The sequence below is a fragment of the Panicum virgatum genome, chromosome 4K, assembly GCF_016808335.1.
Source record: "Panicum virgatum strain AP13 chromosome 4K, P.virgatum_v5, whole genome shotgun sequence".
NCBI classification, from domain to species: Eukaryota; Viridiplantae; Streptophyta; class Magnoliopsida; order Poales; family Poaceae; genus Panicum; species Panicum virgatum.
Genome location: NC_053139.1, coordinates 19536606 through 19607129, shown reverse-complemented (window position 1 = coordinate 19607129; position 70524 = coordinate 19536606). Strand labels below are relative to the sequence as shown.

General features: G+C 47.5%; 5 protein-coding genes across 6 annotated transcripts; 4 read left to right on the top strand and 1 right to left on the bottom strand.

Annotated features, from left to right (window-relative positions):
• The first annotated feature begins 14887 nt into the window (after positions 1 to 14887).
• On the top strand, positions 14888 to 16392 carry LOC120705119 (protein trichome birefringence-like 19). Its single transcript, XM_039989634.1, has one exon. The coding sequence runs from the start codon at positions 14978 to 14980 to the stop codon at positions 16274 to 16276; it is 1299 nt and encodes a 432-aa protein (XP_039845568.1). The 5' UTR covers positions 14888 to 14977; the 3' UTR covers positions 16277 to 16392.
• Positions 16393 to 28489: 12097 nt separating this feature from the next.
• Positions 28490 to 31358, top strand: LOC120703413. Of its 2 annotated transcripts, none has more exons than XR_005686948.1 (4): positions 28490 to 28582; positions 28659 to 29046; positions 29328 to 30492; positions 30557 to 31358. XR_005686948.1 is itself a non-coding variant. In XM_039987495.1 (4 exons), the coding sequence occupies exons 3-4, from the start codon at positions 30441 to 30443 to the stop codon at positions 31159 to 31161; spliced, it is 657 nt and encodes a 218-aa protein (XP_039843429.1). In that variant the 5' UTR covers positions 28631 to 29046; positions 29328 to 29493; positions 30276 to 30440; the 3' UTR covers positions 31162 to 31358. The 2 variants fall into 2 exon arrangements, 1 of the variants encoding a protein (XP_039843429.1); XM_039987495.1 differs by lacking the exon at positions 28490 to 28582 and having other exon boundaries at positions 28631 to 29046; positions 29328 to 29493; positions 30276 to 30492.
• Positions 31359 to 31447: 89 nt separating this feature from the next.
• Positions 31448 to 34245, bottom strand: LOC120703411. The gene is made up of 7 exons (XM_039987494.1): positions 33916 to 34245; positions 33156 to 33208; positions 32657 to 32901; positions 32476 to 32571; positions 32318 to 32389; positions 32154 to 32223; positions 31448 to 32054 (listed from the first exon to the last, which is right to left on the bottom strand). Exons 1-6 carry the CDS (start codon positions 34228 to 34230, stop codon positions 32180 to 32182), a joined length of 825 nt encoding a protein of 274 aa, XP_039843428.1. The 5' UTR covers positions 34231 to 34245; the 3' UTR covers positions 31448 to 32054; positions 32154 to 32179.
• Positions 34246 to 34575: 330 nt separating this feature from the next.
• On the top strand, positions 34576 to 37809 carry LOC120702001 (aspartic proteinase nepenthesin-2-like). The gene is made up of 3 exons (XM_039985783.1): positions 34576 to 34685; positions 36482 to 36675; positions 36714 to 37809. The coding sequence occupies exons 1-3, from the start codon at positions 34576 to 34578 to the stop codon at positions 37691 to 37693; spliced, it is 1284 nt and encodes a 427-aa protein (XP_039841717.1). The 3' UTR covers positions 37694 to 37809.
• Positions 37810 to 50914: 13105 nt separating this feature from the next.
• LOC120702000 (tetraspanin-8-like) lies at positions 50915 to 51853 on the top strand. The gene is made up of 3 exons (XM_039985782.1): positions 50915 to 51077; positions 51156 to 51433; positions 51524 to 51853. Exons 1-3 carry the CDS (start codon positions 50915 to 50917, stop codon positions 51851 to 51853), a joined length of 771 nt encoding a protein of 256 aa, XP_039841716.1.
• The last annotated feature ends 18671 nt before the right edge of the window (positions 51854 to 70524 follow it).

Below are 70524 nucleotides of genomic sequence, written 5' to 3'. Positions count from 1 at the left end.
GCCACAGCGATATGCCCGGTAGCTAAAGCTCGAATATACTCGGTAAAACAAAAACTCACTAGCAAACCAAGTCGCTCGAATGTGAGGCGTCCTTGATCAACTTGAAAGAACTCATCGAAAAGAAAAGAAAACTGGCGAAGTCGCCAAAAAATAAAGTGCAAGGAATTTGTAAAGAATTGTTGTATTGGATGCGTATCAACTTTTTTCGGTCTCATACAACTGATATTTATAGTCTTGACTAACAAGTCCTAGCCGATTACGGCAAACATTACTTGACTAAAATACAAAAGACTTTCTAAAAACTATACTAAAATATTACAACCGAATCATCAGAATCCTTGTAGAGTTTGGACTTCCCTTTTCTCTTCCCGATTCATCGGTAACTCCTCATCGGTCGATCATCAACCTGCGCGGATTAGCATCTTCATGGAATATTCTTCTGGCCCATCGGCCGCGACTCCATCGGCAGGCCCTGACCCTGTGCATCTTTTAGTTTTCTCCAAATCGGCCACCTTTCTTTCAAAAAAAATCACCTTCCTTGACTCATGTCAAAAAACGGAGTCCCCAGTTTCGGAGTAATTTATTTGTTGCTCCAAAATTAATTCCAATCATGATTGCCAGTGCTCGAAGAAATCTCTGTTCTCCAAATAGATAATGTATCATATTCCCATTATGCCCTTCGAGCCAAGGTTATAAATATCTCCGCCTTCCTCTCCGTCGGCACTTTTCCTGTAGCACCTCTCTGCCTCCTCTTTCGTTCAAGAACACACCGGCTCCGCCGTCACCTGCGCAACCAAAGCACTCTTCTAGGGTTTGAAGATTTAAGCTCAAGGATCACCCACTTCAGCAATGGCATCCATCTCCTAGATCCCAGAGGTACATTCCCTCCCTTTATCTGTGCTCTTACTTTTCATCCCTCATCCGATTTCTTGTTTGCATCTCTTATTTTTGCCTTTCTTTTTCCAAAATCTTAGGAGTAATGTAGTCATTCCCTTGGAAAGTCAATCCAGCATGGTCTGCTTAGGTCCTATGGGCAACCCAGATCCTACTAGCATAATCAATCTAGAGACCAGCAGAATCCTTTTCAAATCCTCCAACATGAATCTGAATTGGTCTCAGGCCTTCAGATCTTGGCCGAGCGTCACTCCTGGATGGAGGAACTGGTTCCGTAGAGTAGCCAATGTTCAGAGAACCAACTGGGAACAATATGACATTAGCTAATGTCTGAATTTGTCTCTATCTGAAATGATCAGAAACGAGCCTATGCTCATATCACCTTCTTTCTTCTGGTCTGATGCCATCAATGCATTCATGTTTGGCCATGGACCAATGACACCCACCCTGCTAGATGTCATGATGCTCACTAGTTTAAATATCCATGCCCCCGATAGGCTCTTCCATCTTCTAGAAAAAGCTTTCTTCAAAATTGAAACAAAGAACATCGGTGGATGGAAAGGATATATCGGCAAAAACATGAATACCGAACCAGTATCTGCCAAAGAACACACTGCCTTTCTGAATTTGTGGCCTCGAAAAGTTCATCTTCTGTGGCAAAACTGTCAGCCCAACAAACAATAATCTCAAGCTAGTGGAAGCCTTGGCCGATGGAAATTTAGTTCCTCTTGGTAAACACCTTCTGGGAGTAGTTTACCATTTGCTTCACCAAGTATCGGCTCGACTCAGAAAGGATCAATCAATCAGCAATCATGGAGGTCCCTGGTGGTTCATTCAGCTATGGTTACATATGTATATGCACAAGACCATGGTAGTTGACCTGCCAGAAATAAAATTCCCTTCGGAAGAATTTTCTGAAGAAGAGGATACAATCACTCGCCGATGCACATCTTTCGGCGAAGCTGCTATAATGATTGCCAATGATCCCAAGATCCTTGGCATTACTAATTTCTTCAAATGTTTTCTACCATGGGTTTGCTGAAAATTCCACCATCTGGTTCGCATATTACGATAATGATAACAACTTCGAGAACCCTTTCAAGTTTCAACTTGATTCTTGGAAAGATGATGAATATGCCTCAAAGAGCATGAAGGAGATAAATCTCCCCAAGAATATTGGCCGCCAATTTCACATTCGGCAAGGATGCTCCCACCTTTGATATCTATAACCCATCAGTAGCGGCCAGGCAATTGGGATTTGGCCAAGTGCCACCCCTCTCTTTCTTTGCAGGCAAAGTCCAATTCAGGGGAGCCATCAGCAACGCCCTTTCCTATGATTGGTTGAAGGACTTGGAACCTGATGTTGATGTAATACTGCTGGCCGATTGGTAAATCACACCTTTTGCCACCACTCCTTTCACTCAATGGTGGTCCGAATGGCAAGAGCACCTTTTCTGCAGAGCTGCTGACCTCTACTGCATTGCCTTGAACGAGAATTATCAGGCAGCCAACAATGAGGTACGAATCAAACCTATTTTTTATACTAAATCATGACATCCTTTATCTACATTTTCTGACAATCACCTTAACAGGACGACGGCACCAATCCTCCAACCATCAGTAGAAGCGGTCAGCCAATCAGTTATGCTTTGCCGGCCGATAAACCTAACATCGGCCACGGTGCTCCATCTCTCACCGATGTTGCTATTGGGAGAAAGCGCAAGTTGTCCATTACCAAGGTGACAACTCGCAAGAAGAAGAAGTCTCCTGGTCAATCTTCATCAGCAGCACCAACATCTCAGACAGATATCCTGGCAAATCCCCCTTCTCCTCATTCAGAAGGTAACATTATGAATTTCCCTGTAATTTTATCCCATCTGGATACTGAACATATTCTCAATTTGCTGTTAAGATGCTCCTAAAGATCAATCTGGAGGAGAAGAAGAAGACTCCCAGAGTACACCTCCTCACCCATAATCAATCGTTCAGGTATTGATTCATTCAGCAAGTGTCCAAATCCTTTTATGGCCATAAGTCTAACAATCTTCCTTCTTTGATTCTGTCAGGTGCAACATTCACCTTCAGCCCCCAAGAAATCCAGGGCAGACTCCCCATTGATCCAGGTATAACTCCAGTACTTATTCATAAATACATTTTGTAAATTTCTGACAATCACTTTTCAGCTGGCCGACCAAGCACTAACTGAACCATCTGATCAGCCGAATACTATGATCCCGGCTTCTTCATCATTGTCGCTTGTCCCTGCTGGTTCTAACTTCAATGAAATAAATCTAAAACATGTAAGCATATCCCTTCTTAGCCGATTTTACAACATCTATTGCTCTTATCGGCCATTCTGATTTATTGTTTTCCCTTTCAGGCACAGGAATCCCCCGACAACAACATGTTCTCTTTCCAGATTGGGGCTACTCCTCAAGAAGAAGAAGAAGAAGAAGAAGAAGAAGAAGAAGAAGAAGAAGAAGAAGAAGAAGAACAGACATCGGCTGAGTTAACTGTACTATCTGACAATGTCAAGGCCAAGCTTCAGGAAATGCTTCAATTTCTGCACCAAGACATCGGCCAATTACTCAAAGATGCTAAGCTGATTTGTGCTATCTTAGAAGATTTGGAAGGCAAACTTCCAAAATCAATTGAAGAAGCGTTGACTCCGGCGGCCTTCATCGAGAGCCATCGCGTGCAAGTTATCAGGGCTTAAAAGAAACTTGCCAATCGCCTCCAACAAGAAGAGATAGCCAATCAAAGGGACAAATCAAAAGCCCTTGTGGAGTCAGCCTATGACGAAATCAAATCTCTGAATGATACTCAGGCTGCCATCCGAAGAAACAAGGCTGAATTGGAAGCCAAGCGCGATCGTCTTCTGCAGGAACTCAGCAAAGTAAACCAGGCCATAGACCCTGCGGATCATGACCTCTCATAGATCCCATCAGCCATCGCCAGACTTCAAGGAGAAAGACAACAACATGCTCGCCAAGCATACCAACTTCACAAGAGTCTGCGGCTGATCCCTGGTTCATCGGAGAGTGACAACCAAGTGATTCAAGAAGATGACCAAATTCGCCGTGCGCGATAAAAGTAATCCAAGAGGCTCTAGGATTACTGTAAAAACTTCTTCTAACACTTTGTGCTGTAATCTTCAGAAGTTCCAAACAGTCTGACCAAATCTCAAAGACATATTTTCTTTATATTTTATTGCTCTAAGGGCGACTCATATTATGTCGGCCATGTTACAACCGATGTATACAACTCACAATCGGCTTTACATATTTTTTGCACTAAAGGCAATACTCCTTAGTATTGGCTATAACTAAAAAATCCGGCCGATGTCATAATCGGCCATGTCTCTCACCGATCAAGACTAGTTTGAAGAATCTCCAACTTTTATTGATGCGATTTCATAATCAGCCATCCAAAAGGAATCTTTTTCCCACGCTTGACCAGAAAGGCAATTCATGCGATCATAACTCACTATATGAGCTTCAGCCGATGCCACACTAAACGACGAATCGGCAGATACTATTTCAACAGCATCATCAACCCATTGAATCAAACATTGATGCATAATATATGAAATGCAACAATTGGCATGAATCCAGTCTCGACCCAGCAACAAACTATAGGAACCCTTGCCATTAATAACGAAGAAAGTGGTAGGAAGAGTCTTACTGCTAATGGTTAGATCAACATATAATGCTCCCAAAGCAGGAGATACGACCCCTTCGAAATCTTTAAGCATCATATCAGTTTTTGTCAAATCATCCTGACTCTTCCCCAACTTGCGGAGCATCACGTAGGGCATTATATTCACAGCTGCACCTCCATCAACAAGCACCTTTGTGACTGGTTTGCCATCAACAAACCCTTTCAAAAACAATGCTTTAAGATGTTGCCTTTTATCATCTTCTGGTTTTTCAAATGTTGCTGGTAATGGCTCCAAATTCAACTGTGCCATAGCTTCTTCCAACTCTGGCTCTTGATCCTCATCATCTGGTGCCATGAATTCTTTTGGTATTATGAAAACCATATCAATCGGCGCAACTGATGATCCAGAATCTTGATCATCATCGGCTTTCGGCTTAGTACGCCAAACTTGCGACCTGACCCCTTTCTTACTCAGGGTCTGTTCTTGTTCTTCCTCTATGATTTTCAGTTGGCATAGCCTCTGAGCACGCCTCTTTTGAGATCTGCTCAAACCTCTTGGACACCATTGAGGTTGATCCATGCGATCTGAATGCAGCTCACGCTCTGGATCTCTACGCATCGGCTGATCATCTTGCACCCTGTCATCGGCCATCTGTTCTAGCCGATCATGTGCGGGCACTCTTCTTCCAGCAGGATCACGTAACATAGTCCTGCCCCCCAGTCGATCATGCACCAATACCTTTTTTCCTAGCCGATCATGCACAGGAGTACGCTCACATCGATAAGATTCATCAACATGATGTGGCCTTTTATATGATCGGCTGCCTTGACCATTGCACTCGGGACAATCATATGCCGATGGCAATGTCAACCCTTCTTCCAAGCAGTAAACAAAGAAAGGACACCTCCAATGCTCCTTCTCACGACGTGCCTCCTCCTCTTTGCGCTGCTGCCTCTCACGGTCACGCTGGAATTTGTTCAGCAGCATCTGAGACGTGACACGCCTGCATGGCGCCAAAGAACGTTCGGATTCTTCTTGTGGACCCTTCCCTTTAACCTCATTGGCCGTTATTTGCGCTCTGTAATCAATAGTTCCAGACTTTCTGGCCGATGATGACGTCAAGATCTTGGTTTGAGGAAGACTCTTGTCTTTAGCCACGTCCACCATGTTAGTAGCAAATGGACGCTAGTCGATTTTCATCGTCCTCTTAGGCGTTTCAAATTTCAGCTATCCTTGCTCGAAGGCCAACTGAATTTGCTGTCGGAAGACTTTGCATTCATTTGTATCATGCGACATGGTGTTGTGCCACTTGCAGTACTTCATGTTTTTGAGTTCTTCAATTTGATCAACCCTTCCAACAATAACAAGTCAAAAATCTTGTCGGCTTTGGTGATGTCAAACCCATACGATTCGGGTTCCTCCTTCCCAAACGGACACGTCACCGGCTTCTTGTTGTTTTGAATCCACTCAGCCGATGCGACCGTCTCTTGCTCTTCATCAGAATCATGATCCGCAGAATATTCTACATAATTTATTTTCTTCTGAAAAGGCTTCTTGGATTCATAAGACCGAGTCTCTCCCGTCATCCAACTCGCGATCTGACTAATGCTCTCAAACTCTTGCAATGCATACTTGTCTTTGATGTGCGGCAAGAGTCCATTAAAAGCTGCATCGGCTAACTGCTGATTAGATAGTACCGAACTGTAGCATCGGTTCTTGACATCTCTGAACCTTTGAATAAAAGCATCGACCGATTCATCGTTCCTTTGCTTAAGCCAGTCAAATCGGTCAACTTTAATTCAGTAACTCCAGAGAAGAAAAACTGATGGAATTGCCTCTCCAGATCGGCCCAATATAAGATAGAGTTTGCTGGCAAAGTAGTGAACCATGCAAAGGCCGATCCAGATAAAGATAAGGAGAACAACCGAACTCTAAGTGCATCTTGGTTGACTGCCTCTCCCAACTGCAGAAGAAATCTGTTAACATGCTCCATTGTAGAAACTTCTCCCTGTCCTGAAAACCTGGTGAAATCAAGTATCTTGTACTTGTGTGGGAGAGGAATCTGATTATAAGCCGAAGGATAGGGAGTCTTGTACATAATAGACTGCTGCTTTGGCCTTAAGCCAAACTGCTGACTCATTACTTTAGCTATTTTAGATGTCCAGTCAACTTGTTGATCAACCTCTGGCATCTGCTAAGGAGAAACCATGTTTGTTGGATTTGTTGCCATCGCAGGTTGTGGTGACATGGGGGTCATCGGCTGTCCAGCCGATGGCATATGATGCGCTTGCTGAGCCACCCGGTTTGGTGACTGCTGAGTCATTGCCAGCGCGGAGGTATTCACCGGCTATGGAGCCGATGGACTAGCTGACTGCTGAATAGTAGAATCCATGTACGACATGTTGACATATCATAATACTCCAGTTGCCTGATCATGGAAAATCCAATTAACTCCACCCACATGAGGAGACTTTGAAACCAAAATCTCTGAAGGAGATTTGGGCTGGAGCAGAAGTGCAAGATGCTGCTGTGGGGTCAGCGGCGGTGGCGCCAATGCATTGAACGATGCAGCCATTTGCGGACTCCATGTATTGTGTGTAGTCAGCGGTGCTGCTGATGCATCTTGCTGGGAACCCATCGGCTAAGTAGCCGATGGATCAGGCTGAGAAGTCGTCGGCTGAGAAACCGATGCATTAAACTGTGTCTTGGGTGGTGGGGGTAAAGAAATCTGGAGGCATACCATACCTAGTAGCTGTATTCCATCCTTTTGGGAATCCAGATGCAGATCCACCTTGCACTGCTGTAGGAATAGGCGGAGTAGTCGAATAGACAGGAGCCGTTGGAGCTGTGGATGTTGCAGCAGTCTCTTGCTTTGATGCTTGACTATTACTTGCTTCTGCCTGGCTGTTTTGAGCCGACAAAGCTGCTGCCATAGACACCTCCAAAGGAACATATTGCATCTGATCTGGCTGTATGTAACAAGGACCAACACAGCCTGGAAACATGCCTTCTGCAAAAGTTTGACCACCGCATTGTGCACCGTGTTACCCATGACGGTTGCACTCTTGATGAATGCTTGAGCCACAGCTTGGGATATGGTGTCTACCATCTTGTTTTCACGCTGCACTTCCATCAATGGCTAGAAGGATGGGAGATCAAACTTCTTGATTATGTCACCAGATCTGGTGATGCTGTACAATTTGAGGCATTCATGTTTGAATCTCTCCATGAGCTCAAGGTACTCCTTCTGTTGATCCTCTCTGAGCTTGCTTTCATCAGCAGGGATGTAGTTATCTCCGCTGACTTCAGATTTATCACCAATCTCCACCATGTTGAAGCTTTTGGTCCCACCAAGCATGCCAAAAGATATGTTGACGCAAAAATCAACACACTGGAATCCCAGGGCAAGTGTTCGCCAAGCTCCGGAAAGGCAACCAAGCGTGCCAGTCAATTTGACCTGTAATTGACAAGGGATAAACAAAAGTCAAATTCGAGAGCGTATCGGCTGGGATTCCGAATATCTCTCACGCAGGCGTATCGGGAGACTCTGTCGATAGATGAAACATCAAAAAGATATTAAATGCAGGTGCGTAGTAAAGGAGCGCATCGGCTAATTTAGCCGATGCGGAAAACGACAAAATCAGCTTAAAACAGCCAATTGCGCTTGTATAACAAGATCTAAGCTACGAATGTGTAACCCAGATAATGTGACTAGAAACAGATCTAAACTGGCCTTTGTGATAACAGTATGTTGCTGCAAATTCTATAGCCGATCTAATATGCTTCTAGGAGGATAGATGTGATAATGGCCAAAAATATAGGAAAAATCTACAAATCTAGCCGATATCGATAAATTGTGAATAAATCTGGACGACAAAACATCGATGTGCCCGATATCAAAGCCTAGATAAACTCGATAACTTTTGAATAGATTTGAACGAAGCCACAGCGATACGCCCGGTAGCTAAAACTCAAATATACTCGGTAAAATGAAAACTTACCAGCAAACCAAGTCGCTCAAATGTGAGACGTTCTTGATCAACTTGAAAAAACTCGTCGAAAAGAAAAGAAAAGTGGTGAAGTCGCCGAAAAATAAAGTGCAAGGAATTTGTAAAGAATTGTTGTATTGGATGTGTATCAACTTTTTTTTGGTCCCGTACAACTTTTATTTATAGTCCAGACTAACAAGTTCTAGCCGATTATGTCAAACATTACTTGACTAAAATGCAAAAGACTTTCTAAAATCTGTACTAAAATATTACAACCGAATCATCAGAATCCTTGTAGAGTTTGGACTTCTCTTTTCTCTTCGCGATTCATCGGTAACTCCTCATCGGCCGATCAACAACCCGCGCAGATCAGCATCTTCATGGAATATTCTTCTGGCCCATCGGCCGGTCCTGACCATGTGCATCTTTTGGTTTCCTCCGAATCGGCCATCTTTGTTTCACAAAAATCACCTTCCTTGACTCATATCAAAAAAAAAAATGTCAGCACTAGCACTCACCCTTCTCTCCTAGCATTAGCACCTCTTATCTACGATACTCATGGATGGATGCCATGGCAAGGGAGGGGGTCTCTATTTACAGGCCAAGGGGAGACATGGACAAGTGTCCCCTTCTAGAGAATTCCAAAACATTCTAACATATTCTAAATTTATTTATTACTAATTCTAGATGTGTTCATAGAAAATATCACATTCTAGAATTGTGAAGAACACTCTAGAAATTTGCCTTGCACTCTTTTCAACAGTTATGCCTAGAGCACCGCTACACAATCAGGAAACAATAGCTGTCACTAGTTTGCAGGATCAGTTTATCATATATTTTTTTCATGCTCTTTGAAGTGCAAGAAGGCTACTGTTTTATTGACTAGAAGCTCTGAAACTAGTTCATTTAGCAACTACATTATTGACTAGGAGCTCTGAAACAGTAATGATTTGATCAGTCGAATCATCGAATGCCTGAGCTCCTACATGGATGGCATCATAGGGTGCCAGATCTGGCCAACCTTCCCTGCCATCTGCATCATTTATAAACAACCAACAATTCTGAATGCACGTGAAGCCAACAATGCTGAATGCACATGAAGCCAGAGTGCCAGACTCAGGAATACTACAGCTGCTGCACTTTTCTTGATATTTTCAATAGCATCATATATTTTTTCCTGCTCTTTGAAGTGCAAGAAGGCTACTGTTTTATTTAGCACTATAGTATTGACTAGAAGCTCTGAAAGTTTCTAGTAATTTCAGTAATTTTGTTAGCATTCAGACACATTCCATTAAGAAAAGCATGTGAGATATACAATGAGTTTCATAAAAACTTCTCACTCCATCTTGTATATGGAATAGTGTGGGGAACAATTTGATCCATGTCTCATCTCCCAGCATCACTAATTTAAGCACTAGCTTCAGTGGTAGTTGCAGAGGGCACATCCATAGGCGTGTGCTCAGAGTATGATGAAAAAGATTTTGAAGTGGACAATTGATTACTGCAAGACATCTCTCAGGAGTTAGGACTGATACAACATCTTTAGTTTTATTGTTGCTCTTACTTGTAGCAACTTGAAGATAATTATTGGTGTGGTTACTATTAAGTAATTTCTGGGTATTGTGCACTTAAACTAGACTCGTGCGTGTTTACTATATATTTTTGTCGTCTGGATGCACTGGCTTGTATATGATTGAGTTGGCTTGTATATGCTTGATTTGGGAGCTGCTACCTGCTGTTACAATGAAGCAATGTAATGCATATAAAATTGTCAAATATCTTGTGAAACTTGGCTTGTATCTTGTGTATGCTTGTATGCTTCGGTCAGTTCATGAAACTTGGCGACGAGCTGCAGGCGGCCGAACAGACGGCCACAGCGGCGGGCATCTAGGGTGTGCGCAGCGCATGCATTGCCTGCACCGCTGGTGCCTCAGGCCAGTCTCAATGGGGTTATCAATTTTGCTGATATGACAAAGAGAAAAATGGATGGAGTTTTATGAGATGTGAGGAGAGTTTTATCACCATAAAACTTATCTTACACAGTTACGTAGTTCACAGTTTAGTAACTATATCCATAAACTCACTGAGACTTGCCAAATATCCGATGGTCGTCTGCGCTCCCGATTACTGTCGTGGTGGCCTCGGACGGGGAGGCACGGACGGGAGGTGGCCCACGCATCCAGCGTTTTGAATATTACGGAGAGGTTGTTTTTGGAGAGGCTGTTAGTTAATTAAGCCTACCATTTAGGAAGCTTTGTATTTTTTACATGCCTTTTAATCTCTAATATAGCTAGGATTATACCTAAACTTTTGGAGATTGTAACACCCGGTTTATAAAAGGACATAAACCGAGCAATCATATACGTGCCAGAGGATCAAGTCACACGTATATACAACAGAATGAATAGTATATCATAGCACATATCACGTAAAAAGATATAATAAAGCGAATACGAATGTTATTTATTACATTAATGACATAAATGTCTGATACAGAGTATGCGGAAGCGTAAAACATATACGAGAAACTCTCGGAAGCAGGGCGCCACAGGGACGTCGACTGGGAGACGAACGCCTAGAAGTCCTCGTAGTCCTGGTAGCTCCGGGTGAACTCCCTCGCGTCGGCAGGAATTGAGCAGCGGTAGAGTATCCCAAGAGGAAAAAGTATAGAAGAGGCAAGAGTGAGTACACAACCGTACTCAACAAGTATAACACAAACTATGAGGCTCTAAGGTTGGCTGACTCAACTGCATTAGCTTTTAAGTCTTGGCAACATTTTATTAAAGCTATTTACTACGAGTTGATGAATTACCATTAACCCAGTTATATAGTAATTAATCAGAATTAATCATGTTACTACTGAGAACCAAACCGAAACCACCAAGGTAACCCCGAGAGGCACCCCCTCGTCGGAAGGAGCTAACCCCACTAATCAAAAGGAGGATCTGGGCCGCGCATGACCGTGAGCACGGCTAGTATACCAGTTTTACACTCTGCAGAGGTTGCACATCTTTACCCACAAGTCGTGAGCTACGCTAGTTGTTCATCACACTTCCTTAGGTGAGATGACTAGCAAACTCACTACGAGGCCTTTACAAAGATTCTCGTTGGTAAGGAGTAACCGCGAGGGTTGGATCGGCGACTATGGAGCAGGTCTAGTGGGCGTCATCGACGAGGCCACTCAGTACGAGGGACATAGAAGCTTACCACCCTTGCCCCGTCGGTAAGTTACTCCAAACCAAAAAGACCTAATTATTACGCCAAGACCGTCCCATTCTAGTCTTGTGGTAGCGCTGTTGTCCCAGGTTGTTGCTCTATGAACCGGTCCTTATGGAGAGTGGCCAACCAGGCAGTAAGCACCGTGCTGGCCCCCTAAACCATGTTTCTAACAAAACTAATTTTAAATGAGAAGTGAGCCACTCAAGCCACACAGAGGGTCACTCTCAGAATTAAGTTGCATATACCATTAATAAAATTAATAAAAAAAGGACCATTATGTGTTATAGCGCGGCACCTAGCACAACTAACCAAAATGCAACCCAAGGGATATATATAAAGGGAATAAAGTGGCTAGAAAATCCTTATAGGCATATAGTATTAAAATGTAGTATGAAAATATATTTAAAGTGATAGGTGATGTTCATGTTATACTTGCCTTCCTCGTACTGCTCCTGCTACTGCTCAAACTGGTCGAAAGACGGCTGCTCCGGGTACTGGTACTGGGGCTCCTCAGATGGATCAACGTCTACTCACGAACACATGGCCAAAACAATGCACAATAATAAGCATACAAGCAAACACTAACAAAAGCTAAGAAACAGTACATCAATACATAAAAACAACACACTAAACTAGTCTAAAACTATTCTATGCGTTACAATGATCGCGTGGACATAAAGAACGCCTAAAACGGAGCTAAAACGCATATTCTAGGCTAAAAACAAGGTTCAGGGACTAAACTGCAAGAAAACTAAGGTCCCAGGGGGTTTTCTGCAAAAACCGAGGACTAAAACGTAATTAATCGTTAAATCTAAGGGCTAACAAGCAAAACCGAAGTCTCTGGACTGCGGGCGCTAAAACCAGGAAGGTCAGGGGGGTTTTGGTAAAAACCGGGGCCTAACTGTAATTATTTTTGACTAAGGCTGGACCGCGGGTTGATAACAGGAAAGAACAGGGGCTCTTATGCAAAATGTGCAGGGCGAAGGGGTATCTTCAGATCTGATCCGTTGGATTCAGATCTGGCGGCTCAGATCTAAACGGGGAACGATCTAATCGCGGCCATCGCTTTCGGATCCAATGGCTGAGGACAGTTGGGGGCGCGGGCGGCGGCGGAGCTCGCTGGCGGCGCGTTCCCGCGGCGGCGCACGACCGGAGAAAGTGTTCTGGGGGCTGCAGGGCTCCGCTGGGGCTAGGGTTTCGCCGCGGAGGATGATCGTGGCACGTGTAGTCCACCTGTGGTGCTGGTTGGGTTTGGGGAGGCCCGGAGCACGGAGTTCGGCGGCCATGGCGGCTCTGGACGGCGAGGCCGCGCCGGAGCAGGCGGTCCAGTGACTGCAGGGGGCTACGGCTACCAAAACGAGCTCAAAGGTATGGGAGAAAGGTACTGAAGCTCACCGGGGCTCGGGTTCGAGCAGGGAGGCCGTGAAGGGCGTCGGTGTTGCGGACCGGCGGCGAGTCACGGGCGGCGCTCGGGGGGGGGGGGGGGGGGGGCGGTCGTTGCAGTGGAGCTCCGGGCGTCAGGACCCCGCGGCTCGACTCGTGGTACTCCTGCGAAGAAGTTACGGGGCTCAGGGCGGCCGGAGCACCAGTGGCGGTGAGGAAAAGAGACGGCGGCACAGAGACTCACCGGAGTTGAAGTCCAGATCAATTCGACGATTGTGTGGTCCGGGGTCAGGGAAAAACGCTCGGAGGGGTTCCGGGTGCTCAGGCGAAACTCCCGCGGGGGTTATTGGGGGCCGTGGCGAGGTGGGACGTTCAGCACTCGGCGGCGCAGGGGATTTAGCGCGGCGGAGCGGGTGGTGGCGGCGTGCTAGGGTTAGGGATGGCGGCGCGTGGGTGGATGGGGTGCAGGGGGGCCGCGGGATGGTTTAAAAGGAGGAGCGCCGGACATCTCGGCGAGGGAGCAGGGATGGAAGGCCACAGGGATCACGGCGGACTCTGCGGCTTGGCCGTTCCGCGGGCGCGTCGCGGAGGGGAAGAAACTGACCGGTAGGGTCAGGCTGCCAGTGTCGGGGCGGGGCGCGGGCTGAGCGGCAACGCGAGCGGGTGAGCGGGCCGCGACGCGCTGGGCCGTGCGCTTGTGCGGGGTGGAGCGGGGGTTTGCGCGGGCCGCGCTGGCGAGCGGACTAAGCGGGCGAGAGGTGGGCCAGTGTGGTGGGAAAGAAAGGAAACGGGTTGGGCCCGGAGTGAGGGAGTGGGCCGAGGCTGGGCTACGCGCGAGGGATGGGCTGCTGAGCCGGGCCAGCGTGGGGAAAGAAAGGAAGAGGTTTGGGCCCGGGGTGAGGAAAAGGGTTTGTGTTCTTTTCTAATTTCAAACCAATACAAACTTAGATGAATTCAAATTCAAATTTGAATTCACAACTAGCACTCAAACAACAAAAGCAATGCGCCAGCATGTATGCAACAACACAATTAAACCTAAGGAAAATTTTAATTACTTATGCAACAAAATTAGATTAAATGCATTACTAGCACAATAAACCTTAGAAATTTGAATAAAACCAATTAAATTTATTATTAAATACTGAAATTTGAATTAGGGTGTTACAGAGATGCTCAGCGTTTAGGAGGGAGATGCTTAATCTAGTGTCATATAATTTGTTTCAAAGTCAGCGTTGTTTTTTGCAGCAACAAATACACTAGGCATAGTTCACATACATTTTTGTCTTTATATACTCCCTCCCTCCGTGCTGCAAAGGAAGTCATTTAGAACATTAATACGGTCTCCAAAAATAGTTTGATCACTAATTTTTACTATAAAAAATTTATAAAATATAGTTAACATATACTTTACGAAATTACATTTCAAAATAAATCTACTTATATTGCTTTGATATTTTCAAACTTAACCCAAAAAAATTATTTATAGTGAAAATTTAAAATATTTGATTTAAGACAATCTCAAAATAACTTTTAGCAGCTCACATACATTGCACTGACCAAGAACAATAGTGCACAACATTTGCGAAGCACATCTCGCTGAGTTGACTTTTTGTGTCAGTGGGACCCGCCCACTACTTCTGCACTACTACTAGCAGCACAAAAAATTACTACAAAACAAACATTGTATATACTGCGTAGACTGATCACCTCAAATTATAATCACGGATCACACATTCTGCCTCCAGATTAGCAACGCACCTGCACTCCCGCGCAGTGCGTACAGATCCACAGCCACGGGCCACGGCGTCGCTGTCTGCCGGCTGCCCACCCCATGAAGACACTCCCGGTGATCCCTTCCCTCCGCGGCCTCCTCGCCGGAGTTCGCCGCACCCGCCCTGACGCTCCCAAGATCGTGTCCGTTCCCGCCCTCGTCGCGTTCCTCATCTTGGCAGCCGTCACGTTCTCGGTCGTTTTCCTCGGCCCCTTCCAGTGGTCACCCACCACCACCACCTCCTCCTCCTCCTCCCTGATCTCCTCCAGCGCCGGCGCCGAATGCGACATGACGCGTGGCCAGTGGGTGCGCGACCCCGCCGCGCTGCCGTACTACACCAACGCGACGTGCGCCTTCATCGAGGGCTACCAGAACTGCATGAAGCACGGCAAGCCGAGCCTGGAGTTCCTGCGGTGGCGCTGGCGGCCGGACGGCTGCGGCGACGAGCTGGGCCGCCGCCGCTTCGACGCCGCGCGGTTCTTTCGGCTCGTCCGGGGCAAGTCGATCCTCTTCGTCGGGGACTCGATGGCCAGCAGCCACGTCCGGTCGCTCGTGTGCACCTTGGCGCAGGTGGAGGCCCCGGAGAGGTCGCGCTCGCCGGGGGGATTCGAGCACTGGCGGTTCCCGGCGCACCGGTTCACGGTGACCTTCTTCTGGACGCCGTTCCAGGTGCGGTGGCGCCTGAGTCGGGGCCCGCCGGAGGCCGTCGGGCCGGAGAGGCAGGGCGAGGTGTTCGCCGGCCCCACCGATCTCCACCTCGACGAGCCCGACCAGCGGTGGGCGCCGGCCGCCAAGGGCCACGACTACGTGGTCGTGTCCGCGTCGCACTGGTTCGCGCGCCCCGCCGTGTACTACCGCGGCGGTCGTGTCGCTGGGTGCCACGCCTGCGGCCTGGCGAACGTCACCGCGCTCCGGCCGGAGCACGCGCAGCGGGCCGCGTTCCGCACCGTGCTACGGGCGCTCGCCGGGATGAAGGGGTTCAAGGGGACCGCGATCCTGCGGACGGTGGCGCCGACGCACTACGAGAACGGCGGGTGGTTCGACGGTGGGGAGTGCACGGCCACGGAGCCGGCCGACCCCGAGGATCCTGAGGAGATGGCAGAGCCGGATGGCGAGTTCTACAGGGCGCAGGTGGAGGAGTTCGCGGCGGCAGCGGAGGCCGCGAGGAGGAACGGCGTGAGGTTGAGGCTGATGGACGTGACCAAGATGATGCTTCGCCGGCCGGACGGGCACCCCGACCGGTACGGTCACGGCCCCGGCGAGCACGAGGGCTTCGACATTGACTGCCTGCATTGGTGTCTCCCGGGACCGATCGATGTGTGGAACGACCTGTTGCTTCAGATCCTTGCCGGCCGTTAGACGTGTTCCGTTGCCGTTGTCTTGGGATCGGATCAGCGAGTGAGCAAGACGAAAATTTTCCTTTGGTTTTGATGATGTTCTATCGAATTTTGTTTGGCCATCTATTGATATCTGAAAAAGGCGTTTCAATCGTGGTTCTTTGTTGAGTCAATTAGGTACAAGCTATTATAAAAATTCAAATTGCTTAAATGCCACTAGAAAACTTCCTCCTTATGAGCTACTGGCTCAACTTTTTGTTACCCTCCAAGCCACTTCCGTCTATTTAAGGTCAAACGTGGCTAACAGAGAGATGAAATGTCTATTCTTCCCTTCATGTCCGTAGTGGGATATGTGACTGATAAGTAGGGTCCTGTTGGTGAATATTTTTGTAAGATAGGTGCCATATAGGGACTAAAGTGTAAAATATCAAGGACAAATAGATATAGGAAGAGAAGGATTGAGCGAGTCAGACCAATCCATTCAGTTTTCCCCAATGTTACTATTTGCATTCTTCTCCTCCCCACTCTAGATCCAAATTCCTCTTAAATTCAAGGATTAATCTTCAATATGGTATTGAGTGCGGGTTGGTCTTGTGGTTTCCTATCTATTTTTGTTGATTGGAGGTTCAGCGAGGCTCGTGCTGTTGTCGCAGATTCGGTTTCTCCATGCGAAAGAAGAGGTCGTCCCCCTCTTGTTGTTCTCTCAGATCTAGGGAGTTCTCTGCTGTGAGAACCGCCCAATTTGATATTATTTTAAACGAACCGCCGGTCATTATCACCCAGATGAGAGTTAACACGTGCTTGCCGTAGAGAGTGCCACGTGTTATCCCACATCTAGAGACACGAATAACCGACACGTCATTCATTCAAAATAATACCAAATCCGGTAGTCCCGGTATGTGCTCCAACATACGCCCAGGATCAGCATATGCACATACCGTATACAATCGAATACATAGCCAACAATCCACAAAGAGCAGTTATATAAAACCAGAGTTCGAGACTTAATATTACAAGTTCAATATAGGTGGGTTTCAAGCTTCACTTTACAAGCCTTGGGCTCACGCGAGTCATATTAAACAGAGATTTAGAGCTTATTGAAAATACATGCTCTCCCGAAGCTCAGCTACGATAGAACTTACTTAAGATGATGATGCCTTGCTCAAGGACATCACCACAGCAGCAACAGCCTACTCTTCCCCCGCATTAGGATCAGCGGGGTAGAAATGGCCGAACACCACTTCCGGCTCACCTGCAACTAGGTTTAGAAAGCACCCTGAGTACAAAAGGTACTCCGCAAGACTTACGCGATTAAATAAACAAGGATCATGCAAGGCTCAAGTAAAAGCTTTAAGGTTAAGTAATTATTGCATAAGCATTAGCTCTCTACACTATCACCTAGCAGAATTAATTAATCTTGCCCAAACCCAAACAATTTTAATTGATTAAGAGAGTAATACAACTATAACTGTTCATAGCTGTAACACGAACCATTCTCAGCATAAACGATAATCTATGAGGAGTTCATGGGTTAAAGAGCGTGCTCATAACCGAGAGCGCGGCAATTCGAATTGGTTATAACCTTGCAAGGGTGTACTACTTTACCCACACGACGCAAGGACCATGCGACTCACCCAACCCGCTAAAGTTGGATAAGAGGGTACTCGCGTCAACCGTTCCCAACATGGCTCGACCGTTGAGGGTACGCCCAGCTTGCGCGTGGAGACTTAGTTCCACCGAGGACATCTCTAAATTTTCCTACACATAGTTCCACTCGGGGACCTGCTAAGCCTCCCTGCATAGCCCGTTGGCCACGCATCTGGGACCGGGCCCCAAAGACCAAGTCAAAGAAGGTATTTGGCTTATCCGTTCCATTATATTGGATATGTGGTAGCACGGAAAGGTGCTCAAAACCGACGTCGTCCACTCGGTCCTTAATCGATCCAAGCGGACTATGCCCATGTGACTTCATTCTCTAGGCCCTAACATTCCGCTCGAATCTCGATACTACCAACTTATACTAGCCCCGGCTCAAGTGCAATCAAGGATAAACAGGTAAGTGTGATACTCCAATCCATTCCTTTCTAGCAAGCACGATAAGTATTCTAAGCAGGACTAAGCATCTAATCAAATTAAGTAGTTCATTGACTAACAAGTGACAACGGTATGGATAACAATTCAAGGAATGGTAATGCAGGAAATCAGGTACAAGAATGCAATACAGTTATAACATATCACCCAACATTACCCGGTGAGATAGCTAAACTAAATCAGATTAAATAGGTGCAAGGAATATGCTTAGCTGCTTGCCTGGGTTAACTTCAGACTCGACCCCGAACGGGACTCCGGGTTCGGGCTCCACGGACTCGGCGGGTTCCACGGGTTCGTTCTCCGACGGCCCGGTCACTAAAATGCATGAATGCGATGCAAGAATTAATAAATGATCTTAACAACATGCATAAATCATGAAACAATTTGAGCATGCAGAGAACAAAGCAAAGAACGCATGAAAATTGGTTTTGCAGCAAAAACATTTTCCTAGAATTAACCATAAATAAAACCGTTTTCAGCTACTCTAAGAAAGATAAATCGGGAAAGGCATACAAACTGAACTAAACAAATCCAAGAAAATTATCATAGAAACTAGGCATGAAAACAAAGCTAACAAAACTGATTTCGCCATTTTATCACTTTCCTGCAAAAAGTTCCATATTAAACCACATTTTGGACAGCAAGCATGAAATCGAAATAAAACCCTAACCAACAGCAAGGAATCACATGAGTAAGATGCACCACTGAAAACTAACCCTCACAAGGAGTCTAACAAAATTTGGTTTGACATTTTTCAAGCAGTATACAAATAACTAAACAATAAACTCACTTTTGCAAGATAAAACTATAGATCAATATACAGCAAAGTAACATGCAAAACAATATTTTTCCTAAGTAGATCTCAGCTAGAGGAATCCAACAAAACAAGTTTCATAATTTTTGGAGCTATACATGAATTTCTATGAATTTTGGAAGTTTGCAGCACAATTAAACCTAAAGATACCCTAGCAACAATTGCTAGGTCTACCCGGGGCAGCCACACCCGCCAGGCCAGAGGCCGACAGGTGGGTCCAGGGGGCCGAGCGGCACCACCAGGCCGGGTCAAGGCCAAGGGCTGCCTTGACCCCGCGCCTGGGCGCGCCCACGCGCGCGCGCGCACACGCAGCGGCGCCGGCGGACGGCGGCGCGGCGGAGCGAGGCCGGAGCGGGCCAGGGGCGGCGCGCACGGGGATAAGGAGGAGGCGGCAAGCCTCACCGGCGGTGGCGCAGGCGAGGAGCGGCGGCGAGGGGGCAGTGCGACGGGCAGGGGCGGCGGCGGGCGGAGAAGAGCGGCGGCGGCCCTGCAGGGAGGCGGATGGGGCAGGGTTAGGGGTGGAATCGAGCGAGAAGAGGTAGAAGAAGCTCCCACCCCGAGGAATTGAGCCACGGCTCACCGGAGGCGACGAATCACGGTGGCCGGCGGAGCTCGGGCGGGCGGCGTCAAAGGGGATTCGGGCTAGGGTTTGGGTTGGAAGGGAACGGGGGTCGACCGGGCGCGGATAAGGGCGTGGGGGAGGACGACCGTGGCACGGGACGCGAAGATGGCCGGCACGTGGCGCGTCTCGCGAGGATGAACGGCGGCGGCGACGTGTGCGGCGCGGCGCCGAGCGGAAAACAGAGAGGAGAGAGGGAAGGGGCTGACAGGTGGGCCCGGCGGGGAATTTTCATTTTCATTTTCTTTTTTTTTTTTTTTTTTTCAGGGCTGTGACAACTCTCCCCCCTTAAGAAAATCTCGTCCCGAGATTTAGGTAGACAAGAGGGGAAGGATAAAACTCGGACTAGGTTGAGGCCATATTCACCTAGACAAGATAAACATCTAAGAGATAATGCACAAAGGCAGGGATGATGTGGTGTGAGACATTCCTAGGGTCTTCTTGATGGTGATTGTGTCCACATATAACAGTATCTAGGAAACTAAACTTCATCAAGAAAGTGGGGGTGATTGAGAGAAAACTTACTCATCGGAAAAGAATTCCGGATATTCTTGACGTAACCGATCCTCACGCTCCCACGTGGCTTCATCTTCGGAATGATTGCTCCATTGGACCTTTATAAACTTCACCATGTTACGCTTCACCTTTCTTTCATCTCGATCAAGAATGGCAATTGGGTGTTCCTCGTAGGTAAGGCCCGGTTGAAGATCAAGTGACTCAATGTCGACAGCGTCAGCTGGAACACGATGGCACTGCTTCAATTGAGAGATATGAAAGACATTGTGCACTGCGGAGAGTGATTGAGGAAGTTCCAACTGATAGGCCACTGCTCCAACTTTCTTGATAATCCGAAAAGGTCCAACATAGCGTGGCGCTAACTTTCCTCTGACTTGAAAACGGCGAGTGCCCTTAAATGGAGAAACCTTAAGATAGACATAATCACCGATTTTGAGATGGAGTTCTCGGCGACGACGATCAGCATAAGTCTTTTGACGAGATTGAGCAATGCGAAGATTCTCACGAATAATCCTGACCTGATCCTCGGCATCTTTCACCAAGTCTGGACCATAGAAAGGCCTTTCTCCCGATTCGGACCAGTTGATCGGAGTTCTGCACCGTCTTCCATAAAGGGCTTCAAAAGGAGACATCTTGATACTTGCTTGATAACTATTGTTGTAAGAAAACTCTGCAAATGGCAAGCAAGTAACCCATTTCTTCTCATATACAAGAGCACAAGCTCGTAACATATCTTCTAAGACTTGATTGACTCTCTCAGCTTGACCGTCGGTTTGAGGATGATAAGCAGTACTATAGGTGAGTTCAGTTCCCATGGCTTCATGTAGACTTCTCCAAAAGTGAGCAATGAATTGAGGACCACGATCAGAGACAATTTTCTTGGGAACACCATGAAGAGAAACGATGCGGGTAAGGTACAACTCCGCATATTGCTTGACAAGATAAGTAGTCTTTACTGGAAGAAAATGAGCCGACTTCGTCAGTCGATCCACGATTACCCATATAGAATCATACCCTTGAGAAGACCTGGGTAACCCGGTGATAAAATCCATTCCAATTTCTTCCCACTTCCATGATGGGATAGGCAAGGGCTGAAGGGTACCAGCCGGTTTGAGATGCTCAGCTTTAACCCTTTGGCAAACATCACACTCAGAGACATACCGAGCAATTTCTCGCTTCATACGAGTCCACCAAAATCTTTGCTTTAGATCTTGATACATTTTGGTACTGCCCGGATGAATGGAGAATTGAGAACTATGGGCTTCATCAAGGATAATTCGCCTGAGGTTGTGATCCTTTGGCACCACGATTCGCTTCCCAAAGAATAGAACTCCTTCATTATCCGTAGAGAAGCATCGAGCTTTACCCTCATTCATTAACTCCCGAATTCGAGCCATACCCTTATTCTTCTTTTGGACTTTCTTAATTTGGTCATAAAGATCAGATCTGACTGTGAGAGTAGCAAGATAGCCTTCTTTGACCATAGAAATTCGAAGTTTCCGAAGATCATCACAGAGAGTATGCACAGGAGGAGCTATGGTCAAGCAGTTGCATTGAGCCTTTCGGCTTAGTGCATCGGCGACGACATTCGCCTTACCGGGATGATAGTGCACTTCAATGTCATAATCCTTGATTAACTCAAGCCATCGACGTTGCCTCATATTGAGATCAGATTGAGTAAAAATATACTTGAGACTTTTGTGATCAGTATAGATGTTGCAGTGATTACCAAGCAGATAATGATGCCATATCTTTAGAGCATGGACAACAGCCGCAAGCTCTAAATCATGGGTAGGATAATTTTCTTCATGTCGCTTGAGTTGACGAGAAGCATAGGCCACCACTCGGCCTTCTTGCATAAGAACACAGCCAAGACCAATGCGAGAAGCATCGCAATAGACATCAAAGCTCTTGGAAATATCCGGCTGAGCAAGAACTGGAGCAGTAGTGAGACGATCCTTAAAGGTTTGAAAGGCTTCTTCATAGGCTGGGGACCACTCAAACTTGACCCCATTCTTCAGTAACTCGGTCATAGGCTTTGCAATTTTAGAGAAATTCTCTATGAACCGGCGGTAATATCCCGCAAGTCCCAGAAAACTCCGAACCTCATGGACATTCTGTGGTTGCTTCCAATCCAGAACATCTTGCACCTTACTAGGATCTACAGCAATACCATCCTTGGAGAGGACATGACCAAGAAAAGATACTTCTTCAAGCCAAAACTCACATTTGCTAAGTTTGGCATAAAGACGATGCTCCCTAAGCTTTTGGAGGACAATATGAAGATGACGAGCATGATCTTCTTTGGTCTTGGAATAAATGAGGATATCATCAATGAAGATGATCACAAAGACATCAAGTTCCTCCATGAAGATGCTATTCATCAGATACATGAAATAGGCCGGTGCATTGGTGAGGCCGAAAGACATGACGGTGAATTCATAAAGACCATATCTAGTAGAGAAAGCCGTTTTCGGAATGTCTTCAGTTCGAATCTTGATTTGATGATAACCCAACCTTAAATCAATCTTAGAGAAATAACGAGCTCCAAAGAGTTGATCAAACAAGATATCAATCCGTGGAAGAGGATATTTGTTCTTGACAGTGACTTCGTTTAACGGACGGTAATCAACACACAACCGTAAACTATCATCTTTCTTCTTCACAAAAAGAGCCGGGCATCCCCAAGGAGAGGAGCTCGGACGAATGAAACCCTTGTCCAATAAAGTCTTGAGTTGTTTCTTTAATTCTTTCAACTCATTGGGAGGCATTCGGTAAGGCTGTCTAGAGATGGGAGCTGTTCCGGGCTTGAGCTCTATGACGAACTCCACCTCACGATCAGGAGGCATACCCGGTAATTCTTCTGGAAAGACATCCGGATACTCACAAACCACGGGAATATTTTCTAACGCCGTGGCTATGGTACTCGCCAAGGCATATAAACAAGATTCCATCTTGGCAAGAGACAGTAAAACTCTACTCCCAGAAGGGTGCAAAAGATCAATGGTGCGGGGCCCACATTTGATAACTCCGTCATGCTTACCCAACCAATTCATCCCAAGAATCACATCTAATCCCATCTGATCTAGGACAAGAAGATTAGCTTGGAAAATAGCTCCCTCGATGAGAATTGGAACCCTATCCACAAAGTTTCTAGAAATGATCTCTCCACCCGGTGATTCTATCTGGTATGGCACTGGTAGATTTTGCATTTCAAGCTTACTATGCAGTATAAACTTCTTACTGATGAATGAAAAAGTTGCCCCAGAATCAAAAAGAACCATAGCAGGGTGAGATTTGATTAGGAGCGTACCCATGAGTACTTCAGCATTCTCCGGAATTTCTTCAGCGGTGGTGTAGTTAAGACGGCCACGTTTAGGAGCTTGTTGTGGCTTAGCTTCTTGACGCTGTGCTTGAGGCAGAGGAGTATTGGGCCTAGGTGCATTGAAGGCACCACCACGCCTCGGAGAGGGGCAGTCCCTAGAGATGTGGCCTAAGCCACCACAATTGAAGCACGGACCCTTTGCGGTCACACCTGGGTTGTTCCAATAGGCACTGACCGGCCTAGGAGCTTGTCCTTGAGGAGGTTGAGGGTGACGCACAATCCACATAGGACGTGGAGCTTGAGCACCCGGCGCCCGAGGTGGAAAAGGAGAAGGCCCCAGACGTGGACGTGAGGAGCTACCGCCTGCTGAGGTAGGAGCGGGGCGCTTGTTCTTTGCTTCCAGATTCTTCATCTTGTGCTCGGCTCTAATGGCAATATTCACCAAGTCATTGAAGTCTTCAAACTTGGTAGTAGAGAGCTTGTCTTGCAACTCTGCAGAGAGCCCATCGTACAGGCGTTCTTGCTTCTTGGCATTGGTGGCCACTTCTTCAGGTGCATACTGGGAAAGGGTATTGAAGATATTCACATATGCCATCACATCACGACTTCCTTGAGTAAGATTCAGAAATTCCTTTTTCTTGATGTCCATGATACCCTTGGGAATATGGAAGGAGCGAAAAGCTGTGCGGAACTCCTCCCATGTGAAGCGGTAGTTGGCAGGGTGAGATGCCTTGAAGTTCCGCCACCAAGCCCCAGGGGCATCATGCAGTTGATGAGCAGCAAAAAGAACCTTCTCATGGGGCTCACACTCAATAAGACCCAGCTTCTCTTCAATGACATTGAGCCAGAAATCCGCATCCAGAGGATCCTTGGAACCACGGAAGATGGGCGGGTTGGTACGGAAGAAATCCCCAAACCTGTTCACTTGAGGCTCAGCTCTTGGGCCATTGTTGCCGGCATTGCCCAACTGATGGACTAGGTGTGCCATGAGTTCAGTTTGTCGGGCCAGGACATCCGCGAGATTTGGGTGAACTGGAGGATTAGGAAGGGGATCCTCGTTGTTGCGGTGGTTATTGCCACCCGAACCACTGGCACCATCCCTTTCATTTCCCGAACGCAACACCATCCTGCTAATGAACAAAACGGTTAGCGGTCAGGAACGAAAGATAGAGGATGATACACAAAGGCAGGGTGGAAAGACAATGTGTAGATAAAAATCTAACACATGATCAACACCGGAAAAGCAACTCTAAGAGATAGAGCAGATTTGGTCCACTAAGATTAGCAAGAACGAGATCAGCGAAAACTAGACCACGACACACTAGATTAGTTAGATGCAGGTTTGAAAACCACAAGAAAATATGCATGCATGCGAGGTATGAATGCAACATGACGTCTCCTCACAGCGTGAGCACGCCTTAACGTTCTAACACTCACTTACGATCCGCAACAACCGCATTGTCCAACAGCGCTACAACCCACCTACTAGTGCTCAGGACAATGGGTGATTCCCACCTTCTCAACTCCGGTAAAAAGGCTCAAAAGGTTTCCAGCAGGTGAAAGGGTTTTCCTACGCTACCGCTACTCATGTAGACAAGAGAGGTTAAACATATCTTAATTAAACAAGTGAAGCAGTAAGGAAGAAGTAGCTCTAAGACGAAGGAAGAAAGGTAGCATTTTACCTTGAGTTCAAAGTTTTAACAAAAGTAAATCTTAGTGCAAGTGATCAAATTTTATTTGACTCTCAACCCACTAAGCAAATTTTAGGTTCACTTCATGGAAACTCAGCTCTGATACCCGTTGTGAGAACCGCCCAATTTGATATTATTTTAAACGAACCGCCGGTCATTATCACCCAGATGAGAGTTAACACGTGCTTGCCGTAGAGAGTGCCACGTGTTATCCCACATCTAGAGACACGAATAACCGACACGTCATTCATTCAAAATAATACCAAATCCGGTAGTCCCGGTATGTGCTCCAACATACGCCCAGGATCAGCATATGCACATACCGTATACAATCGAATACATAGCCAACAATCCACAAAGAGCAGTTATATAAAACCAGAGTTCGAGACTTAATATTACAAGTTCAATATAGGTGGGTTTCAAGCTTCACTTTACAAGCCTTGGGCTCACGCGAGTCATATTAAACAGAGATTTAGAGCTTATTGAAAATACATGCTCTCCCGAAGCTCAGCTACGATAGAACTTACTTAAGATGATGATGCCTTGCTCAAGGACATCACCACAGCAGCAACAGCCTACTCTTCCCCCGCATTAGGATCAGCGGGGTAGAAATGGCCGAACACCACTTCCGGCTCACCTGCAACTAGGTTTAGAAAGCACCCTGAGTACAAAAGGTACTCCGCAAGACTTACGCGATTAAATAAACAAGGATCATGCAAGGCTCAAGTAAAAGCTTTAAGGTTAAGTAATTATTGCATAAGCATTAGCTCTCTACACTATCACCTAGCAGAATTAATTAATCTTGCCCAAACCCAAACAATTTTAATTGATTAAGAGAGTAATACAACTATAACTGTTCATAGCTGTAACACGAACCATTCTCAGCATAAACGATAATCTATGAGGAGTTCATGGGTTAAAGAGCGTGCTCATAACCGAGAGCGCGGCAATTCGAATTGGTTATAACCTTGCAAGGGTGTACTACTTTACCCACACGACGCAAGGACCATGCGACTCACCCAACCCGCTAAAGTTGGATAAGAGGGTACTCGCGTCAACCGTTCCCAACATGGCTCGACCGTTGAGGGTACGCCCAGCTTGCGCGTGGAGACTTAGTTCCACCGAGGACATCTCTAAATTTTCCTACACATAGTTCCACTCGGGGACCTGCTAAGCCTCCCTGCATAGCCCGTTGGCCACGCATCTGGGACCGGGCCCCAAAGACCAAGTCAAAGAAGGTATTTGGCTTATCCGTTCCATTATATTGGATATGTGGTAGCACGGAAAGGTGCTCAAAACCGACGTCGTCCACTCGGTCCTTAATCGATCCAAGCGGACTATGCCCATGTGACTTCATTCTCTAGGCCCTAACATTCCGCTCGAATCTCGATACTACCAACTTATACTAGCCCCGGCTCAAGTGCAATCAAGGATAAACAGGTAAGTGTGATACTCCAATCCATTCCTTTCTAGCAAGCACGATAAGTATTCTAAGCAGGACTAAGCATCTAATCAAATTAAGTAGTTCATTGACTAACAAGTGACAACGGTATGGATAACAATTCAAGGAATGGTAATGCAGGAAATCAGGTACAAGAATGCAATACAGTTATAACATATCACCCAACATTACCCGGTGAGATAGCTAAACTAAATCAGATTAAATAGGTGCAAGGAATATGCTTAGCTGCTTGCCTGGGTTAACTTCAGACTCGACCCCGAACGGGACTCCGGGTTCGGGCTCCACGGACTCGGCGGGTTCCACGGGTTCGTTCTCCGACGGCCCGGTCACTAAAATGCATGAATGCGATGCAAGAATTAAGAAATGATCTTAACAACATGCATAAATCATGAAACAATTTGAGCATGCAGAGAACAAAGCAAAGAACGCATGAAAATTGGTTTTGCAGCAAAAACATTTTCCTAGAATTAACCATAAATAAAACCGTTTTCAGCTACTCTAAGCAAGATAAATCGGGAAAGGCATACAAACTGAACTAAACAAATCCAAGAAAATTATCATAGAAACTAGGCATGAAAACAAAGCTAACAAAACTGATTTTGCCATTTTATCACTTTCCTGCAAAAAGTTCCATATTAAACCACATTTTGGACAGCAAGCATGAAATCGAAATAAAACCCTAACCAACAGCAAGGAATCACATGAGTAAGATGCACCACTGAAAACTAACCCTCACAAGGAGTCTAACAAAATTTGGTTTGACATTTTTCAAGCAGTATACAAATAACTAAACAATAAACTCACTTTTGCAAGATAAAACTATAGATCAATATACAGCAAAGTAACATGCAAAACAATATTTTTCCTAAGTAGATCTCAGCTAGAGGAATCCAACAAAACAAGTTTCATAATTTTTGGAGCTATACATGAATTTCTATGAATTTTGGAAGTTTGCAGCACAATTAAACCTAAAGATACCCTAGCAACAATTGCTAGGTCTACCCGGGGCAGCCACACCCGCCAGGCCAGAGGCCGACAGGTGGGTCCAGGGGGCCGAGCGGCACCACCAGGCCGGGTCAAGGCCAAGGGCTGCCTTGACCCCGCGCCTGGGCGCGCCCACGCGCGCGCGCGCACACGCAGCGGCGCCGGCGGACGGCGGCGCGGCGGAGCGAGGCCGGAGCGGGCCAGGGGCGGCGCGCACGGGGATAAGGAGGAGGCGGCAAGCCTCACCGGCGGTGGCGCAGGCGAGGAGCGGCGGCGAGGGGGCAGTGCGACGGGCAGGGGCGGCGGCGGGCGGAGAAGAGCGGCGGCGGCCCTGCAGGGAGGCGGATGGGGCAGGGTTAGGGGTGGAATCGAGCGAGAAGAGGTAGAAGAAGCTCCCACCCCGAGGAATTGAGCCACGGCTCACCGGAGGCGACGAATCACGGTGGCCGGCGGAGCTCGGGCGGGCGGCGTCAAAGGGGATTCGGGCTAGGGTTTGGGTTGGAAGGGAACGGGGGTCGACCGGGCGCGGATAAGGGCGTGGGGGAGGATGACCGTGGCACGGGACGCGAAGATGGCCGGCACGTGGCGCGTCTCGCGAGGATGAACGGCGGCGGCGACGTGTGCGGCGCGGCGCCGAGCGGAAAACAGAGAGGAGAGAGGGAAGGGGCTGACAGGTGGGCCCGGCGGGGAATTTTCATTTTCTTTTCTTTTTTTTTTTTTCAGGGCTGTGACATCTGCTTCTCTAGATTGTTGGAAGGTCAATGCTTTGCTTATTGCCGGCTAGTAGTGATCAGATCGCTTTTGGAAGCTGCTGTGAGAAGCTGTGGTGAATCCCACCTACTACACTCAAGTATGTGAGGAACTGCTGCCTTGATCTCCCTTGACAACTTATATTCTCCAAGGTTGAGTGGCCAAGTTTGAATAATATAATTTCGAGCATTATTGAGGAAGATACTAGGCTAAGACATTCCAAAGTGGATGATCAAGGTGGGGTTGATGCCCGTGGTGCTTTATCCATTAAGGACAAGGAAAAACTGATATGTGGTCACTGTGGTTGAGAAGAACATAAAATAGAGAAATGTTTTAAGAAACATGGCTTTCCACCTCCATGGAAAAAGGGAAAAACTCAGCCGGAGGGAGTTCGAGGTACTAATTGGAATAAGCAAACCACACTGCATCTGAAAGGGAGCTTCCAGTGGTAGATGTTCATGCTCATCGGAAATACAACTCTAAGCTCATCCTCCACTCAAGGTTTCTCTGCTGATTCCACTTACCATACCACTACCCAAGGTAAACCTTGAATCATTGATTTGTGAGCCACTAACCATGTGACAGGTGCATCTAATTATTTCACTTCCTGCACTCCTTGTTCAGGTAAATATAAGGTGTGTGTAGCAAATGGTTCCATAGTTCCTATAATAGGTCGAGCATCTGTTAGGTGCACCAAAATCTTATACTTGTCACCAATTTTGCATGTTCCCAATTTCCTCGTTAATCTACTATCTGTTAGCTCTGTCACAAAATCTCACAATTGTAGAGGTTGGTTTGATCCTTCTCATTGTGCTTTTCAGGAGCTAGGAACAGGGAGAATTCTTGGGACCGGGACTGTGCATAATGGACTATTACCATGATGAAGGAAGTGATGAGGTTACTTTTGTATCTCCAAGATGTCTCCGTGTCAAGAATTATTATTACTTCACCGCAGGCTTGGACATCCCTCTTTTGCAGGATTTTTGGGTAATCCCATGATGTGGTTAAGCGGGATTTTTGGGTTTAGATGTGGAAAACCCCTTGTTTTGAGATGAAGGCTCTAGACAATGGTTACACAAATGAATTCCGTACAAAATCCCTATAAAACCTCCTTGGTTTGGGTCTTCAATCTTGCTATGGGCGATCGTCTAGGTTGCGCTATGTCTTGGCGAGTGGATGAGCTCCTAGGGTTCTCCATAAGTTGTGGCACTCAAAAGCAGAGTGTATGCCGGTTGGGTACCATGAGCAGTAGTCATCGAGGGCATGCTCTTAGCGTTCCTATGCACTTGTAGGTTTCTTACCTCATGGCTTCTGCTATGTAGTCATAGAAGGAGCATCACTCTTGCGCTTCCAAGCCGAGCCTGAGTAGTCTTGGTGAATGTTGTAGCGAGTAGGGCTGTACGGCTCGACTCCTTCTCATTCTTTTTTGCTTGGCAATGCTGACATCGCGAGCGTGGTGGCCAATATTGATAATGTTGCGCTGGTCGTTGGTGGAGTTTTTGTAGAGGTCGCCACACTCTTGTTGCTCCATAGTGCACTGCCTGCGCCTTACGTGTTTGAAGTTCTTGAGCTTGCAACGATACATTTGTGATTCATTATTACTAGGAAGACTGCGCGCTACGCCGCGCCTATCTGGAGAGGTGCAGCAAAACAGAACGGCCCAAAAGTTCCATTTTTTGGGCCATACCGCTGATTTGGGCTTGGGCAGTTGCCGGTTTGGGCTAGAATGAGCTAAAGAGGTCGGTTTCCTGTGTCTGGTTTTGTTTCAGCGAAGTCACCGTTAGGCCGGTTTGGGCGGCCGGTTTCGTTGCTGCCAAGGCAACAGATGTATTTTAGTGGGGAATGGATTGCAGCTGCTGCAACGGAGATAGCGGGGTGTTGTTTTTGGTGTGCTTTTGAAGGCCGGTAGCGCTTAAGTGCAGAGCATTGAAGGTATGGCGGTCGTTCCTGGTGCTTGCAGCATCTGTCTGGGTCAGCAATCTGAAGGTGAAGTGCTTTGATCTTGTGTTTCAGTTGGTTGCATAAGTGCTGAAATTCTGTATTGGTGTAGGAGGTCCTGTTGTGCATGTGTCTGATCATGTGATTCTGAACGCTGTGGTGAAGGCTTTAGAAGGATCCAGTCCTTTCTATTCATTTAGGATAGTTGACGGCCTTTATGTGGCCACGGGTTTTGTGGTTGTCCCCTTGGCAGATCAGGTTGATGATCTAACTCTTCTTGAGGCAATGGGCTCACCATCGGTTAGTAAGGATGGTGCAGAGGAGTTGGCAGCTCATGCTCTGATTGTTGCCGCGGAACGCGAATTCAGTGTTGTAGTTAAGGATTTCAATTTTGATGCGGTAAAAGTTCTGAGAATGGAGAATGAAAAGCTGCGCAGGAACAATCGACTGCTTAGGTCTGCTTGGGTTCAGTCGCTCGATCATCTTGAGACGCTTCAGAAGACGCTTGAAGAGATCACCATGGACGCTTTAGTGGTTCTCCAAGGAACTCCATTGCTGTACTTGCTCATGGAGCTGCTGTTTGGGCTGAGGAGAATGTTTGGGATGGCACCGCTGCCATGGAGAACCTGTCGAGGGACTTCATGGATGAGGACTGAGATGATTGCTGTGGGCTGTGGCATCTACATTTTGTCTGTGTATGGGTTTCGTAGGAGCTAATGTTTAGCAGTGGCTTGTACGCCTGAGGATGTGTACTGCAATTTGTTTAGGTGTGTATGTTGAGTTGTCTGTAAGAACATATATGAATATATGTACTGTATTGGTGTGCTAGATTGCATGAACTTTTGTCTCTTTGTTTCGTTGCCTGTTGATGGTGAGTGGAACTGTTATGGAGTTGTAAGCTATATTTGACCGCATGATCTTTTTTTTTTATCTATATGATCATATGATCTGCAATTGCATTTCAGTTGATATGCACATATCTGCAAACATGGTACACAACATGTTCTGGGAAGTAGAGGAACCGAAAAATACCACAAAGAGTACAGCTTTCATACATAGGATTAAGGTTCAAGGATCACAGGCAATATAGAGTTGCTTGATACAGGTGGATTTATAAATTCCTAGCCTGATCAAATAGGTTTAGTCGTGATGCTGAAGGAGCAAGCATAAACCAGGTAGCCTACAATTTGCAGTTGCAACAATAGATTTGGATAACCCAACACACATAGAGTCGAAACCAGCAGGCAGGCTTGAGCAGGTTCTTCTTGGGTGATATATCTTGCTGAGAAGGCGAGTCAGGTTCTTTGCTATTGCAATGTGGTCATCATTTCCAGGCTGGTTTCCAAGGCACTGTGTGTTTGGTTGTCCTGTGGAGTATAATCTGGAGAATTCCTTGAAGCGGCGTCTCATGGCGAGGCACCCAAAAGAATGTCACAACGTCAATTGCCAAAAGGTAGTGTCATATTGTCACTGTCCGCGCTAAATGTTAAAGCACGCAAAAGAATCCATGTGTACCTGGAGTGGCTGCTATAGTGTCTACGATTGCAAGCCAGCCGTAGGAGGAGTAGTAGTAGGGTGGTATATACAGTGGGTGGAAAGTTGGGCTCCTCCTGCAAAGACATTCCAGATGATGGTTTAGTCAATAGTTGTGCTGTGGAATTGCATGACAAATTCGCAAATAGTGGTTTGTTATGAGGGCAGTAACTTACAGAAGAAGGTGGTTGCATGCTTGGTCTCATAGATCCGGCCCCCCATAGTAAGATCGGCCAGAATACGTTTCTACAATGGAAAGTTAAGAGGCTAAGATGCACATGCAGGAAATATGGATAGTAGATTGTAAGAAACCATTTGAAAAAATGGTGGGAGGTTGCACCTTTCAGCAGAGTGGCATATTCTTTTGGGAAGGCAAGTATAGGCTCAATAATAGACGCAGGAATTAAATAGTCTGCAAAGTCTAATTTCAGTTTGGTTAATTGAATTGGAAAAAATATTGTAGAAGAGAAAGATTAATCGGGGCCAAATACACATAACCTTTCCTCATCCGAGCCCTGTTCCTGTTCCTAGCCATTCGTCTGGCTCTATTTTCTCTAGCAACAGATACAGGCACGAGCGGGCAGAAATGGTCTCCTAAACGAAAGGAGCACATGAGAACGAATCACGCAGAGCAAAGGTCATTCCTAAAAAAAATTGGTGGGCTCTCAGGTCAACTCACTAAGCGCTATGTAATTTCGTGGGGCAATAGAAACAGGGGCAGGAGCTGAAACTCCAGTGGCCTGTGGAAACAAAGGAACATGGAGGAGTGCCAGCCGTGACCGCACGTTCCTGGCAGAACCAGCACCCACACGAGCAGCCAAAGTGGCCTCAGCAGCTGCCTCTCGACGCCGGCGGCGCGAGGCAGCCAGATCCGACGCAGGGCACCTAGCACGCACATTCCTGGCACCGCAACTGGAAGGCTCCCTGCAACGTCACCGTGACGGAGCAGGAGCATCCATCCAAACCCTTGGATATGAAAACACATCACATAAGCAGGACGAAAGGGGGAAGAGGCTAGGCAGAGTGGACGCAAAAGGAACGCGCATAATTTGAGCAGCCGGGAAACAAAGTTTCCAGACAAACGGAGCAAGCACAGAGAACATGACAACGAAACAAACCCAAAACGCATTAGCAGGTAGCGTAAACGAAAATGCCGCAAAGAACAACAGTAAACACACCTGCCGAAACGCAGAAACACGGCAGGGACGGCAACACGTCTCAGGCAGGGGACCTATACGGTAGACCACATTAGCAACTACTCCCTCCTTCCTCGTTTATAAGGCACGGTGGAACATGACACGGTCTTTCAAACAATACTTTGACCATTTATTTGTCATATATTATATCACTTATGATTATAAATTTATAATCATTGTAAACTATATTTGATGACGAATCCAATCATATAAAATTTACATTATAAAAATTAAAAATTAATAGTTAAATTATTAATCAAAGATATAAATATTTAAATCTTGATATGCGTGTGCGCCTTATAAACGAGGAAGGAGGGAGTAACAATCAGAAGAACCTAGAAGGAACCAAATGCAATGCGAATCCTCGGAACTCAAAAAGGCAAACGGCCAAATTGATGTACGCTCAGCCTATGCGAATCCCAGGAACCTTGTTACATTTAAGTAGACGCAAAGGGAGGGCAGTGCGAACGGCACGAGAACCGCAGCAAAAAAAATCGCAAGGCCGCGGCCACAAGAACACATGCACAAACGGAGAAGGCAGGGCGCAGAGGAGCAGGACGGTAAAATCCTGATTCCGACAGCAAAGGGAAGCACCGATTCGCGGGGCGGGCGCACTCCAAGGAACCCAAAAAAAGCAGGAAACAACAGGTCTAGCGCAGCCACATGCTCACCGGCAAACAGAGAACGACCACCGCGAGCACAAACAGGGGATGCGACAATGTTGCGCAGATCTGGAACTTACCGCAGCAAAGGAGAGAGCAGAGCGACCGCGGTAGAGCCGGCGCGTTCCGGCGGCTGCGCGGCGAGGTACAGATAGCGTCCGCCTCTCCCGCTCGTCGTCGCCGCACCGCCGATGCCTCCCCACACGGATGGGCTCCTCCGAGGACGATGAGGTCCGCCACTCCCCAGACCCTATACTGCCTCGGCGAGAAGGGAAAGAAAACGCAAGGACCAGCGGCAGCGCCCCGTGGAGAGGAGTCCAGCGGAACCCTGCGGGGCCCGCAACCCGGCAAGGCGTTGGAGGTCTTGGTAGCTGGGGCCGAGCGACCCCACACATAAGCGAGGCATCACCTGCAGCGCGCGGAGGCAGGAATCGCCGATTCCACGGCTCGCGTAGGGCTCCTCCTGCCATGGCACGTGTCACTCAGGGGGTAGCTCAATCACTCCAAGGGCGCCCTCCCCATGCTGTATAGTATATAGAGTATTGTCTTCCAGCTTCACCATAACTAAAACTCTAGGGATGTCATCAGTTAATAACGGGCGGCCCATGTCGCTCGTTCCGCCTTCCGTGGTAGCGCCGCCTTCTTTGGGTATGTTAGAGAAGTACCCATTGTCATCCATGTTGTAGTTGTCCAAGTCGATGCACTCTACGACCTTGTTGTCGATCTCTTGGATTTCCGCAATGCGCACCAGAAATACTTCAAGGGTCGTCGAGTGGTTTCTAGTGGTCGAGTCTTCTTCCTTCTTGGAGGGTGCTAGTGGCTTGCTTTCTTGGAATGGGAGTTCGTCGAGGTATTTGTCAGGGCTCGACCGGATTTGGCTGCAGGTTTCCCTATCTTTCCAATACACAGTCTGACCATGGAGGGTTGATGCCTTTCCAAAACCAAGGTGTCGTTCACTACTACAGAAATCTTAACCGAGACGGGCAAAAAGCATTACCCGAGGCAGTTTTTGCAACCGCCTCCGAGCAAAAGTCACGGTTAATCGTGACCTTAACCGAGGTGATTTTCCTGCCCGCCTTGGTAAGTGAAATAAAAAACAAAAAAAGCCCACCGAGCCTATCAAGGGCCCTCCAAGCCCATCACCGAGTCAGCCGTCGTTGTGCCGCGTCCCGAGCCACCGCCATGGAATACAAAATCGCTCGATAATCGCGATTATCGGTGAAATTTACCGTTACCGATGTTGACTGATAAACGTTATCAATTGATTTTTCGATGGATTTCAATCCAAATTTCAAAAATTCAAAAAAATTTATAACTAGTGTGGAAAAAATTCTATAAAAAACTAGAGCCTCTCTATAGTCTAGAATGATGTCACATATTAAAAACAACCACCGTTTGCTTAGACAAAAAAATGTTTCCAATACTAAAGCCTGATAATTGATGCAAATCCATCGATAATCAATGCAAATCAGTTGATATTCAACAATTTTGGTTGATTTTCTATTTCCTTTCACCAACTTGACCAAATATGCATGGGGTATTTACTATATTGTTGTATATTATGCTACAAATGGATGGTTATACTGATAATTTGCAATGTAGACTAGTGTTAAATATTAGTGGTGGGAAGAAAGAATTCAATGTTGACTTGTTGTTAAATCGGTTAGGATACAATAGGCTTCAATGTTGACTATAATATGTATGCTTATACTAAAAAAAACTATGTCTAAATGTCTAATTGGTTTACATAATTATTATATAAAAAAGTGTCATTTATGAAAAATGGATGTTTTAAGTGTCTTTTTGTATGAATTATGGATGTGGTCATATGAGTCTGTTACCAATTTGCATAAAACTTGTGTCAATTTATGCTAATATGGACAATGTGGTTTGTATGGACTATGTACTTTTTTGTATTTATGTGCAATTTCATTTGGTGTATGTCTATTTGTGTGGTTTGCATAATTATACATAACATGGATATATGTAATATGTATATATAGTTTATTCAATTTATATCCAAAATATATGTACATGTTTATTTCTAATGCAATTCTATCGTAAGCTACGTATGTATGTATAATTTACCTTATAAAATACCATACATAACAAACCAAATAAAAATACTATAAAAATTTCTATTTTCCATCTGCTAAATACATTTCTCAGCCGAATTTTCGATAAATCGACCGATTTGCATCGATTATCAATGATAAATCATTGATTATCGATATTTGAATTTGATCTTCCTTATCAGTCGATTTTAGCGATATTTCACCGATTTTCAATCGATTATCGATACCCGAGGGCACTGATAAATCATGTATTAGTGATAATGTAAACCCTGGCCACCGCTGCCCACCGCCCTGCTTCCCGCCGCCGCTCCGCACCCTCCTGGCTGGATCCGTGGCTCGCCGCGTCATCCTAGCCAGATTCGCCACCCGACGCGTCTAGGCTGCCGCTCTGCCGCCCCCGGCCCGCTGCCCGCCGTGGCCCACCGCCGCTCCGCCCTCTCGGCCGGATCCACCGCCCTCCGCGTCCTCCTGGCTGTATCTGCCGCCCGCCGCTGTGGGCCGCAGTCGCCCCACCGCCGTGTCCACCACGGCTTCGGTCCGCTCCTCTGCCGCCGTCCCGCTCCTCCATAAGTTCACAGCAGGTGAAGAAGATCGCCAACTTCTTGAAGAAGCACGCCTGGGACATCATCCAGAACGTCTTGTCGGCGGCTCCCGGAGACCAGAAGGAGGGCCACAACAACGAGCTGGACTCAAAGGCGGCCGACACCGTCGGCCCCTACATCTTCAGCCTCTCCGTCGGCGCGTCGGTCCTGCAGAACATTACCGGCATCCTCGACATCACCAGTGAGCTCGTGTGGGCGCAGTGTGCGTCCTGTACTACGGCTTGCCTGCCTCCGCCGGCGACCAAATTCGAGCCAGGGGCATCGGACACCTTCTCCGCGCTTCCCTGCAGGAGCCAGATGTGCCCGAACGTGATCAGCCAACAGTCGCTGAGCCCGCGGACAACTGCTCGTACCTCGTGCAATACAACGACTACATCAACACGACCGGCTACCTCGCCACCGACACGTTCACGTTCGGTCAGACTCTGGTCCCGGACGTGGTGTTCGGCTGCAGCGAGGCGAGCTTCGGTGATTTCTCCGGCGCATCCGGCGTCCTGGGCTTCAGCAGGGGGGACCTGTCCCTGGTGTCGCAGCTCCAGCTCTCCTGGTTCTCCTACCTCCTGCAGTTTGGGGATGACGCCGTTCCGCAGACGGAGAACAGCCACTCAACTGCTTTTCTCAAGAGCAGCGTATACCCTAACCTTTACTTTGTCAGGCTCACCGGCATAATGATCAACGGCCGGCAGCTCAACGGCATCCCTGCAGGAACGTTCGACCTCCAGGAAGATGGCACGGGCGGGGTGTTCCTGAGCACGACCGTCCCGGTCACGTGCCTCGAGGAGGCTGCGTACAACGTCGTCAAGCAGGCATTCGTTAGCCGGATCAAGTCGGAAACTGTGGACGGCTCGGCGCTTGGCCTTGACCTCTGCTACAGTTTGGAATCCGTGGATAATATGACCGTCCCGAAGTTGACGCTGGTGTTCGACGGCACCAACGCGGCCATGGAGCTAAAGAAGCACAACTACTTCTTCGCGGACACCACCACCGGCCTGGAGCGCCTGACCATCCTACCGTCTCGGGGCGGATCGCTCCTGGGCAGCTTGCTGCAGACGGACACGAACATGGCCTACGACCTCGACGGTGGGCAGCTCCTCTTCGAGACGGCGTTTGCGCCGCCGCCACACTTGAAGGTGTCTCTGATGGTAGTAGTCCATTTGGTAGCATGGGTGCTGCTGTTTTAGCCTGTGCCGGAAGTTGCCCATGCTTGCTGCATCTACATAATCTCTAGGTTTCTTCCATAAAGCATATATGTATATGTTTCTGCTTATTGATAATATATAAAATGGGGACATGAAAGTTATTGGTGTTTCGATCTCCTTCATTGTCCTCGCAAATCTGGAGGACTGAAACTACAGAATTAGTCAGGGGTTTCCGGACCGAGCCTAATGCACCAAAAACGTAGCTCAGCGCCGCGCAAGAAGAAAATCTCTTGACTCCCCAAGGAATTCTATTGCCAAAAATTGATTATGGGGCATGCAGTGTTGGGTCCTGCAGTGTAACATAACTAATGTTTGTCAGGAAACGATTAGTACTTCTATATAATACTGTTAGCACTTCTATATAATACATTTGCTCAACCTGAAGAATAAATGGAGTTTAAGTAAGATAAGGCATGCTTGAAGCATTGATCTATATCGCAGCTTATGGATTTCTCATGGGATCCAGCAGTCCAGCATCCTCTATTGTTTTTCCTTCACCGTACCGTCACACATCATATCAAATAGAGATAATTAAATCAACTCAAACATTTTCACCCTACAACTTGGCCCATAGGAACATCTCCAAGAGAGCAAAAAACATATATAGAGTCCCAAAACGCTAGTTTTGAGACCATGCCAAAAACTATTTGGGAGTAAAAAAACCTAATCCAACAATTCAACAAAAAAGTTTAGTTGGAGCTATGCCATGATCTGTAGGCATAACAGAAGTTTTTTTTCCACCACTTGCGGGTCATGCCCTTTGTTGACGGTCGTTAAGTACCAAAATCACCCGTCAATTTGATCAGAAAATAAGGGAGAGCTAACATTTCTCACACGCATATTAGTTTAGAATAATATTTTTCGACATATCCCCTTGGATTTTACTGGCATGTAGGGAATTGAGCACATTTGAGAAGAAAACACAACTAAGGTGCAAGAAGCACAATTCCAACAAAACACAAGTTGCCACCTCAACTTGTTTGTGGCAATATTAACATAAAAAGTTTATGGCAATACTCTCTAATGCAACGCTATAGAGTGTGGCAATTACCATAATATTGCACAAAAACAAAACAAAAAACCGCTGCAATGCTCCTATTACCTGAAAGTTTCTTGCAACAGCTGCCAACCAAACTGATATAGATGCAAATGGTACCTATTGCCACAATCTAGGCCCTACTGCCACATTTTTCACCATTGCGATAGGCCAAAAATCTAGTAGTGTGCAAAGGGCCGACAACATGACAACAACCGACATACTTCTGTGTGGCTGAGGCGGTGAACCTGGTTCGACCAACCTACTGATTTGGCCGAACTATTGGCAGACCCACTCATGCCCAATCAGCACGTGGTAGCTCCTGATGGCCTCGCCCTAAGTCGGTTATGCCTGTGCCTACCTGAATTACTAGCCAGAACCATCCTACTCAAGGCTATAAATATGAGTGGCACTCCATTTAGGACACAAACCAAGTTGCTCAATCACTCTTCTCTCTTACAATTAGTCCTTAGGCTAGTGAAGTTTAGGTTGATGTAGCTCTTGTTCGGGTTTTCGGGGTTGCTCCAGAGCTTGGTATGGCTTTAGTACTTTTCTCTCTTTATATTACTCAGATATCTTAAATCGAGTTGACTTCTTTATTATCTTTGCTTATGCGTGGTTCATATCACTATGTCACATGTATGTCCATTAGTTAGTTTATACTTATACCGTATGCCTTGTATGCATGGATGAGTAAATCTAGTGCCACAACATTAGTCTAGTGTTCATCACATTTGCTCTAGTGCAATGTTTGTCAATCTGAAGGGTCGAGGCTCCGTTCGGAGTACTAGAGTGTCACTTATCAATGCAGGCATGAGGGCTGGGTTTGTTAGGGTTGCTAGATGTGGCTCTACCCCACGATTTGTAGAGGTAGGAGGCAAGTGGTGATAGGCCCGTCCTACCATCCTAATCCTCTACGTTTGGGCAGAGCTGTAAGAGGTCCATAAAGTAGCCGTGATGGGCTGGTGGCTCCTCCACCAATTACATTGTGGTAGTACCTGTGAGTCTAGAGCTAGGCTCTAATTGTGTGTATGTACGTGCCGTACAATATAAAATTGTATGGCCCATGTAGCTATCTTCCTTTCTCCCTGCCCGGGTTCTTTTTTCTTGATCTTGAGTTATATCTTACGTGTCACACTATCTCTAATGGGAATGTGTGGGTTCCGATCTTCCACCAAGAGGGTAACTATCAATTTGTCGATGACCCAACACAAGCGATCCAGCTTTTGATCAACAAGAGCCGAGCCCGCAACCGATGCACCACATCGTCTCTTAGTTATCAACCGTGCGCTGCCTAATTGACCTCGCCGGAAAAGCTAATATTTTTCTTCTACGAAAAGAAAAACACAAGCAAGAATGAAAAAATATGCAACTAAAGATAGTAGATAAATATTAAGCTCACAAAGTTGGGGTGTCATAAACGGATGACGGTGAACTGTTCGACATAGAATTAATCTAAGCAAAATCTAACCCTAAATTGAGTAATGACTATTGAATATAAAGGTTCCGGGTCATCCATGAAAAGCTAAGATTGTCCCTAATGGACTCCAACATGATACACGATCCAACGGCTCAAAATATGGTGCATTTATACATGTCATGCCCTAAAATCATCCTAATTGAATATATTCTTCTTAATAGTCGTATCCATATGTGTCATACCCACATCATTCTCCCCTTCTTGGCTATAATTGTTGAAGATGTCATAGGTAACAACCATTAATAATGCACCCCATCTTGGAATTGAAACTGTTTCTTTAAAATAAAACAAAAGGTACTTGATATGATAGGATTAGTGGTATTGCAGCCTCTACTTCATCACATTGTTGCAAAATCAAAGGAGATTTCATATTTGAACAAATATAAACTTCATGTACCATATATTCTCCTCTAAAGTTATATTTGCGAATAAAGTGATATGTATTATAAGACAACCATGACAATTCAGTACTTGCAAAAAGTCTCTCCTCCAAATAACTTAGATTACACAGACTAACAAATTCAATATAATCCAAAGTATTCAAAGAAGCTAAGAAATTCAGTTCATCTTGTGCACTTATATATAATCAGAAGAAAAGATTTATTTTCAGCTCTAATGTAAGCTTCTAAAGAAAAAGTATCATAGTACATTTTGCACATACAATTCCTCTTTGTCACAAGAAATAGCTAGAAAATATTATTGTAACAGAGATAAATCATCTTGTAACAAAGGTATTATCTTGTAAAAAAGGTAAATCAATTAAAGGTTCCACTAAATTTTGCTCTATGATAGTATGATTTGTGGACAAAATCAATTCATCAAAGGAATTCTCACCTTGCATGAATGTAGCGTCCTTTTTATTACCTTGTGTATTATTTTCAAAAATTGTTGGTGCATGATCAGTTGATACATCCAAAAAATTAGAAGTTTCTGCAGGTACTTCATTTTCTTTTGCATGGTCTTTTACTGTAGCAGATGTAGTAGCAGCGATATGAGCCATCTTTCGCTTGGCATAATTTTCAGCGATCGTCTTCTTAGTTTCTTCAGCTATCTTCATCATGTCCTGATGTAGACTAATTCTCCATTCTTCCCAATCTATCATGTTTTCCTCTTCCCATAACATTATAGTATGAAAATAGGAGAAACACAATGTGTTATCCCTATCAACTACAACTCTCGCTGGTACCAAGTTCTTACAAGATTCTTACCGTAGTCAAGATGGAAAAACTGGTGGTTAGTTATTACCTTGAGATAATTGTATGTGATTGCAAAGGTCGTATACTTGCAGAGCAGGAGTAATATGTGTAGCTTAGAAAGGCAACAATATATATATGTATGTGGCACACAATAACAGATAGCAAGCATTTTCCTAGTTGCTTGTCTAAACTTATTCCTAGAATGAAACCAGACCATTGCAAAGAAACTGAACAAATGAAGGCAAGGGCAACATAATAGAACAAGTCAGCTTGCTTTGAATCCTCTTTACAGAACAGAAGAAAACTACCCGAATAAGTGTTTGGTAGGGTTTCTAAGCTCGTATCAGGCTAGATTTCATTGTAACCCAGTCCCCTAGACTAAGGGTGGGTAGAGATCCCATCAAAATCATCTAAAACCTCAAGCAATACAAATCACCAAAGGGGCTGTAGGGTATTATGCAATCTGCAGCCTCAACCTGTCTAAACCTTGTTTGCCCACACCTTTTAATTCTTGGTCTCGGCGACACCCTACCTACAATCTACTATCTTGGGGTATGGTAAGGAACATGGCCCCATTAGGCCATTATTTGTGATTTTGGTAATTGTGTGACAAGTTAATCAATGAGATTAACAAATTTGTGAGATCATAGTTGTAGATTTTCTAGGTCCCATGGATCGAGTCCAAACCATATCCAAGACATCCAATTCACTGTCGAGATACCCAAAACATAGTGAAAAACTAGAGAGAATATATTTGAGGTATCCAAATGACTGCCACGATGATTTGGACAAGTGTCAGCAAAAATAGAAGCACCGGTTAAATTGATACATAGACACTGGTTAAACCGATGCAAAGGCATCGGTGCACTGGAAAGCTCATTTGAAGATCAACTGAAGAACTGCACTGATCAAATGGATGGTTAATAGAAGAGCATCAGTGCATTCATCATACTATTGTCCAGAGAGCATGTCAAGGGCGCAACAGCATTGTCTTCAGCACGGGTTGAACCGACGGTGCAGTGGAGCAAGGCATCGGCGCAACGCCATGCCAGCAGCAGAGAGCTGAGATTGAAATTTGAAGACCAGTTAAACCGACACCAAGGCATCAATTTAACCGATGGCTGCTGAGTCTGCAAAGCAGCATGTAGTTTCAGACTGTTGGTGACCGGTTGAACTGACAGCCCCCGTCCATTTGAAGCTTGTTGGAGTTTTGCTGGATTTGCTGGATTTTTCTAGCCATTGGGACAACGGCTCTATGGACTTGGTGGCCTATATATACGTCTCACCCCGGTCATTTGAAGCTTGTTGGATTTCAGAGACACCACATACACATTAGAGAATACCTCCAAACCAACCAAGTGCTTAGTGATCAATTTTTTAGTCGTTAGTACACCATTGAGAGTGTTAGTGCTAGGTTAGTTCTTTAGTGAGTGAGAGATCAAGGTGATGCATCTTGTGAACTGGTTCTAAAGTGAACCACAAGTGCATATTGGTGTGATGGCCTCCTTGGAGTCTTTGGTGTGGAGCGGCATCGATCTTTGTGCGGGGGACATGGAGATCCCCTTCCTTTGTGGAGAAGCTCACAAATTAAAAGGGGGTCAAGGTAACAGTGGTGACTTGACATAGCCTTGGTGGTGAAGTCAAGAAGAGTCCCGAAAGAGACTTGATTACCGGGAAACAATACTCGTAGTGAGTGCTTCAACAACGTAGAGTAGGAGTGACTTTGTGCCTAACCGAACCACAAGATAAATCTCATGTCAAAAATTTGCTTCCTCTCATCCCTATTTAAGCTTCCGCATTTCATTGTTGCATCTTGTGTGCCTTTATATTCTTAGCGCAATATCTTGCTAGGATTGACTACATGTTGCAAAACTCTTTTGGGATGAGAGTTTCACACTAGTTGAAGCATAGTTGCATATCTAGATAGCATATTTTAGTTTAAATTTATGTGCAAAATAGTTGGAGCCATAGGCTAAGATTTTATATTGTCTAATTCATCTCCTGCCCCTCTTAGGCTATGAGCACCAGATTCCTTTCAGGTATCCTCTTGGTAGGTTAACGTAAGAACACAGAAAAAGATAAAATAAAAATGACTTATAAGGCATAGACAAAGTATATTGGAGCGGGTGAAGGCAAAGATGTATGTTAAGGCTTACGCGTGAGATTTTACCTGTTGAGTAGGAAATGAAAGATCAACATTGCATATGCGATCTATTTAGACATAAGGAATCACTAACTACTCTTGAATACACTAAAAATACAAGAAGAATGTTACTACCTCCTATCATAAAAATAGTGTTGTGTTTGGATGCTGACTCTGTCATTAATGTGGAATATTAAAATGAATGTTTACTGATAGGTAGGATTTTGTGTCACATTTTGTATACAAGACGATGCTCCTTGTTGGGGAGTAACTCCACCAAGCAGTAGAGAAAGGGAGAGGAGATCGAAAACTCTAATGTGAGAGCAAGTGTTAAGAGCTCCAAAAAAAGAGAGAGCCCCCCTCCCTTGGGTCAGCTATATATAGGAGGGGAGGAGGTGGTAATTTATCTCCGGCCCCTTGATGAATATAGTATTTACAAATAGGCCCTTAGGCCATCACATGAAGCCCATTTAAAATATGGGTTGGGCCATTCCCCCAACAGTAGCTCTTCAGCTACTTTGGTTTGATGGGTACAGTAAAGCACAGTAGCTGAATTTACAAGCAGTGGCCCAGACCCATCTATGACTTCAGAGCCTTGGTTCCCGGGTGCTCTCACCCTTTGCGCCGGATGAGTCTCGTCGCATCTTCGGATCATTCTTCTTCGTCGCCGAAGTAGAAAGGCGAGCCATAGTCGCCGTCGCGGAAGTCAAAAGCGAGCCCCTCAGGTCGAGCTCTGCCGACGCGGGCGAAGGCCAAAGTCGTCGCTTGCCGAAGGTCGACGGCGAGAGCCTCAAGCCGAACTCCATCAGCGAGGGCAAAGCTGAAGTCGTGCTCGTCGAAGTAGAAAGGCGAGCCCCCCGAGCCGAACTCTATCGACGAGGGTGAAGCCGAAGTCGCGGTCACCGAAGTAGATGACGAGCCCCTTGAGCCGAACTCTATCAATGAGGGTGAAGCCGAAGTCGCGCTCGCCGAAGTAGACGGCAAGCCCCTCGAGCCGAACTCTATCGGCGAGGGCGAAGCCGAAGTCGTCGCTCGCCGAAGGCAGACGGCGAGCCCCTCGAGCCGAACTCTATCGGCGAGGGCGAAGCCGAAGTCGCGGTCGCCGAAGTAGACGGCGAACCCCTCGAGCCGAACTCTGTCGATGAGGGTGAAGCCGAAGTCGTCGCTCGCCGAAGGCAGACGGCGAGCCCCTCAAGCCGAACTCTATCGGCGAGGGCGAAGCCGAAGTCGCGGTCGCCGAAGTAGACGGCGAACCCCTCGAGCCGAACTCTGTCGACGAGGGTGAAGCCGAGGTCGTCGCTCGCCAAAGTTGCCGTTGAAGCCAAAACGACGAGCACCGGGCAAGACTTATTCGCCAGAGGTGCTGGTCTCCTGGCCCCACTATAGCCCCTCTTGTCCAGAGTTCGTGGTGGAGGCAGCATGGAAGTAACGAAGCCCATTTTAAACGAAGATCTGAGTTCAATATAGCGACACAGGCGCGGAGCCAGCAAAATAGTTCGGACACCTCGAGAACTCAGAAGGTGTCAGCCCAAACATGGGAGGACTTTAATATACTGGAAGTGAAGCTAAGGGGAGCGGAACCCATTCAGGACGTGCGATCCGTGCTTACTTCTTTCAAGCGTCTTCGCTTGGTACGCGCCGATGACTCCCCTTTTTGCTCGACGAAGAGGGATAGAACTTCGGTGCATACACGTTTTGGCGAGATACTCTTTCTGGAGGCCTTATTTATATTTGACAAGAGATATGAGAACTGAAGATAGAAGGTGACTCTTAGTTGACCTGCAAAAACATGTCATAATATTTTATATTTATTACAATGCCCTCGGTATTTGGCACCGAAGAACTTTTCTTGCCCTCGGCATTTTGCGCCGAAGGACTTCTCTGCCTTTGGCCTTTCGCACGATAGCACTTTCCTTGCCCTTGGCATTTCGCGCCGAAGGACTTCTCTGCCTTCGGCTTTTCGCACGACAGGACTTTGTTAGGGGACCTTCGGCTCTTTAACCGGAGAGGGTCACGCCTAGCCTTCGGCTTTCGCGCGACAGGACTTTCTGCCTTAGGCTTTCGCATGTAAGGACTTTGTTAGGGGACCTTCGGCTCTTTAGCCGGAGAGGGTCGCGCCTAGCCTTCGGCTTTCACGTGACAGGTCTTTCCTTGCCTTCGGCATTTCGCGCCGAAGGACTTCTCTGCTTTCAGCTTTTCGTACGATAGGACTTTCCTTGCCCTCAGCATTTCGCGCCGAAGAACTTCTCTGCCTTCGGCTTTTTGCACGACAGGACTTTCCTTGCCCTCGGCATTTTGTGCCGAGGGACTTCTTGTTTGAGCGTGAGCATCTTTGGCTCCCCACTGCCGTGCAATGCAATTCCACACAATGCAATGCTATGTGATGCACATATTGTAGTACGAGATAAATAAAATGCTATTGCAATAAGTAAAGAGCGAAGGGTTGGCCTCATAATCCAGGCCCAACCTTCGGGTAAGTCCCACTATTATCTGATAGAAATCCCATTAGTTGGCTACAATTAAGCAGTACCGAAGGCCAAGTGAACCTCTGTGAGAACCTGGCATAACCATTCCACCTATAACTTAGCTTGCTTCGGGGTGAAAACCGATAGCCCGAAGGAGAATCTTGCATAAAGTTCGGATAACTGAAGCCCCCCTTATATAATTCTCTTCGGGGTGAAAACTAATAGCCCGAAGAAGAATCTTGTATCAAACTCGAATATCCGAAGTGCCATATATATTTCTCTTTAGGGTGAAAACCAATAACCCGAAGGGAAATCTTGCATACAACATAGATAGCCGAAGGCTCATATATTTTCTCAGGGGTTGAACGGTAGCAATAGTCTCTTCGGTACCCATCAATAGAGTTAGACCGATCCATATATGTACCAGAAATTAATTCTTCAGTCGTGTGTAGAAAGCTATTAAATATGCCCATTCTCCAAAGAAATTTAATATGAAGAAACCCATTCCGAAGTCCAATAACGATTGACCAAAGAGATGCAATGTTCTTGACCGTTAGCTTCGGCAGTTTTTATTAGACATGAGCACATATATTGGTAAATAAAAGCAAGTACTTTCAAAGTCTAATTTTAGAGGCTTCGGTGAGGAGTGAGGACCGAAGGGCACAAAGGTGGTAATGAAAAGATTTAACGTGTTTGGCTCTTTTGCGCAATTAAAGAATTCAAATAAAGGAGGAAGCTTCGGTGTGTATAAATTTATTAGCACAAGAATTGTTAACTCCGTAGTCACATCATTAAATTTATTTTGCAATATAAAGCGGTGTGTATCAAAGATCCGAAGTCGCTCAGCTGGTTAGAATGTTACCTGAGCAGCTGGGCCTCGCGCGGGTCTCTTCGCCACGGGCCGATGCTTAATACGCGCGGGCGGAGCTGTTGTGGGCCGCACGCGGGCATCTTCGCCGCGAGCCGGAGCTACGAGGCGCGCGGAGTTGTGGGCCGCGCGCGGGCGTCTTCGCCACGCTGCAGCTACGAGGCGCGCGGAGTTGTGGGCCGCGCGCGGGCGTCTTCTCCACGCTGCAGCTACGAGGCGCGCGAGGCGCGCGGAGCGAAGAGGCCGCAGCTGCGAGGCGTCTTCGCCGCGGAGCTGGCCACGCACGGTCTTCTTCGCTGGGGCGCGCAGAGCTGTGCCACCAGCGTAGTTGCAGCCGAAGGGGTGGATAACCAATGAGGCAGACGTGGTCACCGGCCGCTTGCGGGTGAGCTTGCTTGACGCAGCGCATGCATGGCCTTCGCTGGCCGGGGTTTCGCTGCAGTGAAGACATGGTCGCGCAGCGCAGGAAGCGCACAGCGCCGGGCGCACGTGTGGCTGCCTTCGCCGTGGAGCTCGAAGCTGGAGGCGTGCCATACGGGGCCGGAGGGCACGCGAAGCTGATGCCACGCGAGCCGAAGGTGAGCCGGCGAAGCCATAGCCATCCGAGCCGAAGATGAGCCGCGAGCTGCCGTGCTTGCTTTTGCTGCGAGCGCGCCGCGACGGGCCTTCGACGCGGGCTAAGGCCGTCTCTCCGCGGCCGTCTTCAGATTTGGCCGAAGGTAAGAATGGTGGCGTTGCCTGGGCTCAATTGCCCATCGGCGCTCGTTCCTTGCTTGCGAAGGGGTGTTCCATGCTTTGCCAGCAAAGAGGGTGAAAGTCCGCGAAGGGGTGCTACATGTGCTTGGGCAAGAAGCTGACTCACCGCCGAGGCTGTGCCTCGGGCTGATGCGGGAGGGAGATGACCCGCGGAGATGGGCTGGAGGCGCAGTGGCGTGTGTGGCCCAACGATGGCGCTCCTCGCCACGGATTGACGATGGGACGTGCATCTCTTCGCGCGAGACGATCGCGTCATGGCCCGAAGGGGAGAAAGCACCTGCGCCGCTGGCCGAAGAGGCGACGCCTGGCCGAAGAGACGATGCCCGGGCCGAAGAGGAGAGGGCGCCGGCGCCGGAAGCCGAAGAGACGAAATTCTGTGTCGCGGGTCGAAGCGCCTGCGCCGCTGGCCAAAGAGACGACGTATGCGTCGCCGGCCGAAGAGACGATGCCTGCGATGTTCGCTGCTTCCGAAGCCCCTGGCGCCAAAGCTCCGAGCTGGGTGGGCCGATGCCCGTGCAACCGAAGCCTGCGCTCCCTGTGCGCTGCATGTGGGCCGAAGGAGTGAGGCGCGCCTTCACAGCGGGCCGAAGGGGGAACGACGCCTGCCGCGTCATGGGCCGAAGAGAGGCGCGTAGTTGCCGCGGGCTGAGGTGGGGCACCGATGCCTTTGCCTGTGGCCGAAGGTGGACGGCGTCTGCCGCACCATGGGCCGAATAAATGGCACACCGATCATTTGGTGTGCCCATTCGATCAATATTTGAGATCTGTATATCAGAAAAAGAGATGCTGCTCTGGTGGTTGAAGCCGAAGAGCAATTAGCATATAGTACTTGAGAAATAAAATGTTCAGCCGAAGTATTGGAAATCGAAGCTATTTATGTTCTCAACTCATGACTTGAATATTTTAACCAGTCCACCAAGAGAATATCGACGATTTTTTTATAACAACTAAAAACTCACTTCGATCAAACTACCGAAGGGTAGTTTCCCACCGGCATCTTACTCGAAGAACGAAGATGAACTTCGGGAGGTAAAAGTCAACCCCGAGTCAACGCCAAAGAGTGCAAAAACTGATTTCAAAGGTCAAACCTGACCCAAGTCACAGACGAAGATTGAAAAATTTATTCCGAAGGGTAAGAGTAACCGACGAAGGGGGAAAAAATTGATTCCAAAGTGGTGAAAAATGATCATGGAGCCTGATGCCGAAGCCCAGCTACGAGAATTTTGAAGGCTAAACACCGAAGCCCAGTTACAAAAAATATTTTGAAGCAAAATGACGAAGGCCATTTATAGACTACCGAAGCCAGATAATCAATAGTATTTTATCCGTATAAGGAAACAAGCGCTCCGAAGAGAGCGAATTTCAATATTGCAAGAAATGATATGCACTGAGAAGACGGACTGGTTAAGTTGGTTAACTCGATTGCGTGCGAAGGTGGATGTCCCGTGATCGATCCTCGCCGCGTCAGCATTTTGCAAAAACTGAGACCATAGCCATATTATTGCCCGTGGGCCGATGGTGATCACTTACGCCATGGGCTGCTGGAGGCGGCGCGCGGAGTTGGGCCTCGCGCGGGCTTCTTCGCCGCGAGCCGATGCTTGCTGCGGATCGGAGCTTGAGGCGGACGGAGCTTGTGGGCCACGCGCGGGCGTCTTCGCCGCGCTGCAGCTATGAGGTGCGCGGAGTTGTACGCCGCGCGCGGGCGTCTTCGCTACGCTGTAGCTACGAGGCGCGCGGAGCGAAGAGGCCGTAGCTGTGAGGCGTCTTCGACGAGGCGCGCGGAGCGAAGAGGCCGCAGGTACGAGGCGTCTTCGCCATGGAGCTTCGCGCGTCGGAGGCGCGGAATCTTCGTCGCGGAGCTGCGCATGCCGGAGGCGCAGAGCTGGCCACGCACGGTCTTCTTTGCTGGGCTTCGCCGGAAACGTGAAGAGCTGTGCCACCTTCGTTAACTGGGCTGAAGCCCAAGCTGCCGAAGCTCATGTACCGCTGCCTTCGCCGTGCTTCGTGGGAACCGAAGTGTGTGGTATTAGCGGGGTTTGATTTCGAGCCAAACACGTGGTGGGCGCCAAACTGTTGGGGAGTAACTCCATCAAGCAGTAGAGAAACGGAGAGGACATCGAAAACTCTAACAGCTCCAAAAAAAAAAAGAGAGCCCCCCTTGACCCTTGGGTCAGCTATATATATAGGAGGGGAGGAGGTGGTAATTTATCTCCGGCCCCTTGATGAATACAGTATTTACAAATAGACTCTTGGGCCATCACATGAAGCTCATTTACAATATGGGTTGGGCCATTCCCCCAACACTCCTAACTTATTATCATATCTTGATATACAACAAAATAAGAGCTCTTCAAAACCAGTTGCAATGTCCTAAAACAAAATGGACTTTAGTCATTAAATAATAGGATAAAATATATGTAATCAAGAACAAAGCTTTAAGTTATGAACATACATTTTCAAAACAAATCTAGCCATGCTAATTTCAAAAGTTGAATCAAAATCATATATTCAAAAGACCTAGGTGGTCAAAGTTTATATGTCTTGACTGCAAGCAATTCTACATGACATTATTTGTTACTCAATTAAGTGTTTTGTGTAATAAATTGTAACCGCTATAATTCACAATGTAGTTTAAGACAGAGTATACATTCAAACTCGAGTTTCAAACCATTCGCCACCGCTATTTGAATCTACCAATTGTTCCACAGGTCAGGATGCCATTTGCATTGGAACGCTTTTGCGATGCATATATATATATATATATATATATATATATATATATATATAGGGAAAACTGACCAATTTCCCCCAACAACACAACTCCACATGCCGTTAAAAACTGAGGACCAATAACAACAGCAAAACCCCACAGTTTAAGGCCAGCCTCCTCTTGCACACACTTGTTCCCCTGTCTGCCTCTCCTGCGTTCAGTCTTTGACCTCCTCAACCCCAAAACACCCGGAGTCCGGAGATCAAACAACTGTCAAAGCTCATTCCTTTCTGCACAAAACCGCATGAAGTTCCAGTTTTTCTCACAAGCTTAAACGAGTAATCACAAGGAATGTCCACAATCTTTTATAACACTGCCAATTCTTCCCGTTCTATGCTCTAAAACCACGAAGAACTGCAACAGGATCAGCCGCAATCCCAATTTTGTACACAATGAGATATCTGCATATATCTGCATGTAGCGACATCCATTGATCTCTGCTACAGTGCAAGTTTGTAGCCCGCAATTGCACAGGTGGTGTCATCGTCAATGGCGAGGCTGAGCCACGGCCTCCTGGGCGCTCTGAACCTGATGACGCTCCTCCTGTCCCTGCCGGTGGTGTGCGCGGGCGTCTACTTCCGCATGCGCGCCGCCACGGAGTGCGAGCGCGCCCTGCAGCTCCCCGTCATCGCGTTCGGCTGCGCGCTGCTGCTGGTCTCCCTCGTCGGCCTCGCGGGCGCCTGGGGACACCGCGGCGCCGCCACGCCGTTCCTCTGGGCCTACGTGGTGTTCATGTTCCTGCTCGTCGTCGCCGTCTTCGCGCTCACCGTGTTCACGTTCGTGGTCACCAACCGTGGCGCGGGAGGCGCCGTGTCCGGCCGCGGGTACCAGGAGTACCGCCTCGGGGACTACTCCGGCTGGCTGCAGGCGCGGATCGCCGAGCCGGAGACGTGGCGGCGCGTCGAGAGCTGCCTCTCCGAGGCGCGCGTGTGCGGCGGCCGGCCGTCCGACGGCGCCGTGGGCCAAGACGCCACGGAATTCTACAAGCGACACCTCTCGCCCATCCAGGTACACACCGTGACCAGTTAATGGTTCTTGCAGACCTGAAACGATCGTGAATGCGTGAGAGCCTCATACGTGTTCTCGTGCAACGTGCAGTCTGGTTGCTGCAAACCACCGACGCGGTGCGGGTTCCGGTACGTGAACGCCACCTTCTGGGCTGCCCCGGGATCGGGGCTGTCAGCGGCCGCGGCCGGCGACGCTGACTGCCGGGCATGGAGCAACGACATGCAGGTGCTGTGCTTCGAGTGCGACGCGTGCAAGGCCGGCGTGCTAGAGACTGTCAAGACGAAGTGGAAGGCGGTCGCGACCGTGAACATTGCCCTCCTCGTGCTCCTCGTCGTTGTATACACGCTCGGATGCTGCGCCTTGCGCAGCAATGGTGGAAGCCGGTACTTCAAGGACGACGGTGATGCTGACAAAATCTGATCGAGCCATAGACCGGCCAACAATGATCGAGTTGAACTTGAAAGTGGTTTAGGTTAGAAGCTCAAGATGACGAGACAATGGTTCGAACTGCATCTGTACTGTGTAATACTATATAGAGAGTTCATGCTAAAATTGAATAATGCCCAAGCACTACCTGTCTGTAACTGTAATGCGATAATTTTTCCGAATTCCCGTGGAATGTGATATTTCTGCCAATTTTCATGCCGGCCTTTAGGATGAGGCTTCAGAATCGAGCCACATCCCTGTTTGATTTGTGAACCGCAGGGGATGACGCTGCCATGTACGTCTTACACAAGCGCAAGTTTTCATCATCGTCTTCGTCTATTTTCGGCTTCTGTTCGTTACATGCGCGTCATTGGCCTCTGCCTGGGCAAACAGCAACCATCCCCGCTCTTGTCGGACTCGGACCTCCCGGCAGAGCTCGATGGCCTCATTCAGCGCCGGCTGCTGTCGCCCACGGACCGCCTCCACTTTGTGGCCGTCTGCCGCCAGTGCCCAGTGGCGCCTGGCCGCAAACCAGCAGCATCTACCACTGCAAAAATGATTCCGTTTTTTCTAGATGCAGCCCAATAGGTAATCCGCTCCTATGAGATAAGTGCGGTTACGGTAACAATTCAAGCATCTCTGGAAATACACTTTTAAGCACGGGTGATGGCGTCACCCTCCTCTAAAAATGATGTTTTAGGGCAGGTGATGGCATGACCTAAAATTTAAAATTTAAGGATTTAATAGTCTAAAAAATTGTAGAGGTTGATGATATGTAAAATTTTGTAGTTGATAACTTTTCATTTAAGATCATTAATAGTCAAAAAAGTTATTATAAGTCCTCTAAGTTTAAAGTTTAGAAGTATTATGGATATGAATACTGAAATTATATAAACTAGGTGATTCCCTGCGCGTTGTTGTGGGATTTGAGAGAGATTTTTTGATAAGCTATGAATGGCTGGGCGCCTTTTATAGTTGCTCAAAGTGTAAGTGTTTCGCTTTTTGTATTTATTTTGCAATTCTAAGATTCAAACAAGTTTTCTAATAAAATAAGAAAATATTTTAGAGGCGGGTGAGGCGTAACCCGCCCCTAAAAATACATTTTTAGCGGTGGTTAGAGGTGTAACCTGCTCATAGAAATCGATTTAAGAGTTAATACAAAAGGATACCACACCTCATGTAGCCATGACTGTGTAGTATGGTGGAGCATAGGGTGCGCGAGGCTTGTTACAATTTTTTGATGAAAAATATTGATACACTTGAGTTAACCGGGGTTTGAACCGCTTACCTCAAGCCTCGCGCATACCCTCCTCTCCACTCGCCCTGCAAATTCATTTGTAGGCCGGGCACGTTATCCACTCCTGCAAATAGCTATTTTTAGCTATGAGAAATAGGAGCGGGTACCGTATCTATGAATATCATTTCAAGGACAACTAAAAATTGTTTCTGTAGTAGTGATCCGTTACCGCCGGCGCTATCGTTGCTCTGCTTAAGCTACAACACCATCGAAAGCCTCCTGACGGTCAGTTGCATCACTACTGCACATCCCTAAAGCTTTTCTCGCCGGTTCGCATCTCCGATGGCTGGCTGCTCTGCCTGCCGTCCAGTTCTAGTCCTGATGGGCTATTCTTGATGAATCCTTTCTCTAAAAGCTGCCATTTAACTGCTCATACCTGACAATACGTAAATTCACTATAAGTAGAGAGCTACTAGATTGTTAACACGGAATTGCGCCAAACACACTCGAGTGCGCTAGAACGCTTGAGAGATCGTCAAAACGATCTGAATTAGCAGAACCCTGACGGACCGATCTGACCGGTTCCACAAACCGGTTTGACCGGTGTGGAGCAGAGAACCGCAAAGACCTAGAAACGCGAGCTCGGGAGGGACCCCGTCGGAGCTTGCGCGGCTAGGGTTGCTCTGAGGTTGGCAGACCACTCAGAACGTCTTCAAACGCCGTAGAGACGAAGGAAGAAAGCAATCTAGGGTTGGAAAATGCTAGGGTTTGAGAGATAAAAAATAATGCGATTTTTGTATTGATTCGATTGGGAATAACCTCAATCGACCTTAGCCTTTATATTTATAGGCCGGGAAAGACGTACCCCTTCACGAGTAGGATTACATGAGGACTCTTTACAAAAACCCTAATTCTACTCGGACTGTACAGACCAGACCGGTCTGACCGGTTGGCCCGACCGGTCAGACCGGTCGGCCTCAGCAGATGCCAATTTTAGCTGTCAACATATGCCCCCTGCTTTTTGGTGAGTTTCACAAGCTAAAAAGTAAAAACTATCCTGATGTACATATTTTACACAGAGCATATAAAACTAAGGGCGATATCCAATACTGGCCGTCTTCATCTTCATGCACTTTGCCATACGCTAGGATAGAACTTCTTCAAGTACCTCCCATTGACAGCCCTCGGTAGATGCTCACCTTGCACCGTCTCCACCATATACGAATTACCGGAGATAACTTTGATAATCTTGTATGTACCCTCCCAACTTGGCGACCATTTGCCAAACTTGATGTTTTTCATCCCAAGAGGCAAAATTGTCTTCCAAACCAGATCTCCAACCTGAAAAGATTTAAATTTTACCTTTTTGTTGTAAGCTCTGGCCACCCGAAACTTATTTTTCTCAATCTCCTTCAAAGCCTTCAAACGCTTGTCGGTCACCTCATCAATATTATCCATCATCAAATCATGGTAATCAACAGCGGAAAGGTCATTTTGCTTTGCCAATCTATATGCATCCAGATTTACCTCAACGGGCAAAACGGCCTCTTGACCATACACAAGCTTAAAAGGAGTAACTTTTGTAGCACCATGTCTAGATATACGATGAGCCCATAATGCTTCGGATAACACTTCATGCCACCTCTTAGGATTTTCTTCTATCTTCTTCTTGATAAGTTTGATCAAAATCTTATTACTAGGCTTAACCTGCCCATTGCCTTGAGCATAGTATGGAGATGAATTGAGCAACTTAATCTTGTAAGATTCGGCAAAGGCACACACCTTTTTTGATATAAATGAAGAACCTTGATCTGTTGTCAAAGTCTGTGGAATGCTGAATCTATGAATAATATGTTCAGTAATAAACTCAATTACCTCCTTATGTGTCATATTCTTCAAAGGAACCGATTCGGTCCATTTAGTGAAATAATCCGTAGCAACCAACACGAAGCGATGACCCTTTGAAGATGGTGGATGAATTTGACCAATGAAATCCAACCCCCAATCTCGGAATGGCCATGGTTTAATAATAGAATGCATCAACGCAGCAGGCACCAATTGCAAATCACCAAACCACTGACATTCTTCACATCCTTTATAGTACTTGAAACAATCGGATAGCATGGTGGGCCAATAGAAACCGACTCTTCTAAGTAATCACTTCATCTTGGGAGCTGATTTATGAGTGCCACAAATACCTTCATGAACCTCACCCATAGCAACCCGGGCCTGATCCGAGTCTAAACACTTGAGAATCAAATCTTCGGCAGTTCGACAATAAAGTTCATCGTCAATTAAAACGTACTTGAAAGCCAAATGCCGAATATTTCTCTCTGCACCACGACCAGGATCTCTCAAATACGATAGAAGAGGAACCCTCCAATCCTGGGTTTCGGCCGAGACAATTGAATCATCTTTTTTAGCCGAACCAGAACCAGCAGCTGCATCACCGGTTAGACCGGTCTCTGGACCGGTCAGACCGGTCTGGGCGGTCAAACCGGTGTCGCTGACCGGTCGGACCGGTGCGTCCAGAACCAGACACTCCGCTTTCATTTGCATCGGCTTGCGAATGTTGAAATATTTTTTCGTAACATTATAGCCTGATGCTTGCTGAGCCAGAGTATTTGCCTTTCCATTATCTTCCCTTCGAATATGTTTGATAATAAATTCATCGAAGGAAGAAATAATATCGAGGCATTTATCAAGATATGCATTTAGAAAACCATTATAGCACTGGCATACCTTAGATACTTGCTGCACCACCAGAAGAGAATCTCCAAAGGCTTCAACATGCTTCACGCCCATGGATTCCAAGAATTCCAAGCTAAATAGAAGGGCCTCATATTCAACTTGGTTATTTGTGCACTCTTCTTCCAATCGGTTTGAAAATTCAAAAACAGCACCATTCGGAGAAATAAGAACAGCACCAATCCCTTGACCATCATCACAAACCGATCCATCGAAGTACAACTTCCATGGTGTGCAAGTAATATAGCCGACCTCTAGATCATGCTTGTCATTAATCCGATGCTCAACAATAAAATCCAGTACAATTTGGCCAATAATAGATTTTAAAGGTTCACAAGCCAAATCATATTCAACTAAATCATAAGCCCACATGCCAATTCTACCACTCAAAATCGGTTTTTGTAACATATGTTTGATCACATCGGTTTGACATACTACTATGCAAGTACTAGATAGTAGATAATGCCTTAATTTAGTACAAGCATAATAAAGAGACAAACACAACTTCTCAATAAATGTATACCTCGTCTCTGCATCAATAAGTCGTCGGCTTAAATATGTAATGATATACTCCTTTCCTTCGGTTTCTTGAGTCAAAACAGCCCCAATAACCTTGTCTTCAGCAACCACATAAAGTCTGAAAGGTACTCCTCTCCTAGGTGCTTTGAGTACGAGTGGCGAAGACAAATAAATCTTGATCTTCTCAAACGCTTCTTGTTGTTTTGCCCCCCAAGTAAATTCGGTTTCATCTTTTAACCGAAGAATATGAGTAAAAGCATCGATCTTCCCAGACAAGTTAGATATAAATCTTCTTAAGAAATTTACCTTGCCCAAGAACTTCTGTAAATCTTTTTTGCATGTAGGGGCTTCAACCTTCTTCATGGCTTCAACTCTCTTAGGATCAATCTCTATTCCTTTCTCATGAACAATGAAGCCAAGAAACATTCCAGCCGATACACTAAAAGCACATTTGAGTGGATTCATCTTTAAACCATACCGGCGCATCCTCTCAAGAGCGAGTCTCAAATCGGCTAAATGATGATACAACCTGGCCGATTTAATGACAATATCGTCAATGTACACTTCCAAGATAACACCAATCAAATCATGGAAGATTAAATTCATAGCTCTTTGATAAGTAGCACCCGCAATTTTCAAACCAAAAGTCATAACTACCCACTCAAACAAACCGACAAATCCCAGACATCTAAAGGCTGTCTTAGATATATCTTCTTCGGCCATGAATATTTGATTGTAACCGGCATTACCATCAAGAAACCTAATGACACGATGTCCGGAAGCCTCATTGATCAACATATCGGCTATAGGCACAGGATATTCATCCTTGGGAGTAGCTTTATTAAGATCTCTAAAATCAATACACACTCTAATTTTCCCCGAATCCTTTTTCTCAACGGGCACAATATTAGAGATCCAATTAGCATAATGACAAGACCAAATAAATCAAGCATCAAGTAAATGATTAATTTCAGTTTTAATTCGGTCATAAATAATGGTATTGAAACGACTAACCGGTTGTTTATAAGGTCTAAAACCGGCTTTAATCGGCAATCGATGCTCAACAAGATCACGACTCAAACCAGGCATTTCATGATACTCCAAGCAAAGCAGTCAACATACTCCTTCAATAAATTAACCAAATCAGCTTTATATTCAGCCGATAAATTTTTGTTTACAAAGGTCGGCCTAGGAATAGTTCCATCACCAATATCTACCTTTTCTAAAGGATCGGCCGATGTAAACCCTTGGCCCAGCTTATCAAGATCATCAGAATCTTCAATGGCTTCACACATATCGTTCGTACGCGCCTGATACTGATCTGGCCTTTGCTGCAGCCATTCTGCGTTGTATCGGTCGGACCGGTCGGGGTGTCCGGTCTGACTGGTCGGCCTTGTGCGCCGAACGGGGCAGGATCGGTCTGACCGGTCGGCACGGGCGGTCTGACCGGTCGCTTCTGGAGCTTGTGTTGTACTCATCTGATTTACACTAAATGATTTAGCCGATTATCCATCGGCTTTAGTATAGCAGAAACAAAACCATCCTTAGTGCAACTAATCAAATCATAATCGGACAGATCCATGCCCGATAAACACTTGACGTTGTCGTGTGCACTAATAGAATCCGAATCGGCTAAAGCAACAAAGGATGAAGTGTCCCCATGGACAATCTCAACCTCATTGCCGATCCACTGAACAAAAAACTAATGCAAGGTAGAAGGAACACACTAATTTGCATGAATCCAATCCCTCCCAAGAATGAAATTATAGTTACCTTGCACCTCCAAGACGAAGAAAGCTGTAGCAAGCGTCTTGCTCCCAATAGTGAGCTCCATGGAAGCAACTCCCTTGGCGCTAAGGGGCTCTCTCCCTCCAACACCACTGACCGTCATGTTTGTCTTGATCAAGTCCTCGTCTTGGCCACCTAGCTTCTTGTACAGCGAGTAGGGCATAAGACTTACAATGGCCCCACCATCTACTAGCATGCGAGTCACCGGCTTCCCGTTGATGTGTCCCCTCAGGTAAAGAGCCTTCAGATGGTTGTCCTTCTCGCTTGGCTTCTGGAACACAGCTTTACGGGGCCCAAACTGAAGATGAGCCATGTCCTCCTCTGGAACCACAAGGTAATCCGAAGATAAGTGCACCATGTTGATCTCCAAGTTGGTGTGCTCCGGAGATGCCTCATAATCCACCAATTCCTCGTCTTCTGCTGTCAGAGGAACTGCTGGGGCTTCATCAACAGAAGAAACCGAAACGGGCGGCGTTGATTCGGCTACTGGCTCTGCAGTAGGCTCGACCGGTCTGACCGGTTGGTCAGAGCAGTCTGACCGGTCTGTCTGACCGGTCTGTCTGACCGGTCTAACCGGTCAGACGCGGCGGTCCGACCGGTCTGCTGGCTGATCAGCTGTCTTGGCCTTCCAAACCTTGCTATGAGGGAACATGGGCCTGTATCTGTTGAAGTCCTCATCCCTCGTCTTCTCTTTCTCCTGCTCCTTCTTTTCTTTGTTGCGAAGGCGCTGCAATTTCCTCTTCTGTGTATGAGTTAAACCTGAAGAGTACCACCTAGGCTGATGGTACTTGTCCGCTGCGCTCTTGCTGCTACCGGCCTCATGATCATTGGCCATGACCGGCTTTTTGCGAAGGAACGTCAACCGATGTATCTATATCCATTAGTTTCTTGCCCATATCCTTTATGGGCACCTTGATTTCACCGATTCGAACCACAACATCGGCTTTAAGCTTCCCTGAGTCAGCCATAGGCTTCTGCTCCTCCTTCTTCTCCTTGACGCGATACTCGAATCTTGGAACAGGATCCTGGCCTGGCCTCTAGTGAGACCGGTCTGACCGATCGGTGGCGACTGGTCTGACCGGTGCAGCCTGCTGCACTGGACCAGATTGGCGTGGTCCCAATCGGTCATGTACTGGCACCCTGGAGCTTTCCCTCTGATAATGTGGAGGATAAGGCATCGGAAAACACTGCATCCATATCCCTTCATGCTCCCACGCTGGATTTGTTGCATTTGACGCCGGTGGTAGCCATGGCATGGTAGCATACATCTTCTGAGGAGGATACAATGTGACAACATCACCTCTACGCCTGCTGTATTCCCTCCTTGGGGACACTGGACGATCTTGGCGTGGTGGTGAACGCGGTCTCTTTTTTAGCGGCCGATCGTTTTGAACGGACTTTGTGTACTTGTTCAACAACTGGTTGAAGGTGGGCTTCTGATTAGTAGTTCTTCCCTGCACCTTCACTTCGTTGGTCTTCCAAGTACCCACTTCCGGACGCTTTGGCTTGAAAGTCCGTGGATGGTCACCAGAGCGGTCTGACCGGCTGGAGGAACCGGTCTAACCGGTAGGACCGGTCTGACCGGTCGGAGACACCGGTCTGACCGGTCGTGCTTGATCAGCAGACCGATTTTCTGGTGGAGAGCTTCCTTGCCCCCCGAGTCTGGGATTTCTGACTATGATCTTCAGAGTAGCCTTGCCATCATCAGTCTTCTCTTTGATAACTTCCCGGGCAATGATCTTGTCACTTGTATTCATCGGTCTTGGATCACCGATGACAACATGCTTCCCCTTAACTCCTTCGGCTTGTTCCGGCCGAATGAGCACCTTTGGATTGTTCAATTCCAGCGTATGAATAGGAAAAGGAGCCTTGTCAATTTGCATCCCAGAAAGTACCAATCGTCCTTCATTAATGGCCGATTGTACCTGTCGACGAAAAACATTACAATCATTAGTAGCATGAGATGTAGAGTTATGCCACTTACAATATGCATGTCGTTTAAGTTCGTCGGGAGATGGAATAGCATGTGACAATCGGATGTTACCATTCTTAAGCAATTCATCAAAAATCCAATCACACTTAGAAACATCAAAAGTAAATTTCAGCTCCTCTTGCCGATTCTTTTGAATCGGCTTGAGAGATGGAACTGAACCGGGTTTGGCCTTTGATGGCCAAACAAACTCAGCAGCATATACTTCCTTGCTATCATCGTCCGAACTATTCGAATCACGATCAAGAATATGTGTGTTGGACCGATGAGGCTTGAAAGTATCTTTGGCATTTTTAAGTGTAAACTCTAAACCCATGACTTTGACTTGCAAGAAATTCACAGTATGATATTCAAAGCCCTCGAGTTTCTCTTTCAAATAAGAACGCAAACCATTAAACGCCAAATCCGCCAAATCCTTTTCGGAAATTGTCAAACTAAAACACCAATTTTTAATCTCTTTAAATCTTTTGAAATAATTCGAAGAAGATTCATCACGTCCTTGCTTAATCGATGTTAAGTCCAACAATTTTGCTTCTGTTTCCCCACTAAAGAAGTGATCATGAAACTTATGCTCCAACTGAGCCCAATTGTGAATAGAATTAGGAGCAAGTGAGATAAACCAAGAGAAAGCCGTTCCAGTCAAAGATAAAGAAAATAAATGCACACGCAAAGCATCATTGAAACCAGCTTCTCCTAATTGCAAGACATATTGACTAACGTGTTCCCAAGTTGTACGAGAATCATCACCATTAAATTTAGTAAACTCAGGAATACGCCAACCCGCAGGAAAAGGAGTAAAATCAAATTCAGCGGGATAAGGTTTTTGATATAAACGTGTAGTACCCATATCCACCCCAAGCTTACTTTTAATCGCATTTGCCAGATCCTCTTTGAACTTAATGAGATCGGCCTTATAGTGCTGGCTGGTATAAAACTCAGAAAAATGGTGTGCTTTAGAATTTCCATGCGCCATCGTCTGTGAAGAAGTCGGGATCGGTCCTTGGTTAGGTCCAGATCCTCGTGGCCCTCCCACTATAGAAGTAGTGTGAGGTAGTGTATACAGTGACAATTCATTAGTTCGGCTAGGGGCAGCCGAACCTAGAATTGTCTCGAGAGGTGTCGGCGATGGTTCTGAGTAACCGGTCTGACCGGTCAGACCGATCTGACCGGTCTGGGGGACCGGTCCGACTGGTGCTGTGTGCACGGTCGATGGTGGCGGGGTTTGCCCTGAGAACGAGTTTGGTGGCATACCATAGAGTGGTTCAGGTGTGAACTCAGGGGTAGCCGAACTCGGATCTGAAGAGTTAGGATCTGACATGGGTTGTTTACCTTTAAGTGCATCAACATCACTACTCAACTTAATCAAAATGTCACCCGCGGCAGCTTGTGCAGCAACAATCTTTTGATCCATTATGGATGACATTCTATCAAACATATCAGAGGGAGAGAGGCTTACTGTCGGTACCCCAGGACTGGGGTACCCCCTCTTGCTGTGTCTAGGCAAGGATCTTATAATTATCCTTAACTACATCCAAACAACCAGACCCCTGCGGTCCGGAATCCTGTTCTCCCAGCAGCGGCCTGGGCAGTTCCTCAGTTGGGAAAGGTCCGGAGACACCACGTGTCCCGGAAAAGGCAGGAACTCGTGCGCAAGCAGTCGGGACTCCGGACCTCCCCGAGGAGACCGGACCCCCGCAGGGTCCCGGACCCCACATGGGGTCCCGGACCCCCTGTATAATAACCGGACCCCTCGCTAAGGGAAGAGATCGACGCCCCGCGTCGGGGTGGTCCGGGGCCGCCACGTGTCTGCAAGACATGGCCGTTTGGGTTTCCATACCAACGTTCACCCACCATTGCATTTATTGCAGTAGGTGAACGTCTGCATTGATATGACAGAAGCTGAGGCGTTTCATTGACCAGGGGATACTATTGATCGCGTATTACCAAGGCAATGGAGCCGCTGGCGCCGCCCATACTGCGTCTGCCAGATGGGTACGACGGCTCAGCTTCGCCCATTATGACGCTACATAATAGCCTCAGCAGGCCACGCCGCAAGCTACGCTACTCCAACGAGCGCCTAGTTGATGGGACAAGAAAAGACCCCCTGAGTCAGGAGAGCAGCAGTAAAGATTCGCTACCGCTGTAACCACAGTCACGTTGGGCCCACCTGTCGGGGCATCAACGCCCTATGTATCCGCTCCCCCTTGATCTATAAAAGGGGGAGGACGCCGCTAGAAAACCTCAGGCTGAGCAAGAGCCAAGGCCAGCAGAGGATAGGTTCATACACAACCAAAAACAATACATCTCACAGTGGACGTAGGGTATTACGCTCCGGCGGCCCGAACCACTCTAAATCGTGTGTTCTTGAGTCCCCTTTCTCAGCGTAGATCTAGCCCCATTGCCTAGTACTTCCCCGAGTACTCCCTCACTGGGAATAGGCGGGTGCGTTCCGCCACCCGGCTGTGGGTACCCCTAGAATCCCCACAACATTTTGGCGCCGTCCGTGGGGAAGACAGGCGTTGGCTGGATTTTCGGGCTTCTGGGCCGTGTTCATCCTCTGCAACGACGAGCGAGAAGATGAAGGAAGGCAGCGCCACACTCACTTCACATGCCATGGCACTGGCGCTCCAACGCCCTCGGTGCGGCGGCGCACGGCAGCGACGCCTGCTGTGCGTCGCCACTGCGACACCTCAGAGCCGGCGTGGCAGCGCACAGCGGAGGCGCCGCTGCGCGCTGCCGCCCCTACGTCGACTCAAGGTTTTCTCTCAAGCAACGGCCACGCCTCCTCTGCGGTGGCATGGCGTCGGCTCAAGGCTTTCTCTCAACATGGAGCCTGGAGCCGACGGCCATCCCGGAGGAAGTTGACTGTGTCGTCCTGCCGTCTCCAGCGCCGGAGATCCACCTCAGCGTTGCTCGGCGCTGCTGCAGACAGGACCCCGCCTCCTCGTGCGGGGGCCCCTGGCGCTAGCACCAAGGACAAGCCGGCGAACGACTGCACTTCTCCACGCGTCGCACCGGTCCATCTGCTGCGCAAGCGCTCTGGTTTCCATCGGCAACGGCGACGGCAGGGGGAGGGGGCCTCTTCCATTCAAAGCCAAAGAATTTGTCTCATGCCATGTAAGCATGTGACAGCTCTTAGGCAAGAAGGGGTCCCCCGAGCTCCCGAAGTGATGCTGGATGATGCGGTTCAGGCACGTCCAGGGCGCCTTCACCTCCGAAGAACACGCTGTATAGCATGCAGCCGTAGGTTACTCCTAAGAAAAAACTAAGAGAATTCCTCCTTTGTAATAGCGTGGCGTCTACGTGTGTGTCCAGAGCGGTCAAGGTCCGACCTTGTAAACCCGACCTCTGGCCCTATCACACAAACAGTCAAAAGCGGTCCGGAGCGGTGGAGGTCCGACCTCGTAATCCCGACCTCCGATGTATACCGTGACAACCACAATAATAAAGGAGACTTTCTTTTTCAGTTTTACCTAGGCTCCACCCTGATTACATCTATCCGCCTTGGTTTAACTATTCTTTTCTCTTGACCGGAGTTTCCCTTATTGCTAACAATCCAAGTTAAGTTGCTGGCTTGTGGTCAGGTGAAGACACCCCTTCTAGCTGGAAGGCGGTCCGGACCCCTAGGGACCTGCTCTGGGGAAGTGGTATTTGTATCCTGGGGTAGAGAAGCTCCGCGTGGCTTAGCCTGGTAATGTACCCTAAAGTTTACGTACTTCACTACCCTGTTACAAGTACTCTAGTATCCAAGGCTGCTGTCTTTAGAGGTCCCGGGCTCTCTTCTAGTATAAGACTTGGTTTCTTTGCACCTTACTATGAGGTCCGGTAACAAGCTTCATCGGATTGTCAGCAAACGGTCGCTCCAAGTCCACTCCGGTGGCCCGCTCCGGCGGAGACCGCTCGCCACGGTCGCTCCAAGTCCACTCCGGTGGCCCGCTCAGGCGGAGACCGCTCGCCACGGTCGCTCCAAGTCCACTCCGGTGGCCCGCTCCGGCGGAGACCGCTCGCCACGGTCGCTCCAAGTCCACTCCGGTGGCCCGCTCCGGCGGAGACTGCTCGCCACGGTCGCTCCAAGTCCACTCCGGTGGCCCGCTCCGGCGGAGACCGCTCGCCACGGTCGCTCCAAGTCCACTCCGGTGGCCCGCTCCGGCGGAGACCGCTCGCCACGGTCGCTCCAAGTCCACTCCGGTGGCCCGCTCCGGCGGAGACCGCTCGCCACGGTCGCTCCAAGTCCACTCCGGTGGCCCGCTCCGGCGGAGACCGCTCGCCACGGTCGACAAAAGCCAGGTCCGGGAAGCGGTGCTTGCTCCCTGGGCGATCCGAAGTCTGTGTAGCCGCTTAGCTTGGTTCCGTACCCTAAGCCTACACCTTCGTCGCCCCATGGAGAGCACTCTAGTACCTAAACCTAGCAACAGGCATACCGGCCTCAGGGGTCCGGGATGCCCGCTCTCTCCGTGGGCACACCAACACAATCAACTTGCGTAGGAACTCATCACGATGGTGGCCCCACCTGCGGGTTCGTACCTCACCCGAGGTGGGCCCGGGGGCCACTGTCGGTACCCCAGGACTGGGGTACCCCCTCTTGCTGTGTCTAGGCAAGGATCTTATAATTATCCTTAACTACATCCAAACAACCGGACCCCTGCGGTCCGGAATCCTGTTCTCCCAGCAGCGGCCTGGGCAGTTCCTCAGTTGGGAAAGGTCCGGAGACACCACGTGTCCCGGAAAAGGCAGGAACTCGTGCGCAAGCAGTCGGGACTCCGGACCTCCCCGAGGAGACCGGACCCCCGCAGGGTCCCGGACCCCACATGGGGTCCCGGACCCCCTGTATAATAACCGGACCCCTCGCTAAGGGAAGAGATCGACGCCCCGCGTCGGGGTGGTCCGGGGCCGCCACGTGTTTGCAAGACATGGCCATTTGGGTTTCCATACCAACGTTCACCCACCATTGCATTTATTGCAGTAGGTGAACGTCTGCATTGATATGACAGAAGCTGAGGCATTTCATTGACCAGGGGATACTATTGATCGCGTATTACCAAGGCAATGGAGCCGCTGGCGCCGCCCATACTGCGTCTGCCAGATGGATACGACGGCTCAGCTTCGCCCATTATGACGCTACATAATAGCCTCAGTAGGCCACGCCGCAAGCTACGCTACTCCAACGAGCGCCTAGTTGACGGGACAAGAAAAGACCCCCTGAGTCAGGAGAGCAGCAGTAAAGATTCGCTACCGCTGTAACCACAGTCACGTTGGGCCCACCTGTCGGGGCATCAACGCCCTATGTATCCGCTCCCCCTTGATCTATAAAAGGGGGAGGACGCCGCTAGAAAACCTTAGGCTGATCAAGAGCCAAGGCAAGCAGAGGATAGGTTCATACACAACCAAAAACAATACATCTCACAGTGGACGTAGGGTATTACGCTCCGGCGGCCCGAACCACTCTAAATCATGTGTTCTTGAGTCCCCTTTCTCAGCGTAGATCTAGCCCCATTGCCTAGTACTTCCCCGAGTACTCCCTCACTGGGAATAGGCGGGTGCGTTCCGCCACCCAGCTGTGGGTACCCCTAGAATCCCCACAACACTTACATTGGGGATCTCTTCAATCTTATCCTTGCTATGCTTGAGAGACGGCAGTACGAACTCCTCCACCCTCTTGACGAGGCCACCACGATCCTTCTTGAAGCCCTTCAAGAATTGTGCCTTGACGTGCTCCTCCACAAGAAGGTAGGCCTTGTGCTCCTCTTCGGTGAGCTCCTCCATTGTAGCCGTGATGATGTTTTCCTTGTCGATCTCTGAAGAGCCCATCTTCTTCAAGGAGTAGATTAGATCGGTTTTAAAACCAGATTAATCTTTCCCCAGTGGAGTCGCCAAAAAATGTGTTGACACGGAATTGCGCCAAACACACTCGAGTGCGTTAGAACGCGCAGGAGATCATCAAAACGATCTGAACTAGCAGAACCCTGGTGGGCTAGTCTGACCGGTTCCACAGACCGGTCTGACCGGTGTGGAGCAGAGAACCGCGAAGATCTAGAAACACGAGCTCAGGAGGGACCCCGTCAGAGCTTGCGCGGCTAGGGTTGCTTTGAGGTCGGCAGGCCACTCAGAACGTCTTCAAACACCGTAGAGACGAAGGAAGAAAGCAATCTAGGGTTGGAAAAGGCTAGGGTTTGAGAGATAAAAAGTAATACGATTTTTGTATTGATTCGATTGGGAATAACCTCAATCGGCCTTAGCCTTTATATTTATAGGCCGGGGAAGACGTACCCCTTCACGAGTAGGATTACATGAGGACTCTTTACAAAAACCCTAATTCTACTCGGACTGTACAGACCGGTCGGTCTCGACAGATGCCAATTTTGGCTGTCAACATAGATGTATTTGAGAGGGAAGGAATCGCAGAGCGAAGAACAAGAAGCAAAGAACGAGGAAGAGGGAGGCAGATGAATTCTAATGAGGAATGATTTCAGTGTAACAGATTATGTTTGTTTACAACTGAGGTGCCTGATTCATCTGATAGCTACAATATTTATTATACTACTAACGAGTCCATCCAGGGCCAGATATAGCCGGGTTGATCTTGCTGGTCCGCTTGACATGAGATGGCCCAAGAAGCCTACTCTAAATATTCCCCGCTTTTTCTGATGCCAATGTGGAGTCATCAGAGGCTGTAACACCCCCCACCTCTTGAGGACCTGCTTGACCCCATGCATGTGCCTTTGGGAAATCTTGCTTGAGGGCTTCCAAGTCCTCGCAAGTCACAAGAGCTGCTAGCATGTGAGACCATTTGACAAGTACCTAGTGAACAGGATGCATACCATCATCCTTAAGACGCCACTACAGGATCTGTTCAGGAATCTGATGGTGCACCTACTCTGATGGCATATCAGATACAGCTTGATGACCGATGCCAGCCACACGCTTTAACTAAGATACATGGAATACCGGATGGACATAACTTAATTTTGGTAGTTTGGGCTTGTAGGCGACCGAGCCAACGCGAGCAGTGATAAGAAATGGCCCATAAAATTTGTATGCTAGCTTTTGCTTAGTGCAAGGGGCCAATGAGGACTGAATGTACGGTTGAAGCTTGAAAACCATGTCTCCCACAGCGAAACACATTATGATCTGTGCTTGTCGGCTTGGCATTTCATGCGCTGCTGTGCATGAAGCAGATGTTGCTCAACCAGTTGCTCATGCAGCTACTCATTGAGAGCAGGTACTTGTGAGTGATCATCAGCAGCAAAGAGACCAAACTGCCAGGAAGGTCAACCATAGAGTGCCTCAAATGTAGAATGACCAATAGCTGAGTGTAAGCTTGTGTTATTCCAAAATCTTGCATAAGAGAGCCACTCTGACTACTTGTGAGGACAAGCATGAAACATACACCGAAGGTAGGTCTCCATACACTTATTATTAGCTCATTTGGTCTAGCCATCTGACTGTGGGTGGTACGCTAAGCTCATAGACAACTGGACATCTACCATACTAAATATTGTCTTCCAAAATGTACTTGTCCACACTCGATGACGATCAAAGATGATAAACAGTGGTAGCCCATGGAGACGGGAAATCTGATGGAAGAAAAACTTGGCCATCAATTGTGCGGTAAATGGGTGGTGTAGTGGCAGAAGTTGATCATATTAGGTAAATTTATCAACAAGCACTAAAATGCAGTTAGCAGAGCAGGATTTATGCAAGCCTTCCATGAAATCCATGGAGATAATTTGCCATACAGACTCAGGTACCTACACTGGCTGGGGGAGGCTGGGAGATTAGGAGATTTGGTCCTGCCTGGCTTTGCTTGCTGGCATGCTAGGCAGGACTACACAAATGCATGAACAACAACTTTCATCCCTTTCAAACTTGTTTCAGTCTCCTAAGTGTCACTGGGACACCCTGAAAGTGATCAGGAGCTCGTAGCCTAAGAGGAGGATGGGGTGAATTAGGCAACTTAAAACCTTAACCTAAGGCTCCAACTAGTTTCCACATAAACTTAATCTAAACATGCTATCTAGATGTGCAACTATGGTTCTTCTGGTGTGAAATCCTCATCCCAAAAGTGTTTTGTAACCTATAGCCAATCCTAGCAAGATACTACACTAACAAAGTAAAGGCACAAAAGTTGCAATATGAAATGTGGAAGCTTAAATGGCTTAACCTAAGGCACGGTACTCCAAGAATGGCCGTTGCTCGAAGATACAAGTTGGTTCACTCAATAACTAGCACACAAGGTTTAACACCTTGCTCTCACACTCTCTCAAAAGCTAAACCTAGCACTAACGCTTCTCAAAAGTGTGCTAAGGACTAAAGATTTGATCACTAAGAACTTGATGGCTTGGAGACATTCTTGAGTGTGGGTGTGACTTCTATAAACTCCAGCAAACTTCAAATGGCTGGGGGATGGCGTATATAGGCCACCAAGTTGAACTAGCGGCTGTTGTTCAATTTTCTGCATAGGCGTCGGTTCAACCGATGGTACGGCGTCAGTTCAGCTGGTCACTTCCGGGCCAAAACTATCCATTGGCCATTCTGACTCTATCTGCAGCTGGGACTGCAACCATCGGTTAAATTGATGCTAGGGTGAAACAACCCGGGTTTTGGGAAAGAAAACCCGAATCCCTATATCGTCGTGATAGTCCCTGGATCAGTAGCTATCACATACAAAACTCATTTTAATTAGATATCACGGACATACAACGCTTAAATTCATTACAGGGATTTATTTATTACATAACTCAGAGATTTGTGGTACGAAAATCAGAGTACAAGCCCCTTGGGCTAAAGGAAAACAAACAGAAGTCGGAAGCGATAGCTAATCTTCTGGACATCCTCTGTCTTGATGTTTCCTCTCCACAGGCAGCTCGGAGTGTACCTCGAACCGTCCTTAGCTTCATCCTTCGTCTTCGAGCTTGATCCGCAAGTCGAAGCCTGCATCTACCAGACTATCCCCAAGGATGAAATAGGTTCACGTCACCATGTGTATGCAAGCTTTAAGTGGATGCAAAGGTAGAAAAAGTAGCCAATGGATAGGCTGAGGTTTCCTATGCAAGCAAGCATATATATATATATATATATATATATATATATATATATATATATATATATATATATATATATATATATATATATATATAAGTCATCTGTCACACTCCGACACGGACCATACCGGCACCGGTCAAAACCCGGGGCGGTGCAGGAACTCCCTCTCCCTGCACCTCATCTGACTCCACAGAGGGAAGTGGACTAGAGGGAGGTAGAAATCTGGGTTTACTACTCTTGATGAAGTAACAGAAGAGTAGGAATGTACATGACCGAGTACGCGGCTATACGTATAGTATTCACACTATAGGGGTTGCGCACCTGTACCCACTCGCCCCATCGCCCGCCGATCCGTCGACCGACTGACTCCGAGGCACCGGTCTATTGAGAACGAGACTAACCGCTATGACACCATCCTGTCCCCCCAGGTTGGGATGCATCCCCTCTCAAGAGGTCGCCTTGGAGTTGTGTGGCCCCACCCCTTGCCATTCGGAGTTTATATAAGGCCCATGCTACTCCTGCATCGGGCCTCCCCCAACAACCCTACTTCTAACAGGTTTGGTGACATGCATAGCTAACTCGAACCGGGTCCACCCTCATAGTGGATAAGTGGCGTGCATGTTTACAAAGTCCCACAAATCATAGTTACCGCATATGTCCGTAAGAGCCGGGGCAAGTACTCCTCAAGCAGTCCTCCGCAGTGGTCCACCAAAGGCACCCATAACAGGTATTGCCTCTCCTTGGGCACCCATAATAGGTATTGCCCCTCTGTTGGCGCTTACCAATGTCACCAGTGATGACGCCCGCAGATGCCAATTTGGGGTGGCAGTATTTCATGAACCACGAATGAATCCGCAAGCGCACGGAATACCACTGTAGCATTTTACCCGGGAGTATACCTGGGTGTCATTTATATTTCCACAGGGAAGGCGGTGAGTGAGAGAATATATAGATTAGTGGGTGAACTCTATCTAGATTGGATATTCTCATGCATAAATAGGGGTAAGATAATAACATGGTAGGAGGTAGTGTGACACACACACAAACTACCCTCTTGGATAAATAAATAAAAGAAAGATAAAAGATGCTTTAGGCCGGGAGCAAGGTAAAAGTCAGAGCTCGAGTCAGCTATGCTAGGCTAGCTATATCTACACTTTCTCATTGGTTAGCTCATCAGAGATTAAACTACACAACAGGGAGATCGCTATCGAAGCGACGGGAGGAGCCCGTACACCCCGGCGACTTTATGAACCTCCTACCCCCCATACCGAACGTGGAGGATTACTAAAAGGCTCGGACAGGGCTGTCACCACCTGCCGGCAACCTCTACAAACCGTGGGT

What these genes read in the sequence shown, in the direction of transcription:
- LOC120705119 (XM_039989634.1), top strand. Translation starts at nt 14,978, where the DNA reads ATGAAGACACTCCCGGTGATCCCTTCCCTCCGCGGCCTCCTCGCCGGA.
- LOC120703413 (XM_039987495.1), top strand. Translation starts at nt 30,441, where the DNA reads ATGGCGGTCGTTCCTGGTGCTTGCAGCATCTGTCTGGGTCAGCAATCT. An exon ending in TCTGGGTCAGCAATCTGAAG is followed by an intron (nt 30,493 to 30,556) that starts GTGAAGTGCTTT and finishes GTATTGGTGTAG; the next exon opens with GAGGTCCTGTTGTGCATGTG.
- LOC120703411 (XM_039987494.1), bottom strand. Translation starts at nt 34,230, where the DNA reads ATGTGTGGGGTCGCTCGGCCCCAGCTACCAAGACCTCCAACGCCTTGC. An exon ending in GTGTTTCTGCGTTTCGGCAG is followed by an intron (nt 32,902 to 33,155) that starts GTGTGTTTACTG and finishes GTGACGTTGCAG; the next exon opens with GGAGCCTTCCAGTTGCGGTG. An exon ending in CAGGGCTCGGATGAGGAAAG is followed by an intron (nt 32,390 to 32,475) that starts GTTATGTGTATT and finishes TAGACTTTGCAG; the next exon opens with ACTATTTAATTCCTGCGTCT.
- LOC120702001 (XM_039985783.1), top strand. Translation starts at nt 34,576, where the DNA reads ATGCGCACCAGAAATACTTCAAGGGTCGTCGAGTGGTTTCTAGTGGTC. An exon ending in TGGAATGGGAGTTCGTCGAG is followed by an intron (nt 34,686 to 36,481) that starts GTATTTGTCAGG and finishes CTCCTCCATAAG; the next exon opens with TTCACAGCAGGTGAAGAAGA. An exon ending in GGTCCTGCAGAACATTACCG is followed by an intron (nt 36,676 to 36,713) that starts GCATCCTCGACA and finishes GTGTGGGCGCAG; the next exon opens with TGTGCGTCCTGTACTACGGC.
- LOC120702000 (XM_039985782.1), top strand. Translation starts at nt 50,915, where the DNA reads ATGGCGAGGCTGAGCCACGGCCTCCTGGGCGCTCTGAACCTGATGACG. An exon ending in GTTCGGCTGCGCGCTGCTGC is followed by an intron (nt 51,078 to 51,155) that starts TGGTCTCCCTCG and finishes CCTACGTGGTGT; the next exon opens with TCATGTTCCTGCTCGTCGTC. An exon ending in GACACCTCTCGCCCATCCAG is followed by an intron (nt 51,434 to 51,523) that starts GTACACACCGTG and finishes TGCAACGTGCAG; the next exon opens with TCTGGTTGCTGCAAACCACC.